Here is a 72,089-nt window from a genome sequence, read left to right as displayed (position 1 = left end):
TCCCTTACGTGGATAAAGGTCACTTCCTTGTCCAGGCAGTTCAGTGCCAGCCAGGGGCACAGCTGCCTGAGCAGCACGCAGCATGCAGTGCAGAAACACCCTCAGTCGTGTGAGATTTATACCGAGATCGATGGCTTCAGCATCCCAAATGACTCTGGAGACAGTTTGTTAAGAAAAGGCCTTAGGGAGTGGAAAACAGGAGGGGGAAGTGGATTCACAGTTAAAGAAGAATTGGCACAAGGCAACTTAAAGGTGAAAATTCAGATCCTCTTCTGAATTTCCTAAAAGCTGGAGGCAGCTGAAACCAGGGTTTTGCCGTGGGCCCAGAACTGATGCACAAGTCAATCAGGCTCCTCTATGAAACCTCTCTACATCCGCAAGGCACCATCAATCAAAAGGTGCAATCAGCCTTCCCCGTTCCAGTCCCTGCAGAGCTGTTCCTGACGCGCTGCTGGAGGGGAGCGGGCAGCACAATGAGCTCTCACTGCAAAGCAACCGCGGTGCTCAGCGTCAGGGGCACCAAGAGCCCCTGCCTGCGAGCTGAGTTTCGCAGTGTGTCATCATCGCCTCTGTCAGGGTGTCTGTGGCTGCTGGGTCAGCGCCTGCTCTGTGCTCACGCACGGATACTCCTACCTCATCCCACTGTCAATATTTCCTTGTTGTTTCTGGAAGAGCCTTACCAAACATGCCCTAAAACTTCACAAGGGATCTGCAGGCTGGATCCTGTCTCCCCTTGCACAGTTGCTCAGCTGCTGGGTGCACCAGGGGCCATGTGTGCGCAGGGTCGAGGGATGTTGCTGTGGACAGGAATCCTGGCGTTCCTCTCACACATGTCTCAGACAAGCAGAACTCAGGACTCCTGCACTAAATCCACCCCCTTGGCCCACTCTTTTTTTGTTTTGTTTTGTTTTGTAATAAAAACCTTGCATAAGATTTACTGCATATTTCGCAGTGCCAGGATACATGTCACTCACAGCCACACGTATGGAGGTTATGTGAGTGTCACCGTGAGAACGTATCCCTTTAAGAATTGTTCTAATTAGTGACTTGAGCTTTCATTTAATTACAGTCCTTAACACACAACTTGGAATTACAGAGGTGGGTGTAATGTAATTAGCAAAAAAAAAAAAAAAAAAGGCGTATTTATAGTCCCTTAAAATATAGGTTGCAGCTACAATGAGGTAGAGCGACCAGGTTCACCTGGGAAGAAGGTCCCTCTGCCTGCATCTGAGGGCATAGGGTGTGAAGGAGGCAGGTAGTGGCCAACAGCTGTTGGGTCTGCATAGTCCCAGGCCACAGGTGGCCACACAGCAAACAAAACTGCTCGCAATTAGCACTAACTGACACTCCCATGGCCTGACTTCAAAGAGGGGTCAGGGAGTGGGTGAGCCTGGAAGACGAGTTCATGCTGGCAGGCAGGGGCTAGGGAAGGTGTCTGACACCACCTCCACCACCACATCGCTGTCTGTGTGTACGGAACTCATTGCCAACGTTTTGATGGTGCTGGTTCTGCTGGGAATGCCTCTGCCCCTCTCACACCCTGCTCCCCGGGAATTTGCCCCCCTGCTCTGCACACACCAGCTTTGTAGGCAGCAGATGCAAGAGCCTTAGTTTGCTACCATCAGCCACCTTTCAGTTGTTTTTATTTTATTTAGAAATATTTCCACATTAAAAATGTGCAGTAAACTGACCAGCTGCCACCCCTTGATGCTTAATCCTCTCTAATCTGGTCTGGGAATGCGAAAATATGCAACTTAGATTTATTATGCAGCTCCAAAAATAATTGAATGTAACAAGTAAAAAGAGTAGCAAGCAAGCAGAAAAGGAAACAAACCCTTGGCTATTTATTTATCATTTGCTGAGGGCTGCAGAACACGCTCACCACACTGAGGTGACATCTACTGCTCCAGCCATGGACTGAGAAATGTCTAACAGAGATAGTCCTTGTAAAGGGATAGCCCCTGCCCCATAGCCCTCACAATCTTACAACAGCACAGTCCACAGAGACAGAATTAATTGTGAGTTTGGCTTTTATACCAGTTGGCTTGATTGACTTCATCTGAGGCCTCACAAAAGCAGTAAGTCTTTCAGAGGGGCTCCCTATAAATTTATGGCACACGAGGCAGGAAAAAAATCTCATGTAAATTATACCCTTTGAAAATGATCATGAGGTATGTAGATGGCCCAGGGGACCAGGAAGGAAGCCTGAAGTTTCATCTCTGGCTCATTTAGCATAGGTAAGTAGTAATAACTCATTGTTATTCTCTTAAAGTCATGTAAAAGCTTAGGAAAAACAAGTTGGTTTATCAGTCTGCTTATACCATGCCCAGTACCACAATGTCCAAATACATTGCTGTCTCCAGCTAGATATCTAATGCAGTTACAATAATACAGTAGGATTTTAGACAAAATACTTATTAAGAAAGACTACAAAACATAGATCTACTGTTACCCATGGAGAGTAAGGGCTTCGGGATTACTTATGATTTATATAATTATGTGCAGGATTATATTTAAAGAACAAATGTTTCTTGAAGTAGACTGTTTTTGGGGATTTTGATTGTATTATACAAATAATACAGTGTAGGAAGTATATGTTGAGTGGAAAAGAAGCATTTAACAAGTGCTGGATTCTGCACCTGGGATGGGGCAGCCTGGATACGTGTACAGACTGGGGAGAGTCCCTTGCCCTGTTCAGCCCAGAGCAGAGGAGGCTGAGGGGAGGCCTCATACAGCTCCTCACAAGGAGAGCAAAGGGGCAGCACTGGTCTCTGCTCTCTGGTGGCAGCCACAGGATCCAAGGGAGCTGTGTGGAGCTGTCAGGGGAGAGTCAGGTTGTGTGTCAGGGAAAGCTTCTTTACCAGAGGGTGTTGGGCACAGAACGGGCTCATCATGGCAACGGCCCTGAGCTGCCGGAGTTCAAGGAGCATTTGGACAATGCTCTCAGCCACAAGGTTTGAATTTTGAGTGGTGCTGTTTGCAGCCAGGAGTTGGATGCCCTAATCTTTGTGTGTCCCTTGCAGCTTGCGGTATTCTGTGATTCTTTGATTTGCTGCATGAGCACCAGCTGGTCTCAGGATTGACTGGGCAGCCACAGTGGCAGAGCAACTCTCTCATTTCTTCATGGATTGTCTCTCCTCCTTCTGTTAAGAAGCCACAGCCACACCTAGGTATTGTCATGAAATGACAACTAAGGAACTCTGACATATGAAGAATGATTGGGTATGCTCCACACTGAGAGCCAAGGCTCATCTGGGGTCCCATCATACATACAGTCTATCCTTCAACAACTTCGAGTCATGGTTTTTAATCCGAACATCTAATATTACTTTTTCTTGTGAGTGCCAAAAGTCTTCTCCCCAGTATACAGCACTTCTTTGTGGCAAAATTGATACAGAGCAAGCCTAGCTCTTCAGAGAAAGGACTTCACTCAGGATACGACTGCCTCATTTGTACAGGAATGTTCCTGACTAAGGCATCACCAGAAAGTGAAGCACTCAATAAAATTCAGCTCAAAAAATACTTTCCAGTCAGCCATACACCCTTATGTCTCAGCCTTGAGAAGCATTGAGTCTGTCCCCTGTAGTGGGCAAAGCTTTAAAAAAAGCAATATAGAAGCCCTACAGGGCAGGGTACTCTCTCAGTCATCTGCAAAATATCTTACAAAGTCATCAGTTCTTAACAAAGTGCAATACTAAGAGCATACCATTTCACACAAGCTACTCATCATTTTCCACTTTGAAACAAGCAGATGCCTCTCTTCTGGAGAGGCATTTTATTTCTAGCAAAGGCAATCAGCTTGGAAAAAGTGACTGATTGCTATGGTGGTAGTTTGCATTTCATGTCACCTTGCTTTCAAGATCCCATTAATTACATTACATTAATTAATTAATCCTGATAGCACACCTGTTGTTAAGAATTATCCTATAGTTAGAGACACCAAAGAGAGCTATTAAAAGGCTTGCTTAGGCTCTGTACTAAGGCTGGTGACACTAGTCTGGTTCACTTCTGGGTAAGCATATGCCCTCACTCTCCCCTTTTGAATTTTGTCTGATATTTCTCAAATAAAGGTAGTATCAAAGGATGAGCACAAATGAACTTGATCCTTGCAAGGCTTCGCACCTGCAACAAACTTACTGCAAAAAGGCAAAGAAGCCCTAGTTTTACAGGATGGTTTTACTACCAGATGCAGGGTGATACCACAGCCACTCTTCAAGCTGACATGGTGCAGACAGCCATAGCCAGCTCTCTATCTGACAAGACGTATTGAGATTTCTCCTTCAGTGAGAAGCAGGCTTTCTCCAGATATGGTCAGTGATGCCCAGATGACTCCAAAAGCCTCTCTGGGCTATGGCCCATCTCATTCTCTGTCATCAAACAGGGGACAGGCCACACAGTTCCTTCGCAAACAAACCCAGGAAACCGAAGTCCCCTTCCTACTCAGCTGGGCACTGAGGGGTATCCTTGCTTCTTGTAAATCTCCAACATCTGAGTTTTGCCTCTTTGCTTAGCTTATTTCTCCTCTCCTCTCTTTGCCTCTCCTTTGTCTGTGAGGTGAGATTGAGCCAATTTTGTCACTCCTTCAGGGGAGGACAGAGGACCAGGGCGTTGACGTTCAGAGGACCTAGTCATGATGTTCCCCTGTGCCACTCTCCCCATTCTCTCCAACAGCATTCAGAGTCACTCCGATAATAGGATCTGGAGTACTTCAGAGAGAGTTAATTTGTGAAAGCAAACCGCATTGATTCAGGGTTGGTGTAGTAATAATTCTGTCATTCAGCTTCAGCTCCACACAGTCACAGTTCATTTTTAGTCTCCAAACAATAAATATAGATAAAATGAGCTTTGGCTTAAACAGTGTTTAGCAGGCGTGAGTTCCCAGAGAGCGACATGAAAGCAGGATTCATTGCTGCTGTTCCTTATGAGAATCAATATGAAATGCTGAATGAGTTAAGAAAAGCACAGCACAAAAACAAAGATTACTGTTAGAACAGAGGGCTCTTTGCATCGCTTGTGCTGTCTATCCACGATCCTTTTGTGTCGCTCTTTATCCTACTCTGGAATGAAATTAGCTTTCAGTCTTCTCTTTTTTTCTAAAAAAAAAATTGATCTTATTTAAATCAGCCCCTTAGCAGGTTGGCTGAATTCTTGAAAGCCTAACGCAGCCTGCAGATGTCTGCCTGTGCAGCCACATGGCAGAACCAGGCTTCGGGGTCCCCAGAGCCTCACGCGGGACTGGGAACTTCTTGGTGCTGGTTCCAGAAATCCGTATCCCTTTCCAGTTCATTACAAACGCCTATTGTTTGCCATATTTATCTGCCATCACTGCTGTTTGTTAGCAAATGGAAAAAGAAATGCCAGGACTAAATTTCAGCCTGCCCTTAGAATAGTGGAGAGGGGCTACAGGAATTGAATGACAGATGGTCTTTGAATGATATACAGAACCTCTGCCCCTGGGCCTGCTTTGGAGGAGCTGTTTTGGATTGTTGCTCAGAAGAGTGGGAGGTTGTTGTGTGATATGTCATTATTCCATAATAATTTTAATTATTTTGCCTGTTTTCAAACAATAGTCTCAGCCTTTTTTAATTTTTACACTCACTGAGTTGTGACACGAGCATTCTTCCCTCTGTGTTAGCAGGGATTAAAATCAAACCCTGTATCCCTTCCCATTTTTCAAATAATCCATGTTTAAATAAATTACCTCAGTCTGGAAAAGTGAGTTACAGGGCATTCTCCTGACACGCACGGCACAGAGAAAGATGGGGGGTGGGGAAGGCTTTATTGTGTTTTGCAGGATGAGATTGTCACTGTAACAAGTTTCGCGAGGAGGCTGCTCTTTAACTCCTCTTCCTCGGCACAGAGAGCACAGCTCAGGGAGCCTCATTTACATGCATATGGGTATCTGATTGGATCTGTTCAAAGGTACAGTAGGAGTCAGTCAGATTGCATATGATGTGCATATCAATGAAGTTCCCAAAGTGGGGTGTGATGCTTCATGAGAGATGGGGAAAATATGCTGTCTCCGCTTCATCCAAAGTCCAATGGAAACTTGAGGATTTTTTTCCGCTGTCTTGAGATAAGCAATAGTACAAGCCTAAAAAATATGTATATATATGTACATATATATGCGTGTATGTATGTTTCTCCATTTTCAGAGTTTGCATGTTGGACCAAACACAGCTCCTTATTGAAACTGCAGCATGCTGTAAGGCAGTGGGGCCATCCCATGAGATGTGCCAGCATCCCATGCTGCTCTGGCACCGTAGGGAACTCTCTGGTGCTAGGATGCTGGGCTGCCTATGCAAGGACGGGTGATTTCTCCAACCTATTCAGCGGAAATGTAGAAAAAGATAACCACCTCAGCTCCTCAGGAGCACTCTTACATCACAGGCACTGTACTGACTGAACCTTGACTTCCTTGGCCTTCCCTGCAAACAAAAATTCTCTGTATTCCTGCCTCCATGGCATTACTGAGTCCAGAAGAAATGGTTTAGATACTGATGTGGGTGCCAAACATCAAGAGACCCTTGAAGGATGCTGCAGTTTCAAAACCTTACAGCCACCGTGCACATCTCAAAGAGAAATGATTCCAAAGCAATCTGAAAAACTGAACTTACAAGCCCTTCTCTTCCCTTCCCTTCCCACATGCCAAATCTTTTATTCTGATCTGGGTGTTCCTTGTTAAAGACTAGATGGTATCAAGCAACTCAAGACATCATTAAAAGGAATTTACTGTACAGCTGTAGGAATACTCCCAGGTACAAAAGGAGCCGAGCAGAACACTGAGCACAGATGAGTGCAACAGAGAGAGATTCCCAGTTCTGCACCTTATAACATATTTGTTTCTGTAACCTTGGGCTACCTCCTATTTGAGGTTCAGAACCCAAGAAGCTTTGCTTTGCCTTTACTTTAAAGAGCATTCAACAAACAGAGCAAGTGTCAGGTCTTAATTAGAGGGCTTAAAGTCTGTGGGGTGATTGGTTTGAGGGCCCCTGTCACAAGAGAGGGCTGGCCAGCAGGGATGCATTCGAATTTTTATCAGCAATCCAGATGATAAAATGAAATCTTGTCCACCATATTTATGACACTAAGATTGGTGGAATTTTTGGAAGGAGGGAGCTTATTGGAACAGAGTGATGTGAATTGATGGGATGAATGGTTGCAAACCAGCAAATTGCTTTTTAAGGTACATGAATGCTGCACTCCCCCAGTATTCAGATAATACACTGAAGAATGAAGAGCAGAATCTGGCTGGGGCAGCAGGGCCTCAGAAGAGGGTTTAGAGCCACTGGAGATGAGAGCCACTCTGCAGTACAACTGCAAAAGAGAGCTTTGTGGTACTTGGATGTGCAAAGGTGGATATACTCCTTATGTGTGCAGTGCTGCATCACTGCCTTGCCTAAAACCTCTGTCAGTTTGCTGCTGAATAATATTTTGGCCTCAGTTTTTCCCTATCATGGTCTCGGAACAGTATGAACAGTGAAGATCAAGTCACAGATCTTGTCTCCAGACCTTGCAGGGCTCTGCTGTCCGTCACCCTTGTTGAAGCTCCCAGTTGGACAAAAACTCTTGGCACTGAAAGTTTTCAGTTGCCCCTGTGGTACATGGAATAGCATGTGAAGAAAACCTGTGATTTTGCCCAGCTGGGATTACGTTATAAGGCCCTTTAGCTTTTTAGAAGAAAAAAGTACCCCTGGGAAATAACTTACTTCATTCATTATTCAAACCTTCAGAAAAAAAGTGTTGCAAATAGATGTGTACAGCATTCTTCATAAACAAATGAAAAACCATTAAGCTATAGGATACACAAATTATGTGTGTTACATCGCTTCCCTGAAATGGCCAAATATAAGAGGCAATATAAGAAGTTGCTTACAGATAAATGTAGTGCCAAAGTCTGTGATTGTTACAGATCTAGCTCTTAATAACGATATGGACGATGATATCACCTACTCCACAGATTTTTACCAGTCCATCATATCTAAAGCCTTGATTTCTGTGTAATGTGTAATGCTGATCCACATTGTTCCAGTGTTTGCCACCCTTCAAAGCATATTCCATTAAGAACTGTGGGAAAAAATACGAATCAGAGTATGGTGCTAATTATTCTTTATGGAAAGAATGCTTCAGTTTCACTCAGTTCTCACCCTGCAGCACCACTGCTCAGTAACTTTTCAGTATCTTTCCTCCCTCAACTAGCTGTATCACATAATTTTTGCAGATTTCTACTAACATAGTTCCAGGCATCATCTACATAATATTGTTCCTTGGAGCCAATGATTGAGAGAGTGCAAAATGTGTGTCCAGAGGGTTTCCATTGAAGAACTCGAATGGAATAGAAAGTCAGAGGTCCAGAGAGGTCTCCTGGTAAGGATTGTTTGCCATGCCTTTCAGCAGAGCCATAAATTGCAAAAGTAGCAGAATACTGGATTTCTTTTTTTTCTTTTTTTAAGGAGTCCAATTCACTTGAAGTCACTCAGGCAGTTTTGATTTGGGAACAATTTATTCTAGGTACTGGAACTGCAGATTTAACTTCTTGCAATAGTTGTGCCAAACTTCACTGACATTTCACTGAGAGACCAGGGAAAACCAGGATTATTCCAGCTGTACCCTGGATGTGACCCCCACACACTGCACTCCCTCTGGTCAGCAGGGAGGTGGCTTGTGCCAGGACTCCTGGAAAAGTCCCCGATGGAATTCATTAACTTTTTATGCCCTAATGTTTCCTGCAAGCAAGTGGCACATTCCCTTGTAAGGCAACTCAGAACCATGCTACAAGGAAGCAGTGCTCCTGGCTACACACTTTGCTCCTTCTCATTCAGGACTGATGATGGAATGGAGGTATTTCTGGCAAATGAGAAATGTATTCCCTAGCGCTGTCACTCAGGCAGCTTTCTTCTCACATTCTACCCCATCCTATCGTCATCCCCGCTCTCAATTTCCTTGGCAAACACAAGCAGCAGAAGTTGCTAGTGCAAGAAAATACAGCATTCAGAGAATGCTGAACATCTGTACTTCCTTGGGAGGTACTTTGCAGCACAAGCAAACTGCTGAGATACTATCCAGTGGGTAAGACTTAAGACCCTGAAGGATCCAGGTTTCATCTTCTGATCCCAGTAGAACTCTTTTCTTCATTTTCGGATATAACAGCTAAAAAGAGCTCTCTTTTGTGTTTCTGAACTCCTACATTCGTATACACATGCAGAGAAAGAAAAAAATATGCAAACAGCCCAATTTTGCATAGCTTGTGTGCCTTTCATTTATGAAATTGTGCCCGGCCTATAATTTCAGAATAATTAATCATTATGAATATTTAAGTGAAACAGACAGTACAAATGAGTATTCAGCAATTCCAGGAAGCTACAAAATAAATGAAAACAGTCACTTGGATCTTCTAAAATACAGTATATATCCACTTAATCTGTGCAAGCATAAAAAGGATATGTTTAAAATGCGGGGTTTGTTATTAAAAGGTACAAAGGGCTGACTCTGGATACGTATGACTCACCTCCACTAGAAGCAGAAATGGTCAGAAAATTTATTGCCTAGGAAGAGGTTGTTTTGGTTGCAAAAAGCTGCAGTGAAGCCATTGCCTGTTCAGCGAGATTTACTCTTAAAAAAATCAGCATTTTTAATGTAAGAATTTTGCTTAGTGTCTATTTTAATTTCACTTAAAAACAAATCTTTACTTACTGTATTGCATATTTACAAGGTCAGAAAATAAATGCACATTTTAATTATTAGCTTAATGGCAAATTCATGTTTTAAAATGTCACATAAAAGTACAAATTAAAGAGGCTAGTCTAACACAACAAACACACGATGTGTGACTGAGAACAGGTACTTTCCATTTTCTTCTCTTGGCCTAAAAATGCTTAATTAAGCTATTTTGGGAATAAATAAAACAGTTTAAAACACTTTTACTGAAATGCGCACACAGAGTGAGTGTATATCTAGAAGAGGAGCTTTCAGTCCCAGCTAAGCAGCAAAAACCAATTATTTCTATTAGCGTGTTGCAACTATTTGCAATACAGGTTTTGGTGTACTATTCATGTAAGTAAAGCAGAAAATATTTAAAAGAAATGAAATTCAGGAATTTAATTTCCAAAGGAAAGGACCAAAAAATGGCAACAGAGCATTGAGAGAATCCTGTTCCAAGGCAAAGGAGAGCATTTCTGAAACAGGCACAAAGCAGTGAGGCAGTGATGGTTTGTTACCCTCATTGCACTCATTTACCACACTGTGAATGGAAGGAGATGGAGGTGTCACAGGCCACTCTCTTATGCCTCGCCAAGGGACCTTGCCCCGGTGCTCTGCCACTCCTGCAGTCAGAAAATGCTCTGTCCAGCATTTTCTATCCAACGATCCATTACTCCCCTTCTGATCTCAGAAGGACGCACAGATCACATAAACACCTTCCTCTTATCTTAGCGTGCATTAAAACTGGTCTATATTTTCACTTTTGTTCTTCAGATTAAGCAAAGCTAACCCTGATTTTTTTCCTCCAGAAGCTGCACTTGCTGCTGGTTGCTCCTGCAGCCCTTTCCTGGCCCTCATCTCTCTTGAAATGCAGTGTTCAAAGTGGTCTCTGCTGCCAAGCACCACCACACTATTTGAATATGTGCATACTAACATCCAATACTTAGTTTTAATTATTCTTGTGTAACACTGTGGATGTACATTCATCATTGTAACCTCCTACTCTTTTCTTGCCGAACTGCTCCCCAGGCAGTTGTTCCCTTTCTTGCATTTCTATATTCAATTATGCTACAAAAGTATAAGAGATTGTATTTAACAAAATCCATCCCAATTTCAGACAAACTCCTCAAATCTTCAGTATCTTCAGTTCTAAAGTCTATCCCTACCCACCAATGCACATGGAGTGTTTCTGTGTTGCTATTACGTTAACTCTGAGACTGTCCAAAGAAGAACGTAGGTGCAGCATTGCTGGTTCCCTTGGCTGGCCACCCAGCTGAGCATGCTGTCTTTTTCTAGTGAGAAGCCCATGAGACTGCTCTGTGAGATGGTGTAAGAATCTATTAGGAATCGAGATCTATCCCACAAATCATTCTTTCTTCATCCATTTCTTCTGTTAACCACAAGTCAATTACCTTGGCTTGATACATTTTATTCTTGACGAGGCCATTAATGGCTGTTTGGTATTCTGTGTTGTTGTTTGTTTGTTTGTTTTTTAATTACAGATCAATGACGTATTACCATCTATGTCCAAGAAGTAAGTTTAAATGGGTCTTTAATTCCTGGGGTCCACCCTTCTAAAGAAAAGACAGACCCCCAAGCTGTTCTCACCCACACATCTTTTCCGAAGCTCTGTTTCAGGCAAATTCAGCCCTGTCATGTCCAACTGATGCAAGATAACACTTTTCAAATAAGCTATAACATTTTCTTCTTGATTGTAGCCTAAGTCCTTAGCTTTCAGTTACCACCACCATTTCAGCCATCTCACTCAATCCTCCATGAAATGCAAGGAAATACTGAAAACTTTGCCCTTCTTTATTTCATCCTTGTTGGCTTTTCCTTACCTCTGAAAACTGGACTGATGTTTTTTCTGGTCTTCCATGCTTCTGTTCCCAGCAGCATATTTTCAGAATCTTGTGTCCTCTATAATTAACTTTCCTTGCTGCATTTCCACTTAACTCAGTAAACACCTTGTAAAAATCATTTTTATTTTAATAGGTGCACAGAAAAGAAAAATGCAATTGCTTTCTGTAACATAATCAAATAGAGGTTTTTCAAAGTTACCACGTCATTTAAATATCCTGGATCAGTAGTGACATGGTGAATGCCAATGAAATACCACTTTCATATTATACCAGCATCACTCTGCCAGTAAATTTCCCCGTGTAGACAAGTCCTTAGCAGTATTCCCTAGTGTTCTCCCATTGTGAGTGACATTTCACAGAGCTGAGAAGAATAACATTGAAATGACCCTAAACCGTGATGGAGCGTGGCAAAATTGTGAAAAAGCAGAGACTTTGAATACGAATGATTTTAGATTTTAAATACATCTTTCTTGTATTAATCTAGTGGAATTAAGTAGCTATTAAATACAGCAGACCAAACAAAGAAAAACCAGTAACTGTCACACAAAAAAAATTATTCCGGTCAAAGTGAGACCGCCATGCTAACAAATCTCACAGCAAAATACCTACAAGGTTACAGTTTTAGTATATGTAGACCCTAGTCTTACTAATTCCTATGGTGATTAATGCCAACTATGCATATCTTTTTCCTGGAATTGGCCTTTAGTAATTACCATAATCATACCTGTTTCTAAATACTGAGCTATTTCTCCACTCTTGCCAGCCTATCACCCTTCCATCTGACCTCTGTGTCTCTGCAAAAACCATGGCTATCAAACTGTGTTTGGTGAGTTCACCAGGGAAGATAGGAAGGGCTCTGAAAATATCTCTAATCATTTCCTCCTCCAGAACCAAGTGCAAAAAGACTGAGGAGGCAGCAAGTAAAGCTGAGAGTGGCTTTGCATTGGCAGTCCAGTGATAGTTTTCCCTCATCTACTTTGAGGAAGATTGTGTTAGCTCCCACATTTGCTCAACAGTAAATACCCAGAATTACAACAATACTTTTTTTTCCTTTTTCTGCAGCTATCAGAAGTCAAATGGCCAAAGCATCAAACTCCTTAAAGTTCTCAACTAATATATGTATATACATATACATATCTATATATTGTATATGTAGATATACATATATACAGAGGAAGCAGAAGATCTCCGTCATAAGTAAATCATGCACCTAAGGACGTAAAATCTTAGGGATCTGCTCACTAGCAAAACTTTTCAATGCTAGAATAATCCCCCCAAAAAACTAGAAATTTGCCAGAGTGATAAATAAATACTAATACTGTGATGGTGCTACCTTGCTTGCTACACACAGATCTTTCTGCACGAGAGAAAACTCACAAGACTAACTTTAGAGCTGTAGTGGAATAACTGCTCATGCAAATTGCAGAAGTGCATAACAATTAACTTAAGAACAATGCAGCTTAATTTATTTTTTTTTTCCAAAAGATTCCCCAGTCTGCCTTATATCCTAGGAGCAATGACATGGATATAGTTCTGTAGTCCAAGCACAGAACTTGAGCTAGTTGGTTCTGGATTGGCTTTTTCTAACACACTTTCTCTTGTGTTGTGTTGGGCTAGGCCACATTTACAAAAGGTTTTTGGTTTAGGTTCTTTTTTTCATTGAGTATTTTGCATGTCTGAAAGAGTATAGTTACTGGAAATGCTAATAACCTTCACTGGAATAAAGAAATAGACTGAAGAAATAAATATCCATACAATCACAGATTTGTTGAGGTTGGGAGCACCTCTGAAGACCATCCAGCTCAATGCCCCTCCTTGAGCAGGAATGCTCAGAGCAGGGTGCCCAGGCCCACATCTAGGCTATTTTTCAGAACTCAAAGAGAAGATCCAACAGCCTCGAAACAGCCTATGTCCGTGCTCCATCACTAGCACAGCACAGAAGTGCCCCTGGTGTACAGAGGGAATCTCCTGTGCTCCAGTTTGTGCCCATTGACTCTTGTCCTGACACTGAGCACTGAAAAGAGCCTGGTTCTGTCTTCTTTGCACACTCCTTTGAGTATATACAGACATTAATAAAATCCTTCCCATTTTCTTCTCCAGGCTGAACAGTCCCAGCTCTAATTCTTACAAAAGGCTTCTCATCAACTTCAAATCCCAGTCTTAAAAAAAATTAGCTGTACTAGATGCTCACCTGGGACAGGGCCTCTCAGGATGCCTTAGAGGTACATCAGAAGGTTCAGGAGCAGTGGACTCTACCATTTCTGCTTGGGATTTAAATGGGAGCCTTGCATGTGCAACGCCTTTTATCCAGCACAGTTTAGAAGAGGAAAAATTACATTTGTCTGAAGGGTTTGTCACTGTGTTAGTCATGTTCTTTGGTTCCTCTTTGATAATGCTTGTTTTGTTCTCTCATCATTTTGCATGATTTTAAAATGTGAGGGGGAGATATTTCTCAGAAAAATACATATATATATTGGCAAAAGAGAGTTTCATGCAACTATAATTCCATTTAGATCACTGTCAGTGACAGGCGGAATTTACTTAAAGATATTTTCTGTGCTTTACGGTTACTCATTCATGCAAATAAAGATAGCCCTTGAAGCCAAGTCACCTTGCCCTCTCAATCATCCACCTTGCCCTCCAGAGCTCTGGGGGGAATGCTAAATTAAAATCTGTCTGCTCTGGCAGAGGTGGGTTTTTTGATATAAAGCCAGAATAATTATTCAGACATATGTTTACAGCTGCAAGGTTATATTTTGCTGAAGATATTTTAAAGTGAAAATGTAACTTGGTTGCTAAAGGGTTTTCTGTTTAATCACTGCAGATGTATGAAAAATGGGGAAATTTGTGGATTTACCCACTTTCATCTCACTCCTTCCAAATTTTGTTTAACTCAACTTTTTTAAAAAATAAAAATAAAATTTTGAAGATTTGCAAATCACATCACTTAAGGAATTTGATGATATTTTTTGTGCGTATAAACAAAGCTATTGCTTTACCCCTTTTTTGGCCTTGCTTGGTGGTCACTGGTCAGCCTGAGGTAGAAAACTACAGGAAGCTATTTTAGTTATATTAAGAAGAGTTCAATGTAGGCCTTCAAACAGTATTTAAAGTAGCTTTGTAGCCCTGCAAAATGAGCTTAAAGGATGACGAATGCAAATACAAATTGAGAAATGCCTAGCTGGAATTTACCAACTCTGTTGTAATGAAAAAAGATCCAGACTTTAATTTTTTAACCGTAGCAATCCTTGAAGCAACAAGAACAGAGGAGACAGAAAGGAGAAATTCTCAAAGGGAAGAAGACTTTGATGTTTTAATGGCAGTCATATTGCACAGCCTATGCAGGAATGGGAAACATAACACAAAATAAAACTTTTTCAAATGTGGCAAGATTCCACTTCAGGTGTCGAACTTCTGCGTAGTGATGTTTCTAAATAAACTATTATAGGACTAACATAACTGAAATACCTCTAGATATTCCTCCCTGCTTTGTGTTTAACCCAGGCTGAGCTTCCAAAATGATGCTTGCTTTGAAACAGGTATGGCCAGTTTGGCAGAATGCGCTTTTCCACCTCAACAGCTGGAACACATATGCAGCGAATAAGGTGCATAGTGTATCCTAATTTTGTCTCTCTCTTTCATTAGTGTGCTGCCTAGTTGCTCTCAGAAGAAAATCAATTATAGTTAGATCAGTGGTTTTCAGTCGTTCCCCTGCCTTGAGCTACAATGTCCCTGGAAGCACTACCATGTGTAGCTGCAAAGCAAGATGAGGTTTGCAGGTGCCAAAGCTCTGAGCAAGAGGGAGTTAGAAACACCAGGAATAAATTCATGTCGCATCAGAAAATCTGTCACACAGCAAAGGACTCCAGAAGGTTATTTATAATATTGTTATAAAAAAAGATCAAAGAAATGATTGACTATTGTCATCAAGCATCTTCATGAGGAAGTGATGAGAATGTTGCAGGAAGTTTGAAGCCAAAACTTCAGTAAGGCTGTAGAAACAGATTTTTTTTAAAGATCATTATTAACATCTAAAGGAATCAAAATGTGTCATTTTGTGGATCTTGCAGTGCTTACATTCCAGAAATGACTGTGTTTCTAAAGGTGTAGGAGCTGCCTGGGTGTCGGAACATGGAAGGACTTGGCTTGTATCCTCAGGGAGTTCTCACAAAGTGGTTGTTGAGCCTCCTTTGGCCCTACAGTTCCAGCCAGAATCTCTAAGAATGTGCTTTCAAGTTATGAAGCTCATGGACAGAAAGAAATAGCCTACATACCCTAACCTGTGATCCGGAATCAGTTCTGGTAAAATCTTTGAAATTAACCAGCACTTTATGGGGTAAAGAATGGGCTGAAGAGGAAATAATTACTGCAATTATTTCAGAAAGGACTGGCTTGTTTGTTTTTTCATCTGTTTTCTACTAATACATTCTATTGATTAAATCTGTAGTGTAACCTAATAATCAAAAGAGTTTGGCGGGAAAAAATCTGTGCACAAAAGAAAACTTCTCATTTATAATATTGTATCCTGAAGACACTGAGATCAACACTATAACTTAGCCCATTCCAAGACCTATCAGCTTTCGTTAACACAACCATTCATCCCTGTTTTAATCTTTCTTCTTAACCTGATCAAAAGAAAATGGCTGTGTCCATATGGCTTAAGTTTTACCAAAGTCTGATATTTAGCTCAGGGTCTGTTTCACAAAAATACACACCTGTCAATCTAGATTTGTAAAAAATTTCCAAGTAAAACAGCTTTCTTGAAAAGACTATACTTGATACTGGAATTTAACACTGAGCATAGAAAAAAAGCTTGCTGACATTCACTTCAGCAGCTTAATGAATAAAACCAGAATTATTCCGGCCTTATTAGCCCCAGTTATGTGTCATTTCATCTTGGGCAATTATTTTTCCCACCCATTTAATTTAAGAATAATTTTTTGTCCTGGTTATTTTTTTAATACTTAAGAATCAGGTGAACTGTCTTTGTGGCCACTTTCCTGACACAAGTTATTCTTCTTTAATGAATCGACAGTATGCCTTCTAATCTTTCTGAAAGCTGCCAATAAAAGACCTTTTTTTTATTTTTCAAGGAGTAGGTTTCTGCTCTTTGTCAGTCTGACAGAAGAGATTATCTTCCTATTTAAGTGAAGAGCTGCTGTGCTAGGTGAAAAAATCGCAATCTGTGGAATAATGGTCTGGGATGGGACATAATTTCTTCTCACTGGCCTTCTGCCTTCAAGGTTTCCAAACACAGGGCTGAGTTGACCAACATTTGATAGTAACTGGATCTCTGAATGCTAGCAAATGCTCTTCTGTTCTTTAACACACTCAATTAATCTAAAATGCCGAGTGTTCTGGCTCAATTGCATTATATTATGAACAGACAAAAGCTTAGTCATCTGTAGCAATGCAACCAACCTTCCTGCACTTCTGACTAGAGATATTATTCTGTAAACAAACAATATGAGAAAGAACTCTCTCAAGAAAAGTTATTTTCAGACCATGCAAATTCTCAAAGTTTACTTTGATCACATACTTGTAAGTAACAGTATTTTTCAGTGTACGCTGAACTTGCAATCATTTCTTGTATGCGTTTCTGAAATGCAAAAGTAAAGGCGGGGGAATGGAGTACTACTACTCCAAGTTGTAAAGAGCATACTGGGGATTAACTTTTGAGGTGGTATCTACTGTAAACAGGAATTGCCAAGATCCAACCTTCTTCTTGATTGACACTAATTTCTTACTCTCTGAGTATCCTTTCTGACTGAGAAGAAAATTCATAAAGTTATGAAGTTAAAGAAAAACTTTGGTTGTACAGCAGTGTAAGGTCGTGAGCACACTGAGCCCACCTGGCTGAAATATCTAAGCAAGGTAGTAAGTCCATCACAATCATTGTAGAAATACGTGAGCTCATGTACTACTACATACCTACATTGCATAGGCATATGCACCCTTATCAAATCCCTTTGATTGAATGAGATGATAAATACTAAATAATAATTTTTGCAAAGAGCCATCAAAAACAATCCTGCACCAGCACCGAGATCAAAAAAAAAAAAAAAAAAAAAAAAAAGAAACAAAACAAGTTGCATTATGCTAGAACTAGTGTTTCTTCTTCAGTCTGAAACCCTCTTGAAATGCATCACGACAACTCTAGGCTCTCTGCCACTGCCCTTCCTTTCCCATCCACATTCTCTCCTGCCACTGATGCCTAGAGAGGACAAGATGAGCTGGAGAAATGCAAAGTGCAATGCAGACCACTGTGGTACAGTTACAAGAATACACAGGCTAGTGCAGGTGGCATTCACTCCCAGCCATGGGTTGGAAAGGCAGATTTTGGAGATGCCAGGTGTCTGAAGTTACTTTCCCATCTCCTGTCACTCTGCTGTATGCCAGATTTTCACAGTCATTATGACATTGTGACTTGTGATTTTTGCCATCTCCCTTGGTATCACTGGAGGCTTTATGTTCCCCAAGTACAGGTAATTCCTCCATCTCCATCCACTGTGGCTTGCGCCACAATGCTTGGTAGACTTGTAAAACCACAAGTGACTCAAGTAGACATCATCCTTAGGGAATATGGAACTTGTTTGTAGCATGTGTTATTTAGCTCTTGAAGTCTCTGAAATCATCCAGAAGTTAAGGGAAAGAGAAGAACTTTGAACAAAATGCATTCCAATACTTTTGGGATGTATGGAAAGGAAAGATGTTGAAACAAGCATCATACTGATAACACTAAAGCATTTAAATGTCAGCATTTGAATCTTCCAGTTTTAGCTGATAGGGTCAAAAATTTCAGCCTAAGAGGCAAGGCAATATAATTTAAGTGTGGCTTTGGCACAATGAACCCATTTCTTTAGGAGGCAAAAACACAGTTGATAGACATGTCCTGAAATTGGATGAATTATTTAAACAAGGTTCTGAATGTGTGTGCCCAGTACTTATAGCTCCTGTTGTAACAGAGGCAGAGTACCTTCTGCCTATTCACTCTTGAGTCAGCTTGCCAGGATGCCTCAGGTAAGCTATGCGCTCCTCAGAGAAAAATAACCAGAGCTGAAGTTCAAATTACTTACATAGTCTAATGCTGCAAATGAACTTAACAGAAAATATGTATTAGACATAGACTTCTCTCTTAACAAGCCATACAGTGGTCTGTCTGAGTTAGAGTTGCAGCAGCCCTTGCAAAGGAAATGTTTCCTATAGCAAACCTGAGAGAGAATTCACATTCTGTGTGGATAAATTCCAGGCACAAAACTCCTTAGAGGCAAATTCACCCTGGTTCCTGTCCTCCACTTAGACTAGTTGTAGGTCATCTTGCAAAACTCATCAAGATTCGGGGCTATGTTTGTCTGCAACCACATGGAAGGATGGCACCAAAATAAAAATGTTAGAAGGACCTTAGCCAAGGTTTTTATTAACTAATGTTGTTAGTACAAACCCTGCCATTTAAAGCTTTCCATTGGAAGCTGACACTAAGCTTCTGGATGTCTCCTTTTAGTTTCCTGATGAAACATCCCATTCTTTCATTCTGGCTACAGAAAAATGGGTGACTGGAGAATGTCAGTATGCACAGGCTCCCTTGTAACCTCTCCTTCTATGGTTCCCTCCCTTCCTTAACCAATCTTGGATAAGAAAAGTTTCCTCAACTTCTGCAGCGTTTCTGTCACAGCAGCTGGCCACCAACAGAAAGCAACAGTGCTCACTGTCTCATCTCCTTTCCTCTCTCTGCATGGCATAATCAGTCTGGATAACGGTGGAAGCTACCGGGATGATGTGCATTGGTCTGATATGAACTTCTACTGATTGTGTTTATCCAGCACCTACTTGGTTTGACCTGCATACCGAGCCACATGAAAGCTGTGAGGCAGAAAGTGCACTTCAAAAATGTGATTTTCCTTTCAGATAAATGCTTTCTACTCAGAGCAAGTTGGATTCTAACTTCTCTCCCAGATTTTGCATTTAGAAATTGCTCTTGAAAGTTGAGCAGCTAAGCATCCAAATATACGGTAAAAGTTCCAGCATTGCTCTGTAAGGCAGATGTGCTCTATCCATGCCCTGTGCCTTTTTTTTTTTTCCAGACTTTTGTTAGTCTTGATTTTTTTTTTTTTTCTTGTTGTAGTCAGAACAGTTTAAGGTGCCTCCAAATGCTCAGAGGACTGCTGATCAATTAACGTAATTGCAGAGTTATGCCTGGTGTCTACAGAAAGAGGAGGATTGTTTTTCCCATTCTTTCTGTGATGTTCCTGTGTAATACTCCAAGGGCATAGAAGAAGCAGCTGCCACCTCTATTAAATACAGTGGAGACAGTAAATTACGTCAGAGAATCAAGAAAAGAGAGGCTAAGAGTTAGGGAGGAAAACAGGCCATAACAGCAGGCATATGAAAACAAAATGTGAAGACCAAGACTGGAAAACAAAACAACTGGAACTGAGCAAGTAGTGAGAAACCACTTGAGAGGTTCACAAGAACCAGCCAACCAACCAACCGACTGCATTGCTTTGTATATAAGTACAAGTACCTGAGGAAAATAAAGCCCAGGTCCCAGGCATTACAAACTGACCGTCCAAAAGAAGTCCAAGTGCAACTCTTCACCGCTGTGCTTCTCATCTGTAAGATGACAGCACTGCCACAATCACCACCAGCCCTCTGGAGTTGTGGCTGTACAACAAGGTTTCTGAAGCACCATGAATCATTGTGATGGACAATACAGCAAAACCCCAAGAAAATTAACAACTTTTGGTTGCAGAGTTTGAATAGTATCCAGAGACCACACACAGAACAAGTCAAACCAAAGTGCTGAATAGTGGCCTGTTAAGTATTGCCCTTTCCACAAGCAGAATAAGGCCACAGCACCGTGGGAAATATATTATGCAACACTGCGAATAAAGCTTGTTGTGCAGGGGGTAAATCAAGGGCTGCAAAGAGAACACAGTTGATTCATGTTTTCTGAGTGCTTGTTGATGCAACAATTTCCTTTGAAAGTAACTTTTAATGTAATAGATATAACAGGAAGAAACAAAATTATTCAGAACCAAGTAAAGCACTGGGCAGAGATGAAACGCATGTTTTATGCTTTCAGGTGGACTCCAAGGAGTGGATCAAGACTCCTTGCATGGAATTTTCTGAACATTCCTAAAGAGAGAAAAAAATCTCCTCATTTCTAGAAGTCAAAGTAGGCATCAATTTTGCTAAATTCATGTTTCCTCCATTTTCTTTTTTTCATCCCCACAATGGCGAGTAAAAGACTTTCTGATGGCATACCTACACAAAGTCAATACAGCTGTAGGGATGAGGTTGACCTACTTGATTCATTCTTGAACTTGTCTCAGGATTTCTACTCAGCTTTGGGTTTTTAATGATATTATCTCTGATTCTGAGGCATCCTAACACACTTCCCAGAAAAGAAAGCCCGCATGTTTAGGATATGTCTCTGTATCTCTGTATCTATTAATGCATTTCTTTTTACACATGTGTAGATAGACACATATGTGTATCTCTATATACATGTATATATTTAGGCTTATATGTATCTACTATATCTATACTCAGATTTACATCTTTATGTAGGTGTATAAAGGCGTATACGTGTACATACAGATGTACAAGAGATGTGTCAAGGATCCCGAGAACAGAACTCAGATCCCCATGGGCAGCACAGCCTCAGGGGCTGTGGCTGGTGCAGAGAAGCTGCTCATGTGCTGGTGTGGCTGTGGCAGGATGGGAACATCATAGAGAGCAGGATGGGGACAGCCCCAGTGCAGGTCCCCAACAGTGCTGAGCAGAGGGACAATGCCGCAGGTGCCCCAACTACAGCATCACCTTCCCCAGAAAGGAGGGACCAGAGGGGTCGGCTCCCAGATTAAATTTTATACATCTCTCTACTGTTTCTCAGGTTGCTTTTAGAATCAGAAAATCCAGGAAATATATTCACAGATGTTCCCTTGTTTATTTGTTGACTCTGTGTAATTTGTTTGCCCTAATTTGTTTTTGTCTATCAAGGGACTTCCCTTTTTAATTTCCCTTTCTCTGTTTACCACTCTTTGTGGAGCAGCGGTCTGTTAAGCTGTGAGAGGCACATGCCAAATTAAAAAAAAAAAAAAAAAAGCAAAAAAAAAAAAGCACTGCAGATTGTTTTAAGCATTGGCTGCCCCTTTGGGCCTGAAGGCCTTGCTTGAAGCCTGCACCTGCTCCTCCTCTGGAGACACAGGGCTCCTGATCTTTATCCCCTGCCTTTAAGCTGCCTGATTCCTATTATCCAAAGTCAAACAGCGTTCTCTACATTCACGCCTCCAGCACTTGGCATGAAATTAATAAGCCTGGCTGATATATTTCCCTGGAAGCCTGCCACTCTTTAACAGTGGTGTTAGATTAAAAATTTTGGCATGGTTAATGAACAGGGAAAAGCTGAAGCCAAAAGTTTCATGCAGCAATGCAAAGATTTGGGGGTTATGAAAAGAATACCAACTATGTTCACATTTTCTGAATGCCATCCTAATTACGGGGTTAGATAACAGACACAACAAAATAGTCATCGCTAGAAGAAAGGACGCGTTTTCATCCTTCCCTCGCGCTCGATTTTATCTGTAGCCTTTTCAATCGCATCGCTTTCTGCTGCATTGTGCAATTGAGCAGTGCTCAGAGCCATGGTCCTGGCCACCACCAGCCCCAGTGGGGGCTGCACCTGGCCTCCATTCTGTCCCCCCACCCTGGGGATGGGGAGGCCTCATGCAACCCTCCACCAGCCTGCTCTGGAGGCTGGGCCAGCCTCTCCTCCAGCTGTCTGGCACACAGTGGGTGGTAGGCTGCAGTGTGGTTCCCAAATTGTGATGGCTTTGGGGCTCATTCACCCTGTTTTTATCAGGTTTCATTGGGAGGGTGCAGTCAGCATGGCTAGGTTTTTCCTAAAAATAATAATCCTAAAACTAAATTCTGTATGCTTAAGTTTATATGTATGCATGAATTTTACAAATATACAGGAATGTACGAATTTTTGGGAATATGTATGAATAAGTGTACATCACAAGAAATGTTATCAGTGTCTTTCAGTGCAAGCTTTTCACACAAATTCATGTGAGTGGCTTTCTGTTTTCCCACTAAAAAGTATTTTGGAAAGGAACGTTCTCAAAGCTTTCCCATAATGGCCAAGCTCGGCCTCCATGGTGAGCCTAGCAAGATTGTAAAAATAGTTCTAAATACACAGTCTGCCAAGCTGAAAGAGGTGGAAAGAAAGCTGGTGATAAAATGTCCGGAACAAGTCATTTACAGCTGTATTTCAATGCCAGGAAGAACTCGAGACATGTCTTTCCCTCTCTGCTATAGGTCCCAGCTGCAGAATCAGACTGCCCTACTAGTGCCAGCAACACTCCTACCTTCCATCCCCTTTAAGCTATTCATTACCCAGTGGCTGATGGTTCTTGCCTCTATGGCAGAGAGGGCAGCTCTGTGGAGTCAGCCTGCTCCAGAAAGGCTGTGTAAGAGTTATAATGGAAAAGAACCGCCTCTCTGCCTCAGCACTCACGGCAAATGTCATAGGAGGGGATCTTGTATTCCCTTATCGCTGTCCTATCTACTTCTTCATGCACTGCTTTCTCTCTCCTGCCTTTTTTTTTTTTTCACTTCACCTTGAACAAAGCCATTCAGCATCTTCTGACTCTTCTGCTAATCCCATCTTCCTTCTCTCTCTACCTTCTTCCTCCAGGGATGCATTTACTTTCTCTTTCTGTCAAGGTAACTTTTGGAGCTATGTTTTCCTGTTCTTTCCATGTAGATTTCCTCCATCAAAATTTCCATAGTCTCTAATGACTCCTATCTAAGTCATCTCTTCCACATAAAATGCTTTGACAATTCTGCTGCAACCGAGGCATCCAGACTCCTTTTTCCCTGCAGAAGTGGGCTATCCTAAGCACTATTTTTCTAAAGTGTGTCCCACACTGTGAGGCACACCAATTGGGCTGGCTGTTAGCCCTTCAACCATCACACTGCCTGGTTTTGTTCAAATAGTGCCCATATCACACAAAAGCTAATGCTCATACAGGAGCTATGTTATTGTGCCATATCAGATGTAGCTGATATTATACAAAAGTGTGAAATGATAAGGAAATTGCTCATCTGATTGATAGGTCATGGCTCTGTGTGCAGCTCCTGCCTTCCACAGCCTCTCCTCACACAAGCATACCCTTGGACATCTTCCCAACCTGTCTCACTCCCAGGGTCTCCGCCAGCACTCCTCCTTCCCTTCTTGGGTCAAGGCCTGTTCTCCTCTTCTCCAGCACCAACAGCTGGAGGCCAATGACATATGAAGTGCATGTGAAAGATAATAGGAGTTTACAATGCTAATAACTTAAGCATTTGACCAAGGCATGAGTGTGACATGGCAAAAAAAAAAAAAAAAAAGCAATATGGAACAAAAAAAAAGCACAACTTGTCAGACTTTATATTGTACACACAGATGAAAGAGGGCATTTCAAAGCACGACCTCTACTGAGCTGTCCTGCTTGACCTGCCTGAGCTGTCCTCTTGGAGCTGCTCCAAGAGTCAGAGGGGCAGGCGCATGGGGAGTTGATTAGAAAAGGCTTTTCTTCAAGAATTCCAAAATTTTGCTGAGAATCTAAAAACTTTTTTTTTCCAGTTGTCTGTTAAAAGAGAAAATAGTTCAGATATTTTATTTTACAGGGAACAGTTTTTATGAAAATGTATTTTTTTCCATCAAAATACCAATTTCCTATTTGAAGAAAACAGATTTGAAAGCAAGTTTCTTACCAGTCCTAGCCACCACTAACTGATTCCTTCATTCTGCATTCCTAATTTCTGAGCCCTTTTGTGCACCATTGAGCCCAGCTCCTACAGCCCAGACACAGTGAGTTTCCCTGTGCAGAAATGGGTGTCCATTTGATTGTAAGGTGGGGTAGCCCAGCCATAAGTTCCAAATACCAGCAAGTTCATCATGTTTTGAAAGCCCAACATGTCTCTAATTTTTAATAATGAGTTACACATGAATTTAACATCAGTTAAGCAGAATCAAAATTAATTATGAGTTGTGTGGTTTAATTGGCATCATCCATTATTGCTAGAAATAATTGCATTATTACCAGAGGACTGATTGGAGTGTGGGTAAGACATCACTTGTCAGTCTGTGATTCCCATCATTTTGGTCCCTCTTTCTGTATAAGAACAGCAAAAATCAGAAAAGATGTTGTGCACAGATGATACTACTTCAACTGTTACTGGTAGATGCAATAATAATACAGAAATTATTTGTTTGTGACATTTTGAATAGAATGTGACAAAAATGCTAAGTATCTCTCTACTCAATCTCACTACATAAGCTGTTTCTAGCATCTGAATCTTCCATACTACGTGCTACTGCAAACTCTTCAGATTACTTGAAGTCTGAGAAGTGCGGATAAACACAAATGTTATAATTGCCAAAATAAAAGAGTGTTAAGGCAGGGAGAATCCAGCTTAAAGCCTAGCTTAAATGACTGGATCAGTTCTTCTTCTGAAATGGCTTCAACTGAGCACAGTTAGAAATCTCCCTATAAATCTTCATCTGCAGCCGTGTTTGCTTCTTCTGTTCCCAGTAGGCAGCCCGATGCCTTCATGCCTTGGAACCTCCTCTTTATATTAATTCCCCCTCCCTTTGTATTTCAGCTGACTATAAACTACTTCTTTTCCTTAATCTTTCTTATTGTTTATGTTGATGTATGGAAATTAATGATCACAAGGGAAAAAGACATCTGTATTTTGACTGGGTTGCAGGAATAGCAGGCATAACAAAGAGGGGCTGGGACCTCCTTTGCAGTATTTTCCCAGTAGATGCTGAAGAGGGATATGGGCTACTTATAGCTTCAGTCTGTGAATCACCGTGTCCCCGTTTCAGATCTGTTCTGCCACTCACCATTTCCACATGTATTTGTCCATTCTCACTAATGACCTAAACTTCACATCTCTTTCCCAAAGTCCAAAAAAGCAAATTCCAGACCACTGCTGGCACACATCGAGGTGTAAGAGCATGTCAATATGTGAGGCTGAGCAAGCTGGCAAGGCCAATCCCAGTGTAATGTGGGGGGCCATGACAAGGAACAGGGTTGTGGGTTTGCCCAGCAAGCTAAGGAAGGGGGATAGAAAAAAGAGGCACTGTCTCTGAGAAATGCAGGTGTTTTGGAGACACACACAAAAGAAAGGGGACAGTATGCTTGACACATGGGCCTGAAGGCAGCTGGCCACTACCATTTTTTCCCTGACCTTTCCCAAATTACACCAGATATTCTGAGTTGACCATAAAGCAGCAAAGATTACAAACCCACAGATGGCATTGCAGGGTCTAATCCCTACTCCCGACCACCTTCCCCATTTCCATGTCTTGTGTTCACAGTTTGATGTTTTCTGTGTGGAGGTACAGATTCTGCACCAACACTGATCCCTACCGTAGGTGCGCGTGGCCGCTCATGCCAGTCACACATGGCTGCTGGGGAAGAGCTTGCGCAGGACCCTGAGGACAGTGTCTTCTACAGGGCCCTGCTCCTCTGCCCTGCCAACCAGCATATGCAGGGACACATCTCTTGCATGATCCAATGAATGTGACAGCATCCATCTAGCCTCCATGAGTAAATATGCCAGATTTCCACCGATAGATGTAGATGACCAGGCAGCATACTACATTTCACATTTGCCTTGTCCTAAGTTACATCTTAGCATTTCATATTTCCTTTCTCTCTGTGAATTTCCTTCTCTTTTTCTTTTTCCCTTTTTTTTTTTTCATTTAAGAGAATAGGTGGTTGTCAAATAATAATTTTGTGTCATCTGTGAGGATCAGTCCTAGTCAAAGCTGGAAAACATCCCTGAAAGTTTTTCCGCAGGGCTGCATGTGAACTGTGTGCACTGCTCTGTGGTGAGTTCTCTGTTGCCCTGCAACCAGCAGAAAGACCTCAAACCAGCACAGGTGCCAGCTGCATTCTGCCAGATGGTGGAGGATTTTCTCTTTTAGTTTTAAACTGACCCAGCAAAGATGGCACGCTCCCACCAACTCTACATGACCCACTCAGAACTCTGTGTTTACACTCGGATGGCTCCGAATGGCTGCCCTCCCAGAGATCAGTTACTCTTGCTTTTCTAGAGATCTGGGGGAGCAGTATCAATCTTCATTAATTTGGGATACAGATCTTGCAGTTACAAAACAATTAGTCCACTCAGTGCCTAGGAGCTGCTGCCCCCAGCCCTGGAAAACCCCAGCCCAGTACCAGAGACACCTGGTGCAAAACTCCGTGCCACTGGCTCGAGTCTCACTTCACATTTGCTGAGAGGCTGAAGGCCAGATTCACTGAAGATGTCATACATTATCCTGAGGGCTTTGCTGACACCCTGCCAGGAGCAGACTGGCAAGGGCAGCCGAGGCAGATGCTTGCCACTTCTCCCAGCAGAAGCATAGCCGAGTGGTGGCTATCCAGAAGAGGGGAAGAGGTATGAATAAAATCCTCAAAGTGAGAGCATGGTGTGCTTGTGAAATCTGATTCTTTCCTAATTATTTCACTTAGCACTCCTAATGTTGCCAATTATACAAGAGGGTGCGATAATTCATGCTGTAGGAACTGCAGCATGAGAGTAGGTCAATGGACTTATTATTGTTAGATAAAGTTCATCTCTGCGGAAATATTCTCATGGGCCGGTCTGTGGCAGCAGACAGAACTCTCACAGGAGTGATGAACCACTGCTAACTCTCCTCTGCTCCAAATGCAGAGCATGTTTCCCATCCTCATCACCGTTAATGCTATCAGCAAGATCTCTTTAAAAAAAAATAAATCAGAAAGACCCTTCAATGAATGTCTCCTTAGCTGTCTGCCCTAGAACTCTATGATAGTTGGCCATCATGAGTCTCACAAGTTTATTTTGCACTGTCAAAAGAGTACTTCTTCATAGCTTAGGTAGTAATAAAGTAATTTCATCTGCTATTAATAGAAAGAATATGTGATCTATTTATTTCTTCCATTTTCGGTATTTTCCTCCCTGACAGTATTTCAGTATTTTCCTTCTTTCCCATCTTCTTTCCAAACTGAGCAGCCTCAGTCAATTTAACTGTAAGTCAGATGGAAGCACTTTCTATTTTTACAAGCTCTTTTGCAAGCCAGGTAGCAGCTTCAGTTCTCACACTTCCTTTTGAGACAAAGGAAGAACGACTTAGATCAGAATTCTGGATGGTATCTATTTTATCATTTCTGTCTTCATGACGTATCAGATATGCTCAGTATTCATCCTCTTTCTGTCCTTTACCCTATAGCCACACACAGATCAGCCACTTTCACTGAGCTGTTAGACTATCCCAAGTATTTTCTTAGTTTTGTTGAACTGAGCTCCCAACAATATTTACGAGTGATCCTTCCAATCACTCTATTAGAAGGAATAATTTAAGCTACTTTGCATTCACAAACAAAAATCTTCACTTTTCGTGACACAATCTTTTAATTTATTTTTTTAAACCCTCTTTTCAAGACCTAACTGTCAACCCCTTAATTTTGGTATAGTCTCTTCTCCCAGAACATCAAACTTCTTTCTCTTTGGTCATAGGATTCAGTGAACCCCCACACCACGTCCTTTCTACCTCAGCTCTGCTCTATGCCCAAGCTTCCAAGTCCGCCTTTCTGCACTCTTTCTGGGCACAAAACAGGGCAACTGATTTCTCTTTCTCCACATACTTAAAATTTACATGCAAACAAGGAAAAGGTTACACATTTATGCTTGATTATGCATATTTATCCTGGTACTTGAGTGTTGAAGCTATTTTTGCTGTCATTCTCCCAGCATAACATGTAGTAGTCCATCAGGTCAATCTTTTTGTTTTCTGCAAACACAGAGACCGAAAATACACTTTAAGTCTGGTTCCTTTTGCTTTAAGATTAAAGTAATGCAAAAGAGAATAAATTCTAACATTCTCACGAAAGAAAAACAGCAGAGAGAAGCATGACCTGCTGTTGTACCTAAGATTGACTATAACAAATCCCCTGCAGAAGATGGAAGAATTTCTCATTTTGGTTTTATAATCATAGACACCATAGTCTTTGCATTAAGCTGTTCATAAACATGTCTTAAGTCTGACTATTCCAGAGTGTAAACCGATTTTAACTACAGGCACACAAGAGAGAAGTGCACGATTACGCTTGGCCCCAAAGATCTTAACAATAAAATAATATCCCCAACCCATTTCCATGACAGAAAAAATGTAGCCTAGTCAATATCAAAAGACAGGATGTAATTATGTAACAAGGAAAGACCAAGATTTTGAAAGAAGGAATGAAATGTGGGAACATAGCAGTGACAGAAGGATCCATCTGCCCTAACTTGCAGTGCTGAAAAGTGGCAAAGCCTCACTTTGTTCATTTATGGATTTTTAATTATCACTGAAAAGTTACAGAAGTAGCCAGTGATGATTCATTGCCACCTGTTGTAGGCATCCACCTAAGATGGTATAAAATACTCTCTGGAGATACCTGTACTATACATAGGACTCCAAAGGGATCCTTCATGATCTGGTTCCAGTGTGTAGAAATCCAAGAGCCACAAAGGAACCAGCTTTCATTCAGACATCTAACTTCAAGGCAGCTGAATTAGGTTGGACGTATTTAACCCAGACCTTCTGTTGTTTAATGGCTTTCCAGAAGACCCAAACAGTGGTCTTAGTATGCAGTTGCCCCAAGCAGCCACAGACCAATGGAACCACAGAGATGCCAAGCACAGCAGGACCCTGTAGCATCCAGCAGTGTAGCAACCCAAACCTCAGAAGCAGCTTCACTAGAAGTGAGCTTAGCTAGATGCTTTCTTAGCTAAGAAGACTCTAGCAAATAAGGAGTTCTATCATCTGCTGTTAATAACAGGAAGACTCAGGCTAACATCTCGTGCATTTCATTCACCACAAAGAATCAAAGCTGCATGCTGTAAAATCGGAAAGATCAGTGCAATGGAATGGTGTTACAGGAGATATAATAACAAGGGAACAAGCACAATAGAAAGGTGTTACAAAGAAAAAGGAAAAGTATACATCCATCTCTGAAGATCCAGGCTTACAAAGCTGTTACAAAACTCTACGCTGGAGAGATCTCTAACCAGAGAACTCATAATTTCTTCATGATACATAAGAACTGGTTGCTCCATCAGTGAACAGACAAAGGAAACGGACATAGTCTGCCCCACCGGCTTTATTGTTGCCTGATAAATTTATACATGGGCTGGAAAACCCAGCTCAAATTCTATTCTGGTAGAGAATCCATATAGACCTAGCATAGGCAAAAGAGCTGGGTGGAATGTGACTTCTATGATAACCAGGAAAAGTAAGAAAAAAGCAGAAAACAGAACAAATAAAGAAATCTGATTCCACCTTAAAAATACAACACAACCCCATCTGTTCACTTCCACTGGGCTTCTTTTGCAGTCTGTCCTCATCAGCAGACCAAAGCTGTGCACAAACAGCATCCTTCCTCCTGCACTTGAAGTGATACCTAGTTCAGGTCTACAGAACATCTACTCCACGACACCACACTGCCCACCCCACAGAGCACTTTCTATCATGCTGTCATGATTGCTAGCGGAGTGTTTCAGTGCCCCAGCAGCATGGAAAGAGAGCAGGAGACATCTGACAGGTATCTAAGACCATGCCATTAATACAATTATTATATTAATAAATCATTAATTAATCATTCAGAAGGTAGGAATTGGCGAAATCAATGTAACTTTAAAGCTGTCTTGTGCACTTCTCTTATGATACAGTTCTTAACTGCATTACCATTGTTTTTTTCTCTTTCCTTTAGTACCCAAGATAAATGTAGATATATGTTGGCTAATTGCTGTTTTCTCCCTATAATTTTCTAACATACTACCCAAGTTTTTCTGCCCATCACTTATATCAGTGTAGCTACAGACCACACAGCAAGTGCCCCACATCATAGGCTAGATCCAGTATGTGTCCTAGAGTGTGAGGTTCATTGCATATATGCACGGTATCCCAGGAGCTGGTTTGGCAGCTGGCTTTAATGCCCTTGAAGACAAGTAGTCTACAAGTAGTCGACAAGGACTCTGCATGCATGTACCAAGCCTTCCCTGAGATATCAGGGTCCATGTACATGGGCCTCTGTGTACAGCACTCATTGATGAGTTGCTGCTCTGAGAACCAGGGCCTAAGGAACTAGTGCTAGGTAGCCTTAAGAGTTGACCACAGTGTGGATACTTTTGAATATATAATCAGCTCAATTATTTGTTCAGTGTTGTCCAAAATATCTGACTGGGGCAAAATCCAACACTCCAGATGCTACTAACCAGCCAACCCAGAAGTGCTGGCTTCCCTGAGGTTTTCATTTCCCAGCAGCAATGGTTAAAAAAGAAAAAAAAAAAAAAGTAGTAAAAGTTACCTGAATTAGAGTAGAAACAATGGCAAAAATGAAGATCACAAGATTAAAAAACTTTAGCAGTTTTGAACTACATTTATAGAAGTCTTTGTAACCTTTCCTAGAATTAAGTGTATTATGCATTCATCTTCCTGAAAAGAAAGCGAAAAAGAGGATTCAAGAGAGTGGAGGATGGGTTTGATAAGCAAAGGAAAAAGATACATACACATAAACAGAAGTGGTTAAAAACAAGAAGGTTAAAAGCAATCTTCATTTGAAATGTGTTTGGTGAGGAATATCAATTCAAGATAATAGAAAACCTTGTCCCTTCTACTGTTCCTCTGCAACTTTCACCTCCAAGCTTATTATCAGGCTCTTGAAATGCATCCGTGACTGTTCAGGAAGTCATAATAGTCCGCAGAGTCTATTTCTGCACAAAGATAGACCTCACAGCCCTCTTCAGATGCAAAAAAAAAATGAGACTGCAATGCACAGAGCTTTCATCAGCCTTCTAAACTTACTCCATTAAAATGGTACTTATGTAGAGCAATCAGATTTTGTAACACTTGGAAAAATCTTTGAAAGCCAGCTGGGAATGAGCTAGCAATACCTACAATGGGCCTAGCAGGTAAAAGCTGAACTGAATAAACTTGGCCAAACGTATCAGAATTCCCCTGGCGTGCACCAGGGATGAACTTGATCTACTGTTTTGACACTGTAATTATCTGCTACCTGATTTATCCTCCACCCTTTATAATATGTGGCATTGTTCACTGATCAAACATAGCTTTTTTCTACCAAAGGGGGTCAAAATCTTCTGTTCTGTGAGCCAGTGCCTGACTAGCCAGACCACCTTGTATTAGTATTCTGGTAGTGGCCCAGCAGCAGAGTAGCATGGAGGGTAGCAGTTGTTTTGGTCTGAGCCCACTTTATGTTTTTTAGCCCTAAGCATTGCCTCCAGCCAGTTGCACTTCCTTAAGAGGATTATTTGCTAGTGATATTTTCTTGAAAATACATCAACACAATGTGATGCTGTTGCTTTTGCTTAGGAAAATTAATGACCAGGCATATGTCCAGGAGGGATTACTGATGTCATTAATATTTCTTGTTTATTTAGTGGCTTAAAAATAACAGCAATAGAACCAGACTTTTCTCAGAATTTGTTCAGTATAGACAGAGCTGATCCTAGTAACCCCTCATCCCTCTCTACTCTTCCACCATTCCTTCTCAGCCTGAAAGAAGCATGTGCTAAAGGTACTGAGATGGATGTGTTGCTTTGAGGAATTCTGTGCTTTAGTGAGAGCAGAGAGCTGCACTGAAGCTCTTCACTGCTCAGAGGAATGGCCTAAAACCCCATCACAGAATAATGGTGTCCATGCTTACTGAGTGGGCCACTTGGCCTCTTCCACCCTCCAGGCAAGTCTTCATGTTATAAGACCAGCACACTCATTTTGAGTAGAATGAGTTCCTCAGGACAGAGAGATATACATATACTCAGACAAGAACTGTCTTGGACCCTTCATTCTAAAGCTGATCTGCTTGATAGGAAATTCTTGTGGAAGGGACTATAGAGACTACATCCCTGTCTGTGATGCTTTACGGACCTTTGGAACACTGATGTCTAGCAGAAGAAACTGGGAACACATTACCGCAGAGCATACAACAGTTGAGTGAAAAGTATGGATCAGATCACACTGCTTTGAATTAGAGGAATTTGAAGTACCATCTCCTCTAACCCAAGTGACAGTCCTCAGTCAGGCGAGAAGATCTGGTGTGTAACTGAGTGATTTAATACTCAAATAGAAAAATGTTTAAAATCATTGTAGGTTGTGGTTACAATTCAAGATTAACATCGCACTTTGGAAACAACTTGTCATATCTATGCACTGCTGCACCTTCACTTGACACAGGCCTACCAGCCATAGGCAATAATTACTGTTCCATGCAGCAGAGATTGCCTCTTATGGGAGAAACTTCAGTACTCCTTCAAGTGGGATTCTCTAGGTATGTTCCAGGTGGAATTGTAATGCACCATGGCAGGTCTCCAGCCTTGTACACCATTTCTTTATGTTCTCACATGTTGCTCCTAAGATAATGAAACTTAATATGAATATTTTAAAAAAGATGTACTATAGACACTCTTGTGTCCCCTTGTATTGCAGGACATAGGAAAATCACAGTTTCCGTGTACTTTTCCTCAGAAGAAGAAACAATGAAAACTTATTATTCATACTTTATAAATGAGGAACTCAGAGGCCAAACAAGATGTAAGGACCCCACAGCAAGGAGCTGAGTTTCTAGAATTTTGATTGTTGATGTGCTGGGAAAAGCCTCAGATATTGAAAGATTTTGAAAGAGAGGGAGGGAGGGAGGGAGGGAGGGAGTGGGAATGCAGAAAGGAAGGAAGGAAGGAAGGAAGGAAGGAAGGAAGGAAGGAAGGAAGGAAGGAAGGAAGGAAGGAAGGAAGGAAGGAAGGAAGGAAGGAAGGAAGATACTGTTTTTAATAGTTAGAGAAGTCTCAAGGAATCATCTGACAGTGTGCAATATTCAGCAGTCAAAACAACTGGAATCGCTACTGACCCCATGCTACATTGCTTTTACAGGTTTGTGGTGGCTCAACACAATGGACAGCTAAACACCACACCATTCTCTCACATCCCTTCCTGAAAGGAAAAGAAAGAGAAAATACAACGGAATAGAGCTGAGATAAGGAGGAAATAGCTTATCAATTATTGTCATGAGCAAAATAGATTCAGCATAGGGAGATTAATATAATTTATTGCCTATTGCTAACAGCCTAGAGCAAGGGAGAACTAAAAGCAAACTAAAACCACCTTCCTCTTATCCACCCTGTTTTACCTCCTCCCTCAAGCAGTAGAGAACAAGGAATGTGGCTGTGGTCATTCAGAATCACAGAATCACAGAATGGCCAGGGTTGGAAGGGACCTCAAGGATCATGAATCTCCAACCCGCATGCCTCAGATAGGGCCACCAACCTCCACATTTAATACTAGACCAGGCTGCCCAAGACCCCATCCAATCTGGCCTTGAACACCTCCAGGGACGGGGCATCCACAACCTGTCTGGGCAGCCTGTTCCAGCACCTCACCACTCTCTCTGTAAAGAATTTCCCCCTGACATCCAGCCTAAATCTCCCGTCCCGCAACTTAAAACCATTTCCTCTTGTCCTGCAATTATCAACCCTTTCAAAGATTTGATTCCCCTCCCCTCTATAGGCTCCCTTTAGGTATTGAAAGGCTGCAATGAGGTCACCCCGCAGCCTTCTTTTCTCCAGTCTGACCAAGCCCAGCTCTCTCAGCCTGTCTTCATAGGGGAGATGCTCCAGTCCCCTGATCATCTTTGTGGCCCTCCTCTGGAGCCTCTCCACCAGCTCCCTGTCTTTTTTGTACTAAGGGCTCCACACTTGGACACAGTATTCCAGATGGGGTCTCACAAGAGCAGAGTAGAGGGGGACAATCACCTCACTGTCCCTGCTGGCCACCCCTCTTTTGATAGAGCTCCATTCCACAGTGTTCTGTCTCTGCTGCTCTTCCACAGTCACTGCCCCTGCTCCACGTGTGTTTCTCCCACGGAATGTCATCCTTCCCAAACTGATTCCACATGGGTTTCCCACAAGCTGCAGCTCTCCAAGCACTGCTCCAACACAGCTCCATACAGTGAGGACCATCTGCTCTCACAGAGCGCACCCGGTGTCGCTCACGGCTCAGCTCTGGCAGCGGCGGTCCCTTTGGAGCAGCTGGAGCTGGCTCTGCTCTCACATGGGCAGCGCTGGGCTCTGCTCACTGAGCCCACCCACCCCTGCAGCCCCCCACTACCAAAAAAACCATCACGTGAACATAGTACAGGGTTGCACAAACAAGTAACTCTGCAGATATGGTGTCTGAATTCCTTCCTGTTATGTTACAAAATTCATTTAGAACTTACTTTATCGGGAGATGCTTCCACCACAACCTTATTGCTCTGAATATTGAGGAAACCAATCCAAAAAGGGAACAAGAATTTAATAAATGTTTTCCCTGCCTCCCCCAGAAATCTGTTACTGGTGGCTGTGTGTGTGGTTGCTCACGTGCACCAGGTAGGAGCCTGGAGGCTCAGTTTGATATTGGTAAATGGTGAAAGCAATGCAAGTATGAAGAAATCCTGCTTCTGTGAGTGTACATGCAATTATGCATATACTGTAATCCAAGCCTACAGCTAAAAGAAATGTGCAGCAACCCAAAGCCAGCAACAGATCTGGGAGTCCCTTACAAAATAAGCCAGACTTGTAAACGTGTGTAAAACAGCACAGAGATAAATCACATACATACCTTCACTTTAAGTCCAACCCATTCACGGTGGGCATGCGGAGCCTGATCCAGCAAGCACCAGGCTGGCAAATAGAGATTTCCATGAGATGTTCACTGGTTCCTCATCTGCCCTTCACAGCTAATGGCCAGGTTCCTGTTGCTTTTTTCAGCACCACCTGAGTGTCTTCTGTCAGTCTGGGCGCTGAACTTTGCTTCAAGAGCTGGTGACGAGCCAACAAACTGAAATCATGGGTCTGTACCCTGCTGCTCTGCTTCTGGCCACTGTATCTGAGTACTACCTGTCTCTGTTACAGAGTCAAAACTACTTCAGCACAAGTCCCAGAGCTCCCACTTTGCCAGCTATGACAGGATATTCTAGAAGCAGCCAGTGAAGCTTGTACTAGGGAGCAATGTGAATTTTGCCTCTGCTGTGACATTCTCTTTTTTGCAGTGCCTCAGCACAAAGAATGCATCAACACAAAGACTGGCTTCTCTACTGCAGAATCAAAGAACTCCAAAGTGCCTGAGAGGTGATACTGCCTAAATGCAAACAGAGACTCTCACCCCGGTATCAAAGGATGACAAATTCAGCTTTGCCCCCACTTTGTGATAGGGAAACCAAGGCATGGCAAGTGTGGATGACTGGCACAAGGTCATACAAGTCAGTAGGAGTTCTGGGAATAAAGCCCAGAAGCTTCTGGCACACTGAGACACAGGCATATATTTCATAGCTCCTTGGCACACTGTGGGTGCTCTCCTATCCTCCCTGTACTCAGCATGCCACAGAAACAGTCTTTGTTCTCTCAAACTTGCTCCAAATATTTCAAGCATCACTTTTGCTGTGAACTGTAAAACCCCTATTTGGTCTCTAAGGATTATTTGTCCTGTATATAGCTGTTTTTGCTCACTGCTAGACCAGTCTTCCTCTGATCTTGAGTATTTGCCAACTTCTCTATGTCTGATCGGAGTACAGGGTCAGCTGGAGAGCTCATCCTGATCTTGCACTCGTTGTCTTTATCTGTCACAGAGACCCTTTGGGCACAAACAGTGACCACGAGAACTATCTTCTTTTCTTTGTACCAGTAATATCTAATTCTGATTGTAATTACAGCTTTTACTCACTGCTAGCTGGAGCTGGATTTGAACAAATATCACAGTGGCAAAAAGCTACACTGCCCATTAGCAAATCTACAAGCCACAGGAGGGCCTGGAGCTGTGGTTTTATTAAGCTGTTTGTTGACAGAAAGCTGTGCTGAATGAGAGCTCTTTAAATCAAGAAGGAAGGATTCCGAGTGCATCTAGGACAACTGGTGGGCCCCGCAGATAACTATTCAACTGTTTGTGGGCTCCCTATTAGTTTTTAGCTCGGGAAGGAAAGCTGACCTTGAAAGTTGTGTAAACACAGAAGTTGTACAAACAGTTCCCCCCGCTCCCCTCTTGCCCTGTGTGCGGTACAAGGGATGGTATCACAAACTCTCCACACGCTGATGATAAGCTGAACTAACAAGAATATGAAGAAAATGTGCCAAACCCGCAGAGGGAAATGAAAATCAAATCCCCTTTCTCGCATCAGCGTCAAATTTTTATTTCTTGACAAGATAGGAGCTCAGTGGAAAGGAAACGAAACGATTAAAAAAACAGATAAAAGCAGAAAAGCATATTCAGGTCATTTACTGCCCTCCAGTGGCTGAGGGCGAAGCACCCGCAAAGCTTCGGCTTCGGGGAAGGGCCTCCTCTGAGGGGCTGCTCTCCGCGCCCAAAACACCAGCGGGCTGTTTCTACGGTGTCTTCCCTCCCTTCGTGCTCGGCTGAAAGACCATTTCTAACTTAAAAAACGGCAATTAATCTAAATAAATAGAGTGCATATCAAGCGTATAATTTAAAATCCGTGGGAAAATGCAGTGTATTCCTGCTTCTCTACGATTTTTAGAGCCTTCTTATGGAAAAAAAATCAATGTAAACCCTTGATATAATGGTATTATTCTCTGAGATTAACCCTCTATACTTCCTGAATATAACACAAGAGACTGAAAAATCACTGGATTAGGCACAGCCAGGATTACAAAGTCCCATTCATTTTCCCATGCCATTGCCAAAGGGGTAGGATTGGAATTGCTGAGCTTGTTGGAAGCATCATTTTGTGGGTTTTGATCCAACAGTGTTTTTGGCATGCAGTGTATTTGTTGTCAACACATAAGATTGAGGTATAAGATGTTCATCTCCAGAAAGCAAGTGTGCTCGTCAGCTGCATCCACAAAAGGCACCAGAAAAGGAAGGCAAAATGGTCAGGAACTGGAAATGAAGGAGAAACTAATGGGCACATCTGTCACCAGGAGGGAATCTGGGAATCACCTGAGCTTGCAAGCAGTACCAAGCTACCACCGGACACCCATCAAGTCAAGGGCAGCAGGGGAGTGTGAGGGAATGAATTAGGAAACAGTGGGGACACTCCCTGCAGCTGACAGCAAACAATCATCAGTGAGGAGACTGCAAAAGGAGAAGAAAAGGGCATGGATAATAGAGTTATGTATGTCTTCCTGACATATAAACACAGCAAGATTGGATGGGACATCTCATACCTCTCATCTTGTTATGAGACATAATCACAAGGGCTGCACCAAAAGTAATGCCTTCTATTTTATTATGTTGGCATACAGCATCAGAGGCAGACGTTGATGTTGTGGTGTGGTGGTAGAGGCTGAGCCTTCCCGCCAATATTCCGATACATGTTGTTCCCATGTGACAAATGACAGCAGAGGGGCAGTCTGACACAATGGCCTCTGACATGGAAGTGTGTACGAAGAAAAGATGAGGAACTGAATTCCTCCATACAGGAAAAATTGCACCCATAACAGTGGATGTGAGACAGTGAGGTGGTGAGCGGTGTGTTTCAGCAGTGTTGACAGCGATGTGAAAGACAGGTCGTGTTCTGAATGGCCATGCCCAACTATCACACCAGGAATTGAAGAGCATCTCAATCAGCTCGTCCATACAGACTGGGAGATTATGAGCAGGGAACTGTGGGCAGAGCTGAGCGTGGGCATTAAAGTGATGCAAATGATGGTGGCAATATTGGAATATCGCGACAAAGGAATATTGCAAATTTTGCACTCACACAGGAGCAGAAAGAACACCGTATGCAAGTTTGTCAGGACTTATTGAACCAATGCAAGGCTGAGGGTGACCATATCCTGAACTGCATCATTACTGGTGACAAGATGTGATGTCACCACTACAAACCAGAGTCACTATGGCAGCTCATGGAATGGCAACACATGAATTCCCTATTACTCAGCAAGTAATGTGACGTGCAACATCTTTTGGGATAGGAAAGGGGCGATCCTTTTGGATTTCCTGGAATCCGAAGAAACCATCTCTGACTGCTAACTACCTCACAATGCTGACTAAGCTGAAGGCTCAAAATTCCAGAGAAGAAGACAGTCTTTCTCTTGCAATACGATAATGCCAGGCCCCACACTAGTTGAAGATCATGGAGCACATTGCCAATCTTTGCTGAACTATCCTACCACGCTCACCATATAGTCTGGATTTGGCACCTTCTGTGCCACTGAAAGATGTTTGGGGCACTGAAAGATGAACTCTGTGGGCAATATTTTCTGAGGAACAATGCTGTCATAGCAGCTGTGAAACAGGTCACTTCCACTGATGCAGATTTTTACGAGCACAGCATGCAGGCTCTTGTGCATCACTGGTGAAAATGCATAATCAATCGGCAATTACTATGTTGAAAAACAGTGTTTTATAGCTGAGAATTTGTTCTATCAAATAGTTATTGCACTCTTTGTATCTGTTGTGGTTTCTGTGGAAATAAATGGATGGCATTACTTTCAGAGCAACCTATATAAAATCAACAACAGTGCTACATGGACAACCTTTTAAGTAAAGATGTCAGAGAATATTTGGAGCTTCTTCCAACCTCTTCAGAGCCTCTTTCAGTTTCCCAGGGAGAGAATTTTGGAAAATTTATGGCTGAAATGTTCACTGCTGTAGCCCCCCCTACCAAGGTACAGGCTTATAAAACCAGGAGGGGAGCAGCCACAGCTGTTGGAGGCTGAGCTGCAAAAGCAGAAGGAAGGCAAACAAGGTACAAACTCTACTTCAGACTTTCAAGAAGAAGTTTTGCTAAATCAAAAATCTGTTTCTGCTTCTTCATGTATGGCTTCCGATGATGCGACTGCATGGCTGAAAGTCGGTGACAGGACTCACCTGGCTTTCATGTTGATTAGCTGTCTGTACCCTGTTTCACATAGAGAGGTTAGAGGAGTTGAAGGAACGGCACTTTAAATCATTCTCTCATTTAAAGTTTTGCATAAACAAAAAATAATTATATCTGGTATGTATGGACAGAATACTGACTACAGTAGGGCAGGCGGGGGGCATCCATGGGGTTGCCATCTCTGGTGTCAGTCAATCACTCATATCTGTTTCGTTTCATTCATGCGTCAAACAGAGAAAATATTTACTTACCTAACAAAGCCTCGTTTGCTTATGTTTGCAGTGGCCTGATGACATGAGCTACCCTCAGTGCCAGTGCAGCAGCAAATAGGATTAGATTACAGTTAAAAATGGCACTTCTGTTCAACAGAGATTACACACAGAGTGAGAATGAAAAACCAGCTAAACCAGGACTTCGGTGGGCCTTTCCTCATTCGGGGCTTTGTTATAACAGATCAAAATCAGGGTGATTGACGTCCACGTTGTCATTTTAACCACAGTGCAGATCTGTGACAATGTGCAATTAATAACTGGCCTTGGCACCTTCCAACAAGGAATCAGATCAGAGACGTGATGTGAGGCTGGCCTTTGAGCCAGAGCTACCCCAATGAAATATTTTCCAAAAAAACATTCTCATTTTGAAGCATTCTTCTATCTTGAATCTGGATGGAAATAGGAAAGTTTATTCAGATGTACAAGCAGAAATACTGAGTTTCAAGATAATATGTTAGAAACCATCCCAGAGCCTTCAAAGATTTCACCTAGGAATCTGCTTTCAGACTGGTAAAAGCTTAACACAGAATTTACATAGATTCTTGGCTGGCATCAGCCTCCATAAGAGAGTGACCCAACCATCACTACAACAGAGCAATCTGTTTCCTAGAAACTGAGCAGGAGCCCACGTGCTGCAGCCACCAGATCCCTGTCATTGGGTTGTCACAGTTTTAAACACTGAGGAGACAGCCTCTTTGGATCTCATCTACCTCACCACCCAAAATAAAATAGAAAAAATCTAAATCTGAGGGGCTGTTTGTAGGACTGGAGAGACTGAGGTTTCACTAGGGTAGGAGGCTCCAAGTGTGGCAGATATCTGAGGTCATTCCCAAAGGACAGTGGGGGACCAGGCCTCATCTCCAACCAAAACTCATCCCTGCTCTGCCTCCACAGAGGCAGATGGGAGCACTGCTAAGAAAAGTCATCTGTTGCTCCTGGTGAAGAAATTTTCTCAGTGCCTGTAGGGAGGGGATCTGCTGATAGTGGCCAAATAAAACAGAGTTGCATGTACTGGGAGCATGCTGAGGACAACATGGATGTGCATGCTCTGTCTCTGAAAGAGGAGAAGAAACACGTGAAATACTGCTATCCATTTCTAAAGGTACCCAGGGAGAGACCTCCTCTCCTGGAAAGGCTCCAAGCCCAGCGCCTCTGAAGGTGAGTTCTGGTAAGCAGCATTAAATCACCCTCATTACACAGAGAGGAAAGCTCATTGCTAGGTGGAATTATAAAACTTCACGTAACAACCATTAGGTCTGAGTTCGCGAAATGATTGCTTGTCTTCTGCATCCTCTTCCTATTGTTAGGAATTATCTTTTTTAACCCATTTGTTTAAACGTTTGCTCTTTCTTCCCCACCAACCATGGCTATTTGCCAACACTTAATATATATATGGTCCTTTCTGACATTTTCCTAGTGCTGCCAGGCTCAGGTGATGCGTGTTCCCAAAGCTCTCTGAAATCTATCTAAGGATTAAAAAATATACAATAGCAGAGAAGGTAAATCATTACACAGTACTTGACTTCTGTCCAACTCTAGCTCCGAAAGCATGGAGAGATTAGTTAGCAGTCATACTACTCGTTCTCGTTTGTTGTATCTTTAGGCTCACTGTAAAACTATGAATATGTTCACAGCTTTCAATGACAGTCTGAAGGCCTCTTCAATGACTTGTCTAAGAGATTCGGTCTTGTGAACCATTTTATGAAACAGTCTCTAAAAAGAATGCTCTTTCTGATTCTCTGAGTAGTTTCCAGAAATGTGCAGAGCTATATAAATTGTGTCTCAGATATTGTCACTTTTTCCCCTTTGGTTAAGATTTGCTTTTGGCCTCATAGCAGAAAACAAATAAATTAACAATAGTTAAAGCAGCAAGAAAGTTCCCATAGCATCCTCACACTCTTACAATCCCCTGGTAATCTCTGGGTTTTTAGTAGCTCTTAAGAGGTGCAGTGAAATCCAAGCACTTCCCAATTCACATTTGTTGTTACTTATACATTAAATATGATCTTCTGAATTATTGTAATGGGAATAACAAAGAATTTGTTTACAGGGAATGGCAATGACTTTCAGAAAATAGCTTGGAAAACATTCACTGCTCAGATCACACTAAGCCTGCAAACACAGAATAGATGCACTCCCACCTTTAAAATGCACAATGGTATTTTATAGCTGAAATAATACAGCAGAATTTTCCAGAGTTCTGAGAGGAAAAGCAGTGGCTGTTCAAACTCACACAGCAATTCTGTAGATAGGAGGCACAAACTTCACACTCTGATTTTACAGGAACAAAAGATGCACACATCTGGGAGCCAACTGCACTCATGGCGACACTTTCTTCATCAGAAACCCTTTGCATTTTCCCATTCCAAACTGCTATGTGACAGTGAATCACTGATGCTCTACAGCTACAGAACCAAAAATAGGCTTGGGAGCCAAGAGGCTGCTGTGAGAGAGCCTTTCCTGCTCTCAGCCCCAGGCGCCCAAGCACCTTGCTCCTCCTCCAAGCACTTCTGATCTCTTCGGAAGCAGCCTGGTCTCCCTGCCCTGCTGGCTGCTCATGCAAGAGTGTATTCACACTTTGGGGGTGTCAGAAGTTGTGGTGACAAGAACCGTGTTAGCATGCAGTGGAGTTTGCCCGCTGAATAATTATAGGTTTCTTTGTCACAGTCAATCACGTTATGTGAAATTGTGGCAATTTATGAATGTGTAGATGTAGCTGGCATGTTGGTCTAGATCCTGCCCTTCAACAAAACTAAGCTTCTTATCAGATAATAACTGTGCTTCAGGCAGATCCCAAATGAATGCTGCCATCAAAATGATGGCAAAGTGCAGCCCAGTCTCCAAGTCTCCATACCCGGACAGGGAAGGTTAAGTATCTTTCCCTATTGTCTCCAAGGACAGCACGCTCAGCTGCAGCAGGGTTTCTGCAAAGACCAAAAAATCTGTTGGGTGTCAGCCCACAACTCCTCTTTCCAAATCTTATTATTCTGTGTCGCATTTCTTCCTTAAATAATTTCCTTTAGGTTTTGACAAACAAAGCTGTAGTACAGACCCTCATCTTTCAGCCTATCGCAATCAGCACTTCTCCAAGGCCCTCTAACCCACATAAAGTGCATCCGCTATGAGTGTCTTGGATGTCAGTTACTTACTTATATCTTCCCTTTCTTTGAGCCAATCCACTGGCTCTTCCTGGATCGTATTCTGGTTTATTTCAGTTAGTTTCAAGGCTCTTAACAACTCTTTCTAGTCTTATCCATTACAGCATTTGGACAGCGATGTTGTGAAAATAAGCTTGTTAATATTTTTGAAGCATCCAGAAATCATGGTAATGACAGCCACAAAAAAGTTGATGAGGAAATTAGTCATTTTGTTTCCATTGTCAGGCTTGAATACTGTGCATTACAGCAAATAAAATTTGGAGTCACACTTCAAATGAAATAACCAACATCTCATCATTACTTCACTAGGCCCTACCCAGTGCACCAGATGAGGCAGAGGTCTTAAGGAAAAAGTTGTAAGAGATAGAAAGAACCAAAGCCTGAAACTCAATGCTCATGCAAAAAGAGATGACATTAAAACTATACGGCAATTTAACCCTGGTATTTCCTAACTGTCAGATGCTCAATATTACAGCCTAAAGTTTTGTTGAATTTCTTGCATCTACAATGGTACATCATTACTCAGAAAAAGTGTCCAAATATCGCTGATGGCTGGGGTCTCGGGTTATAACACATTTTAGGGTGGGATTGAGGTTGAGTCTGAGGTGTTAATTCTGATGTCTGGCTGTGGGGTACAATTGTGAGCTAAATGTTGTCCAGAGAGTTTGGCTACACAGTCCCCATCAGGAGGAGCCGAGCCCACCTGAGAGCAGGTGCCAACCCTTGGCTGTGATGACCTCTTGGATAATCTCCATGAGTGGCAGCAATGCATGCACCCAGAATTGCTTAGCCATAATATAAACATAGATGGCCAAATACTGAGACAGCAGTCACTCGACTGCTCTCTTTTCACACTCAGTGTATCATTTTTTTCATGGATTGTAAACCTCACTGTACACAACCAAATCCTCTCCCAGAGTTCATAAGCTTCTACGTGGACCTGTCAGTCAGATAACCTGAGTCTTATCATGCCATAAACATTGAATTTTACTGGTGACACTACCAACACTCACTATTTTCTTTAGAAGTGGTTATTCAGGATGGGATCCAGTCACCTCAACACAGGCATTCAGCTGTCTGTGATGCCCTAAAACAGACTATCCAGCCTCCTGGTGCTATTCCTGGTTGCAGCCTGCCCTTGTGCCCTGCACAAATGCCCCAGCTCTGGGCAATGCCAGTTGGGCAGTGCCCAACCTGGACATCTCAGGATGTATGCGATACCAACACCCTGGGCAAGTGAATCAAACCTCATGGCGACATCTGGATGAAGACAGCACAGAGACTTCATCAGCTGGGTTTAATTAACAGCTTCACTGAAAAAGGAGGAATATTCCCACTCAAGATCTGGCTGGTGACAGAACAACTGCTTGAGAAACTTCAGTATGGAGTTCCCCTAGGCAGAGGAGCATTTTCATCCTGGGGCACCCCAAGCTCATTGACCTCCACCTCCTCACATCATGAACTCAAGGGTGTTCACCCATTCAGAAGTGCCCTCTGAAAGCAGGATCAGGCTTACCACCACTTACTATAATTTAATGAGTGCAGCTGCAGAAAGCAGCTGCATATGCAGTCATAGCCCAGAACTAGCAGAGGTAAAACACATGAGCTTAAATCTCTTTTATTGACTTTTAAGTGAACATTTTCAGCTGGCAATTGCAGTGGGTCATTGGCTGTTAAATGGTCAGTGCACAAGAACTCACAAAACTGCTTTACCACAGACTTTTTCCTATTCACCTACTCAAAAGAACAACATCCAGGGAACGAACATCCAAAATATTTCTTGTACACCATAATTTAAAGCTTTGGGATTCGGACACAAGCAGAGACAGAGTTTTTCAACAACACAGAAGCTCACTGGAACTGAGACCTCACCTAGGAAGGGCAGTTTGTATTACCAGCTCTACTGAGCTTGCAATATTGATGATTCAAATCCTCTATTTCAACCTAGGTTTTTTTTTACCTTATTGTTTCTCAAATGCACTGCCATTTCTAGTCTTTGTGAAGAAGTCTATGAACACCCACTTCAGAAGCCATAAAACTATAATGCAACAGAAGGAGCTAAAATACTCATTCAGAACAGTAGGGTTTGGCCTGACTTGTTATTTTTAAAATGTTCAGGTCAGTGAAGTTCACTTACCTGTCCTCTCCCCCAGTCTCAAAACTGAAAGTTGGGTAAAAAGCCCATAAATCCAACCTGAACGTACATGTATTTGCCTGCAGCATTGATGTCATCAGTCACGAGGCAGTCATGAGGCAGGACTTGACGTGAATTTGATGGTGTGAGTGCACCTGTAAACACAGTCTGGCACCTTCATCACTGCCACTCCATCCCCACAGTGTGCTCAGAGCCACAAGCTCAGTTTGGCTAAGGACTTTAAAATGCTAATTTTTTTCCAAAGTATTATTGTATAATGAAACTAGCCAGCACGGTGCTTTGGGCAATGATCTTAAAATACACACACTCCTCTGACATTCTGAGAATTATTTATATTCATGCTGGTAGCATTAGCCCAGAGTAAAGAGAAAGGAGCACAGACTCCTCCTCACACCCAAGGCTAAGTGCAGTCCTTTCTCCTGAGCTTGACCTGGAAATACTCCTGCATTGCCAAGGGGAGAGAGGAACGGTGACAGTAACTGACCCACACCATGATGGCGGCTAAGGCATTTGCCTGAGGAGATGTGGGTTTAACTCACTGGTCATTACAGCTTCACACACTTTCACACTTAGTCACGGTCAGTGCACAGGCCTGCAGAAAGCAGAGACATTCATAAAAAGGACATGAACCAGAAAGGTATTTTAGATCCATTACTTGTAATTTATACACCAATGACATATGGCATAAAGACAAAATATACAGATTTTCATATATACATACAGGAATCAACACAGTACACAATTTAAAGTTATGTTACAATTAAGTGTACAATTTTAAATATGGCTTTGTAAACTAGTAGTAATAACAGTGCTAAAATAATGTGTGTCTTGTGAACTCATCAACAAACAACACAATGCAGCTACAGCATTAAAGTCCTCATTTAGCAATGTGTTACCCCACTTTGTTAGGAAAACCTTGTACACTGTACAGAGCTGGATACATCCCTCACCCATACGCACCCATCTATGCTCTGTTCTTGGCTGATTTTACACCCTGAAGGTTAAAACTTTGGGGCCCGCATTCTTCAAGTATTCTAAAAAATAAAAACCTGTACAATCAAGAGAAGACCACTCTTAAGAACAAATTAAAAAGCAAGGGAAGAGCATACACCGTGCCCAGTGACAATATCATCACAAGAGAAGCTTAAAAAGATTTTTTTTTTTTTTTTTTTTTTTTAAGAGTTTAAAAAACAAACAACCAGTGTCACATCTTGTTTGCCTTCCACTAGTGAACAGCCCTGGTAAGGTAAATTTCTACATGAGGGCTTCCAAGTGACTCAGACAAAGGACTGAGAAATGATAAATTCTGGGTCACTTGGATGCCCAGTTGGAAACCTCTGGCCTTTCTGAAGCTAATGGCATTTGGGCCAGTGACTTCAAAGGGGCAGGATCTTGCTGTTCTGCAGAAGCTGAATGCCTTTTGGAAGCAGATGCTCTATTTCTGCTTAAGTTTGTTGAGCTGGATGTGGAAATCGTTAAGATGAAATGCTAGGGTCCTTTTTATGTATGAGTCACACTCAATGTCCATAACTATCTCTGGCCTCAAAATCTGCCAGCTGGGCAAACAGGATACAGTACTCACAGCTCAGCACCGCAGTGACTCACTGAACATTTTCATTGATTAAGATTCCCATACTGCACACAGACATCCCGTTTCTTTCCAAACACCTCAGAGACCTGTGAAAATCTCTGCTGAGAAGTTCTTCATGTTAGCGCGTAAGGAAAGGCGTGCAAGAAAAGCTCTTCACAATGGCCATCAGAGAGCACTGCCCAAAATTGCTGAGACAGAGCTGATCCGTGCTGCAATGCTTTTCTCACCTAAGGCGAAGCTGTAAAGATTGAGATCACTAGCTTGAAACTCCACGCACCCATTTCATCGTCACACAGGAGGCCCACGCAGTATGGGGTGATGGAGAAGGTCTCCCCTTGACAGGACACCCCAGTGGGTCACGATGGCCCACACACCCCACTGGGCACTATCAGAAGGAAGCCACAGCCACTGCAGTGCCATGTAAAGGAGCCAGACCAAAAGGGATTCTTGTCCTTTCTCACAAGGATACAGAACACAGCATGGGTACAGGACAACAGCACAGCAGCAGCCCCACTTGAGCAGCAGCATTAAGGAAGCCCCTCCACTACGTCCTCAGTGGTAACAAGCAGCTGAAGCACGGCGCAGCGCACAGATACGGAGGCACTAATATGCTGCTGAGAATCACTGTGGTCATTCAAGGGTACTTCCAATCCTCCTTGTCCACAGATCAGACAATGCAGCTTGGATGTTCCTCCAGATCACAGCCACTGACAGGTATGGGCACGACTCACCCCTACACTACATATATCCATTTTCATATACCAGCTACATGGCTGTTCAACATAACTCTGTGTTTAAAGACCATAATTTGCTTTATTTTATTATAGGCCTGATTTATAATTTTGCAGTTTTTGGTGATGGAGGGTTTAGACTAAGTAGCTACTTGTCAGGAAACAGATTCAAATTCTTCAAACATCTAAGGACAAGACCCACTTGATTTCATCCCCTGCCACAGAAATTTTGCTTGGTGAGCTGCCCTGCATAAATCTGCACATAACACACTTTTCCAGAAGGCAGTATTTTGTACGGCTCAGTATCTGACAGATACAACCCTTTCAATGAAAACAGTATGAAGCTGTCATGATTACTTGAGCAGACATCACTGACAAAAGGAAATTTGTGCCTGAACTATTGCTGCAGAAATATTTCAGGCAATATTTTTTCAAAGAGAATACAGATCTGGAGGGACATTGCCAAGGTTTTAAAGATCAAAATGTGTGACTTGCAGTGTTGTAATTAGATGGGAACAGTCCTCCAGATCTGAAACATCAGGTTTGGTTTGGTTCTTAAATCAAGCACCACATTTGTACAATTTCTGTAGGACCTATACAGCCCAGCATCTATTTCCCCACTTAGTAACAGTGAGCTCTGCTGACAGAGCCAGCAATGCTGACACTGACACACAAATCCATCCTGACATGAAGAGTGTTACGCAATTCACAGTTCAAAAAAGAATATATTTTTAATTAAAAACCCACAAACCAGGTTGCTTTAAATTTAACTACAGTGGGAACACGGAGTATTTTTTTAATTCCCATTCGCTAAATGAGGGTGAGAAGACCAATTATCATTCTCTCACAGAAGCATTGTGGAAATAAATACAATACTCAGTATTTGGCAGTGTTCAAAATAAAAAAATGGTGCAACCACACAACCACACTGTCCCATAGTGAAGACAAAGAGCCGCTCCCTACTCATGAACGAGGCCCCTCACACACACTGCCTGCTCCCAAGCCCACCCTGCTGCTTCCCCAGGTCAGCCCGCAGTCATGGCTGGGACCCCACCACCAGCTCTGCTCTCCAGCACCTCCCATGCACTTGGCTCTCATGACACAGGTTGAACCCTTTCTAATGCTGCCCTACAAGAAGTCCCCAGTCGCTAAGAAACCTTGCAGGGTCTGCATCATCTCAGGCACAACATCGTGGTCACTTTCACCCTTCAGCTTCAAAAGGCCCTCATACCTCACACAGCAGGCAATCGGTGCTCCTGGGCCTGGGTCCCAGGTTTCAGCACTGCGGTGACACCTGATTTCCTGGCCCCTGCAGCACCACGGTCAGGGCCTGGGGGTGCTTCCAGCAGGCTTCTACTGAGGTTTTGATCAGGGGAGAGCGAGGGAGAAAAAATGCAGAGGAAATAAAATGAAGAACCCAAGGGAAATAAAGAGCCGTGGAGCTGCATCAGGGGACAGTCAGGGTGGGCATTAGGGAAAGGCTCCTCACCACAGAGCAGTGGGCATGGAACAGGCTGCCCAGGGCAGTAGGTACGACCCCAGGCTGCTGGAGTTCAGGAAGCATTTGGAAAATGCACTCAGCCACAGGGTTTGAATTCTGGGTGGTGTTGCGTGGAGCCAGGAGTTGGACTTGGTGATCCCCGTGGGTCCCTTCCAATCATGTGATTCTAAGATGCTTTCAGACAGTTTGTAGGGTTTGCACAACCCCTCAAGCATGGAGATTAAAAAAAAAGAAATGAGCAAGGGGAGAAAACCTTTTCAAGACTAAGGAAACATTGCCCTTTTAGCAAAATGTTGAAAACTTTCATTTTTGTTGAAGACAACTCTTGTCCACTCTTCCTCCAAGCAAACTAAGACAATTTAACACTTTTTCCACAGATGTTAATAAAGCAATTTCTTTCTCTAAACATTTTTCCCCTATAAATATTTTGCCAAGGCCAGCTTCCAAAAGAGAAAGGCTTGGATTAAATCCTTAACACAGGTCTAACAGTCAATATTTGTTTCTGGAAAGGATAAATTAACTCAAGGATTTACTACCAGACCTTGACAAAAACTATACACACTAATTCCTAAATAAATATTGTTTTCTAATTTCACCTCTAGTTTGAAACACAGCCAAACATGGAACACCTAGAATAGCTGTCATAAGGAGAAAGCTACTTATTGAGTAACTTCTCTAAAATAACCTGAGTAGTTCCTAAGAAATGGAAGGCATGTGACATGCTACAAAATACATTCACCCAACTGATTACATCACTGAAAAAAATATCAGCTGACAACAAAACGTTCCTTCCCCCTCCACAGCCCCTTCAGATCCACTCCGTGTTTCACTTTTCTGCAACAAAGCCCATCACCACACTTACCAAAGCGAAGTCAAGTCTCTGCTGAGGATGAATCCTCAGATTATTTCTCACCATACTGCTTCTTTTGGCACCAAAACATACATATACATATATTCACTCACATATTTTTATACATGCACACACATATTTCTAATAGCATATATATGTGTGTGTATATATATAAATGCATACACATGCCCTATGATGTACAACACCAGATGCATCACAGAAGCAATTCTAGGAACAAAGCACTGGGCACTGATCAAGAAAACTTTCAGATGTTAGAAGACCACAACATGACACCAGTTTTGTACCGTGGTAGTGATGCCAATTTCTGTGCCCACTGTCACATATCGCCATGTGATATCCAAATGCAGCTGCTTACATATGAAAGGGTAAAATTACATCACTGGCTTCTGATCATTTTGCCTTTTGGGATGCCCCAAGCATCGCTGCCACCGACAGACCGGTCAGCCCAGGAAAATTATAAATATGACTCTGTCCAATGAACTCAGGCTGGTCTTTTAATAACCATGACTCACTGCTGGGATTCATCTGGTGCCAGCAGGGGCTCCATACCTGAAAACACACTCTCCTAATGCTGAAAAGAATCACAGAATCACAGAATTGTAGGGGTTGGAAGGGACCTCTAGAGATCATCAAGATCAACCCCCCTGCCAAAGCAGGTTCCCTACACCAGGTCGCACAGGTAGGCATCCAGGCGAGACTTGAAATCTCCAGAGAAGGAGACTCCACAACCTCCCTGGGCAGCCTGTTCCAGTGCTCCATCACCCTCACCGTGAAGAAGTTCTTACGCACATTCGTGCGAAACTTCCTGTGCTGCAGCTGATGTCCGTTTCCCCTCGTCCTGTCTCCACGTACCACTGAAAAGAGACTGGCCTCACCACTATGGCCGCCACACCTCAGATATTTATAAACCTGGATCAGGTCCCCTCTCAGTCATCTTTTCTCAAGGCTAAACAGACCCAGTTCACTTAGCCTTTCTTCATAGGGCAGATGCTCCAGGCCCTTCACCATCTTTGTGGCCCTCCACTGGACTCTTTCCAAGAGATCCCTGTCTTTTTTGTACTGGGGAGCCCAGAACTGGACACAGTACTCCAGATGAGGCCTTACCAGGGCAGAGTAGAGGGGGAGGATCACCTCCCTCGACCTGCTGGACACGCTCTTCTTAATGCACCCCAGAATGCCATTTTTGGCCTCTTGGCCACGAGGGCACACTGCTGGCTCATGGCCAACCTGTCGTCCACCAGGACGCCCAGGTCCCTCTCTGCAGAGCTCCTCTTCAGCAGCTCATCCCCCAGCCTGTATTGGTGCATGCAATTATTCCTCCCTAGGTGTAAGACTCTACACTTGCTTTTGTTGAACCTCATCCGGTTTCTTACTGTCCAGCTCTCCAGCCTGTCCAGGTCTCACTAAATGGCAGCACAGCCTTCAGGCGTGTCAGCCAATCCTCCCAACTTCGTATCATCAGCAAACTTGCTGAGGGTGGCCACTATCCCCTCATCAAGGTCACTGATGAAGATGTTGAACAAGACCGGACCCAGCACAGACCCCTGGGGGACACCACTGGTTACAGGTCTCCAGCCAGACTCTGCACCACCAACGACGACTCTCTGCGCTCTGCCAGTCAGCCAGTTCTCAACCCACCTCACTGTCCACTCGTCTATCCCACACTTCCTCAGCTTTGTTATAAGGATGTCGTGGGAGACAGTATCAAACGCCTTTCTAAAATCAAGGTAGATTACATCTACCGCTCTTCCCCCATCCACCCAGCATGTGACGGCATCATAGAAGGCCACCAGGTTGGTCGAGCACGACCTCCCCTTGGTGAACCCATGCTGACTACTCCTGATAACCTCCTTTTCTCCCAGTTGTCTGGTGATGGTATGCAGCACAAGCTGTTCCATCATCTTTCCAGGGACAGAGTTGAGGCTGACAGGCCTATAATTACCCAGATCTTCCTTCTTGCCCTTTTTGAAGACCGGAGTGACATTGGCTATCCTCCAGTCTTCAGGGACCTCCCCTGTTACCCAAGACCTCTCAAAAATGATGGAGAGCGGTTCGGCAATGACCTCCGCCAGCTCCCTCAGCACACGTGGATGCACCCCATCAAGTCCCATGGACTTGTGGACCTTAGTACTGCCTAGGTGCTCATGCACGTCCTCTTTCCTGACTAAAGGGAAGTCTCCCATTCCCCAGACCCTCTCACTAACCTCCAGGGTGTGGGATTCCTGCTGGAGAGCCTTTTCACTGAAGACGGAAGTAAAGAAGGCATTCAGTATCTCTGCCTTCTCAGCATCCCCCGTTATCAGAACCCCCCCCCTCACTTAGTAAGGGGCCCACATTCTCTCTAGTTTTCCTTTTGCTGTTAACATACTTGAAGAAGCCTTTTTTATTATCCTTTATCACTTTAGCCAGATTCAATTCCAGGTGGGCTTTAGCTTTCCTCACTGCATCCCTGCAGGCCCTGACTACATTCCTATATTCTTCCCAAGTGGTCAGACCCTTTTTCCACATTTCATGCACCTTCTTCTTTCCTTTGAGCTGGCGCATGAGCTCCTTGCTCATCCACAAAGGTCTCCTGCTAACTTTTCCCGATTTCTTGCTCACAGGGATGCACCGATTCTGAGCTTGGAAGAAGAGCTGTTTAAATGCTGACTAGCTTTCGGAGGCCCCCTTACCTTCTAACACCCAAGCCCACAGGATAGCTCCAAGTAGGATGGATAAACATGATGAAAATAAAAAATGGATAAAAAAGATGGATAAACAAATGAGAATGTCTCTACCAGAATTCCCAAATCATAAGTATTTTTTAAGAGGAGCTTCTTGATGTAAATGCATTTTATCCAGAATACCAATACGTAAATGTTTGCATCTGCCCTGACTTACCTGCAAAGTTTCACAGGCATGTCAGACCATTGCCCCTTGTGCTTTCAAGACTCATGTCCTTGTGACCTGTTCCTGTGCTTAGTTTCCTAAGAAGGGTCCCAGGTAACTGGGTCATACTTTTCCCCTCCTCAGTTTTGGTTCACTTTCCTTTTGCAAACATGACAATAGAGATTTGCCCATGATTATAGAGGCTGGAGCACAGCTTCAAGCAAGCGTGTTGGGAATTTAGGAAACAGATGCAAGTTTGTGCTCACCTCAGACCAAACTGCCTGCTCTCACTGCAGTAGCTCTCAGACATGGAAGAGACACGGAATTCGCTGCAGCTTTGTCCCCTCTGCTTGCAGAGCCATGGCTAGCTGGGCGTTCCCCACAACAAGCCTTTTCCAGTCGAAGACACTCTATAGTGCAGGAAAGGGACATGTTCTTTGAAAGCTGGAGTTAGTTCAAGCTCCAGACTACTAGGACCATCAGCAACTAACATCATAAAGTAGTTGTGTCCTGCCTATTCTCACAATCAACATATGACAAAATTTCTGCTGAGAGGTCGTGATTTGTGGAAATGTAACTCAGTGAGTAAGTCCTGATTAAACTAATTTCAACAGGGTATCACCAACTTACGCAGACAAAGCTTGATTTTATACACTTCTACAAAGACCAGGGTCATCTCAAATTTCCACATGCTTTCTCTCTAATTAAAATCAACCACTCACTACCAAGCAATACAGGTGTAGATGCTTAACTTCAAACAGGGGGGCCAACCCAGTGGATCCATTCTTATCTTCACACCAACACCAGAGCACATCAGCACCTGTGCAGCTATTCTTGCTTTGGTTCTCCAGATTCAAAAGTATGCCACCAGAGAGGCCTTATGATCAACCCCAGTCACTATTTCAACTCCTAGAAATCCTCACAGAATACGCGGTGACACCACTGTCTTCTCACAGCTTGCTCCCACACACTGCCTTTAGGAACTGTGCATTAAAAGCCAGCAAATGCCCACCATCCCAACCAGCTCTAAAGCACATGATTGCAGGATAACACCTTATATTTACACAGCACCTCACACCTAAAAACACTTCAAGTTCCTTTGCAAACTTTAAAGGTTTGATGTGTCTTTGCAAAAATAACACAAAGCACCCGGTGCCAGGCTTTCAGTAATGAATCCCATTTCTCTACATCAGTAGCAGCCAGTGGCAGGAAGAACAAACATCTAATAATTCAAAAACACAGAAGAAATTTAAAGGCCTGAAGCCAGGCTTCGGCCAACACACTTTCCAGATTAGCGTGGTATTCTTCTTTTGAATAAAAATATTCTAGAACAGTGATTTCAACCTTTTGCAAAGAACAAGAAATGCTAAAATGTTCCTTTTTGTAGGAACACATTTTCCTCCTGCCTTCCTTGTCTGTCTCTGAAAGAATCAAGAGCAGTTCAATCCCGCAGACACTCCGTGATCACCCAGACTGCAGGTAGCTATCAAAACTTTCCTGAAACTGCACCAAATCAGCATCAATAATTTTCTTCCACATGAGAAAGGTGTGCCAGTCTTCCATTTTTGTCCTTGACCCATTCCTGTAAAGATATCAACAGAAACCAGCTTACAAATGCTGCACCTCCTGGAGGTTTCTCCCACTCAACTGTTTTTCAATGGAAGCAAGAACGTAGACTGAAAGTTTCTGTTGTCATCTGGACCTCTAGTCTGCCCATAGTGTGTTTTAAATAACTGTTTACCTTGGTTCCACCTGAACAATTACACAAAATGAAATAAGGTTGAGATAGTCCAGGTAGCATGTAACAGCCAAGTCAAGCACAATGGTCTCTTGGAGGTGGTACCAACCTTCTCCCAACCTGGAGCAGAAAATAAATCCAACTGATCCCAAGAAACAGCTTGTCTGCAAAACAAGAGATGCTTGTACGCATCATTTGCACTGTTCGTGATCTCTGTAGTCATCCATGTCCACATCTGAATCAAAAAGGGAGTGTCCAGTGTAATCTGTGTCAGGAGTATGAGAAATACTGTTCCCTTCCTCATCAAATGTTTCTGTCCTTGAATAAAAACTGAAGTCCTGCAAGGGGGAGTGAGTCTTGCTTGTGTCGCTGCTTTCCTCAGATTCATACAGAGTGTTATCGTCATCGTGGTGCCATTCTGGCCAGAATTTCCTCCTTATTCTTTCGCAATACATAGCAAGGTTAATGAGTTCACCTGAAACACAGCGCAACACATTCCAGTAAGTATATTCAGTCAATAAAAATTTAACCTATCAGCTGATTTGGCATTGTTTGGAAACAATTTATCCAGGTTCCTTCCAAAGAAGCATCAGAGCCTTGTCTCAAAACTGCAAGATCCAGTCAACTTACAATTTCCACATAGCTTAATACAGATACTACTAACCTACATACAATAAGAAAGGCTACACTGAAAGGAACATATATGCATGTAGTGAAATAACCATGCCAAATTCAACCTCAACAGAAATAAAGCAAGACAAGATACTAATACTGTAAGTTGTTCTAGCAAAACTCTTGCTTATTTGCTGTAGTTTATAAAGACAGGACTGAACTCAAGTCTACGTGCACAGCTCACTCATTTATTAAAATACTGTGAATTTGGATGTTTTGTATCTGCACCACCAGATGGCAGCATTGCCTGCAAGTTAAATTTATGGCTTTGTTTTTCTTCTGATTCATCTCTAGCATTTGTAGCCCGCACGGGTGTGTTAGGCCATGTGTAGATACATACACGTGTGCTTAGAGAGAAGAAAATACTAAAAAACTTCCAAACAGCAAAGAAATAACAGCATATTAAGTGGAAAATGAACGTGAACATGAAACCTGCACTCACAGCATATCACAGCGTGAGTAGCTGGATAGGTATGGAGCATCATCCATACTGCTCAGGTACCTGCATCTATTACCTTCTGTTCATTTTTGTCAGACACAAAGTATTTCAACAATCAGCATACTTTTTCTTGAAACCAATCGACCCTTTGAATTTTATCTGTGACTCTTCAGACATCAAAGGTTTTACTGTACAGACTATTTATGACCCTCAAGACACAAACCCTCGATGACAGGGATTTTTTCCTCAAATAAAAGCTTTAATAACAAGAAAATCCAAACTACTGCCTCAGTAGCTATCTCTTATGCAGAGTAGGTCTATGGATCAGATTCATTGCTTTTACAGCTATTTCACATCCTTTTCTTCCTCAGTTCTTTCCATTTTTCACACTATGTTTATTCTACAAAGTGATGCCATGATCTTCCACCAGGCTTTCATGTCCCAATACCTCTCCACGAGAAGTAACAAAATTTGGAGATGAGAGGAAGGAGATATGGTACATTGGTTTCTAATTCATCTTACTCCAAAGCCAGACTGGATTCTTCTCCTTGCCCAGTGTCCTTTATAACAGCAAAAGCTTAAATTTCAGTGGGACAACAGTATTTGCAGTTCAACTGTCAATGAAACTATTTAGCTCAGCAGAATTTGGCTCACAGCTTCTAATACTTTACTCAGCATTCATCCCTTATAAGCACTCAGCCTTTCCTATGTCAAGCAGGGAAAAGATCAAACACAGGAATGGAAACAACTACCATTCAAACCATTAAAGCGAAAACAAACAAGAACTTCACCAAAAAAAAGAAAAAAATCATAGAATAGAAATGCTATATATCAAACATGAGAGCAGCTCCTGCAATCCTATGAAAATCCTACAACATGTTCCACACTTAAATACAGCAAATGCCACCAAAAGTTTGTTCTTTTGTCATAGATCACTTTAAACTTTTGATTACCTTTGATTAGTCTCTCTGGTCTAGTCCCTGGTAGCGTCCACATTGCCTGTGCCAGATGACCAAAAACTGTGGCATCAACAGTGGAAAGGTTTGGTCCCATAATGTACTTTTTGTCACCTGTAAATAAAACAGCAAGGTATTTTAATGGGGACATGTCCTCCTCCCCTCTACAAGATAAAGTCAGAGAAGAATATCATCTTTAAAGACATCATTCACAAGAAAACATCCAGTACTGCACGCTTCCCCAGCATAGGCATTAGACCTGGAGCAAAGAGAGAAAGCAGAGCAAGTGAATCATGTGGCATTTCAGAGGTCAGCTTAGATGGCTGCGTTGTCCCTGCCTTTGCCCAAAGTGCTATAAACCCTGTGAAATGTTGTATGTAATTGAATTCTCCAAATCCAGTTACCCCATCTCCCCAGGACATTCTTCCCCTGTTATGCCAGAAGCTGCCTGTAATTCAGCAGGTTATTAAATGTTAGGGTTATTAAATGAGTTTAGAAAAACTGTCCAGCAGTAAAATGCAGCAAATTCTAAAATACAACACAACAAAGGCTGTTATCCATCTGCACTGTGATGTAGCAATGCAATACACAGAAATAACTTCCCACAGCATGTCAAAAGTGATATAGAAATGGAGTTAACTCTCCCCAGCTCTTTCAGAACTGCACCAATCTATTCTCTGACGACTACGTACTGGGTAAATGTTGTGTACTTCCTGTATTTATGTGTTGTTCTGCAGTCATTGATCTCAAACACAGCTCAAAAACAGGTCCCCAAACCACAGTAATATGCTGTGTAAAATCCCATTTCACCTGACAACACTATAAATTTAGGACTGCTCAGCTGGGTCTCAATCCATTACAATGTTACTCTGCAAAGCAACTCCACTAGAACAACAGCAGGTTGCAAATCAACCCTGTGAATGAGGAGAGCTTCCAGTCAGCTGGAAGTCATAGAATCACAGAATGGTTTGATTTAGAAGGGACCTTTCTAGTTCCAACCCCCCTGTGATAAGCAGGGACGCCTCCCTCTAGACCAGGTTGCCCCATGCAGTGTCTCTAACTCACCTCCTGTCCCCAGCTCGGAATATGACCCAAGGCCAAGGGTATGTAGACCCAGCCATGAACAGCTGGAGAAAGTCTTGACAAGCTGGTGTTAATGGCAAGTCAGGGCAATTACCAAAGAGCAGGGAAACTCACCAATAATCACAGTGGCAAACATAGTAACATAGTGACTAATACAACATTCATTTCAGAAGGGAAGATAAAAATGAAATATACAATACTCAGTTAGTAACATAGTAAAGTAACCATAACACAGCAGGTGCCCATCAAGGCTTTTTAAAACACATGAGGCACAACCTTCTCATCAACAATCAATAAAACCCCAGCTGGTAAGGTGCACCACACAGTAAAAAAAGCAGATGTCGCCCAGTTTGTCAGCTCTGTGACTGCCCTTCACATTTTTTGCCACCACAAGCAACACATACTGTGAAAACACATATGGAGATGTAGGAGCAGGGAGGAGATCCAGAGAACGGAAGAATTATTTCCAACCAATGAAAAATGAATCTTAAAGAGAAGTCTGAGGATTTCCAGCCATTTCTCCAAGCAAAAACAAGTGAAATAAATGGTTTGATCACAGCATTTATCTTCACAGGAGATGGCACAGGCAGCTCAGGGAGGTCAGGAAGGACTAGTAGGAACATCTGCCTGAAGGCTGAGAGCATGCATCCTCCAATTGGAAACTGGACAAATTTTGAACAGATTTTGATGGTGATGAACATCTGCCACCCAGTAACTAATGAAAGTAGCTGTAACTTCACCTTCTGAAATCTTCTGACCTCTTGGCCTCCAAAAACAGTGCTTCTTCAAAAGAAAATCTACAATTTTTCTTAAACAACCTTAAACAACCTTACACAACAAAATGCATCATGAGAAAGAGCCGACAGAGAAAGAAGTGCCAACAAATCTCCCCCTCACCCACTGTCCATGACCGTAACTCCTTTTTCACTTTGCTCCCAACCCAGCAGCTCTCCGCATTTCAGAAAACTTGCACAGCTCCCTCTAGGTCCTTTGCAATTTTTTTTCTTTCCCAAACACCCTGAAAGAACAAAAGCATCTCACACCCCTCCATTGCTTAGCAAGCACTCAGTTTTTTGCCTTCTATTGGCTACCTTTTCTCCTCCTGTCCATCCCACAGTTCAAGCACATGATCTGTCCGCTTTCCCGAGCACAAGATGAGTGCAGAAGCCAGGACTGGTCAGGGAGGACCCTCTTGCCCAACCACCACTTAAAGGATCGTAACAGGGAACAACAAACCCACATCAGCACCACCTCTTGGATATCGGACCAAGGGAGGGACAAGCTCAAAGTAAGGGATAACGTGCCCCAGATGAACTCATCAAAATACATATTTTCACACAAAAGCATAGTACAGTTAGCTCTCAGCAGACTGAAGGTGAAAAGCACAGTGCAAATAGTTTTAGTTCATACTTCAGCCTGAGCTACACTACAGAAATGAGGCTTGCACGGTTCTGGCTGAGGGAGGTCAACCTTAAGACAATCTCTGCATTGTCCACCTACAACAGCCAGCAAGCCTAAAACCATCCATTTTGACAACACAGACCCATCTCCTACCAGCAGCTTTAAATGAAGCTTCTAACACCAACCAAACGCAGCAACATCCAGCTGAAAGCAGCATTTGCTAAGGGCTTTCAAAAGGCCGCATTCTGCTCCTCCAGATACAAATACTCAGTGCCCAGAGAAGCAACCCACTTACCCTCCTAGCAAGGCAGTTTGGTAACAAAGAGCGAGGAATGAAACCCATCCCCCCAGGAGCGAAGGTGGCACCGGGGAACAGCAGCAGTGTGAACGGCACCTGACAGCAGTGAGATTATTTGTGCCCGTGAGCAGGCTGACATACGGCCATTTCACACTGAGGCACAAGGAGAAGGTGTGTGGTTTGTGGTACGTTACCCAGGAGACTTGCTAGAGTCCGCATGTCCTTCTCCATCAGTGTGTACATCTCCTCCTCAGAGAAGCGGCCAATTCCGTGACCGTACATCTCCCGCTTCACGATCCCTTTGGTCAGATGGCAGAGAATCCACTTCAGCAAATCACTGAGGGGGCCGTAAACTGAAATCATCTTTTGCGTCTCGTGAAGGTTTTCCACCCACTGGCAATAAGCTAGAGTCCTACAAGGATGCAAACACCAAGTTATAACAGTGCAATGCCCAGAGAGCACACAGCTAGGGAAAACAGAGGAATATGGAGAAAGCAGCCTTTCCCACCAGCCTGTTCTCCTTGCACTCTATTACTGCTTGGCTAAGTTTCAGCAGTACTTTGCACCAACATAAATATTGTAGCAGTGATTCTTCAAAAAGATCTCCGCTCTCTTCATAGGTTAACCATGACATAATCTTTACAAGAAAAAAAGAAAGCTGCAGAGGTGGTACCTATCAGATTAGCTCTCATCTGAATTTTCTTTCCCTTAATGAAGATGTTGATCTTACACAAGATACCTTTCTGAAGGCTTCCACTGTATTTCAGGTTGGATTTCAACTTCATTAAACGGCCAAAGTATTATTTCAAAAGATCTTTTCATTAAAATTTGTGTTACCAGCTACATATTTTTCATTCTTCACTAATACTGTAGGCAAAGGTCATTTGTTGCTGCTGCTATGTTAACTTTTCTGATATGTAGCACCTTCTGATATAAGGCATTCTGAAGAAAGGAGAGACCATACAACTTCTGTCACAGGTTCAAGGGATACTGGAAGAAGAGCTGAAGACATCTTTAAGTAGGTGTGACAAATGCAAGAAGCCAAGGGTCTAAGAAACATTGGGAATTTATAGCTATGCTCCATTACGTATTTTCAAACTGAAAAATGTAGAAGTAGGCTTACTCACTGTGAACTGTATGAAAAAAATGTTCATGAGGACTTGAGCTTCCACCAGGGGAGATGTAGGCTGGACGTTAGGAAATACCACTTTTCCAAAAGAGTGGTCAGGCGCTGGAATGGGCTGCCCAGGGAGGTGGTGGAGTCACTGACTCTGGAGGAGTCCAGAATACGTTTAGACGTTGTGCTGAGGGACATGGGTTAGTGAGAACTACTGGTGATAGGTGGGCAGTTGGACTGGATGATCTTGTAGGTCTTTTCCAACCTTGGTGATTCTATACACTAATGAAGCTTGATAGAAAAGTTGGAATACCAAAAGTTGCAAATGCATGTATGTAAAATACTGAATGGTGCTTAATAATTAAATGCTTCCATTTCCACTATGGCTGGAAATTAGTTTTTTTAATTTGTAACTTGACTTAAGTTCTATCTTTGTCCATATTTCAAATCGCACTCTCTTTATGCCTATATGGATCAACTAATTCAATATAAGAGGGAAAAAAAGAGACCTCCTGCATATTTTTTCACACATATACTTTCTCAAATTCCAGTATACTGTGACCAGAAGCTGAATTTGGAATTACCATCAGTGAGCAACTACTTGAACACCGTGAAAATGTTCTAATCTTTACAGTCCCACACAGTCCTTATTTGAATTACTAATAACACAAGGTAAAAAGAACGTATTTGGCATAACAGCTGAAAAAATGCCACTTAAAACTCAAATGTACTATGTTCTCTCTGAGAGGATAAAAGGTATTTTAATTCCCTTTAAAATTGTCCCCTGCATGACAATTCTGCCTTCTGCTTCATTATATTTTGCAACAGTGAGGCCCGTGCAGGTTTCAGTGCAACTGCATGAAGAATAAAGAACAGAAATGCACCTGCATTGTTTCTGACTTCTTTTATCCTCACCAAGTTTCTCCAAAAGACATCTTGTACTGTATTAGTACGACAGCAGCATCTCACTGATGTTTTGAATGGAGATGTTGCACAATCTAGTTTGAATAGCATTCAAAGTGGATGAACCAACTACAGTTTTTGGGCCGGTTTCTGCAGAGTTTGAAACAGGACTGGATTTAGAAAGGAGCACCAACAGGAAAGGAGAACACAAAGCCAGCAAGCAGAGGGTACTGAAATATCAAAACCACCAACTTTTGAGGAAAAAGTCCCTTGGACAAATACAGCTTTGAAGAAGGAATCTGGGCTGGATGCGAACCATAGGAAATAATTAAAACTATTATCTGTGTGTGCCAGCTATTATTCATACTATTTACTCAAGTAAACTGCAAGAACCTGCTCTTTAATAGCATAGCTATGCATGTCGCTATGAAGACCCTCATCCCCCAGCACGGATCTCATCAGCTTTACCCACTGGCCATTCTGCAGCACTACTGTAATTGCTTTAGCATAACAGGGGTCACCATAGAAGGGTAGCAAGAAACACAAGGCAAGACAAAGCAAGGAAGCAGAAAGGAGACTGCTGGAGCATTTTTGAAAAATCATCCCAGTCACACACGACCAGCAGACCCTCCAGACCCGCCATGACTATTATTCACTCTGACTCCACCAGTGAGCTGGCATCGCACTGAGCCATCAACCATGTCTGGGACAACTTCGATTCCATGAGACAGCACAAATAAGGTTTCCCACAAAACTAATTAGCCTGTGATGTAAAACAAAACTACATTTCTATAACGCTCACTTACTCGTTCTGGGGAAGAGTTGGGTCTGGAAGAGGCTGAGGCCAGATAAGAGTTAACAAACAGGACAAGATTTAGGTAACCCTGCCTCGGCTACACCATCGAGCCCAATCTTGGACGTGTGTCTGTCACTCTGAGTGAGTAAAGTTGTTGCATGTCCCAAATCTCAAATTTATGTGTGCATCAAAGACAGCTAAACAGACAACCACTCATTTTATGCCAAAAATGTTAGGCCTCTGAGCATGCAAAAGCAAAGAAAAAGGTAGGGTCATGTCTAGGCGGACAGCTAAACATCTTTTTAAAACTAGCTTTATAAGCAGTTTGTTAAAATAATTATATTCAAGGATTAATTTAATCTGTGCTTTTCACCAAAACATGCTCCTCTGTGCTTAATTCCAACCATCGTTCCTCTGCTTAGATTACATTAGCAGAGTATTATAAAAATAAAGAAAAGCCAGAAATCATGTTGTCTATATAACATAATTCAGCATAATTATAAATACTAACTATAAAAACTAACTGTCGTTCAGAACGTATGTGATGACATTATTATTCTGTATAATTTTGGGAAATATTAGCACCTCCATTCGTGCCAGAATATATGTGAATTCTTAAGAGTATAAATAAAACCATAATGCATTAAAGAAACGCTACAGGGGTGAAGCAAATCTGAAGTATAAATGTAACAGCAGCTCTGGCCTCAATACATAAATCAGAAGAGATAGAGAAAGTGACTCATCAGGAACAGCTTGCTTGATTATCCCCCAAGTAACTCAAGAGGCAAAAAGAAAAAAAAAAAAAGAAAGAAAAGGAGGGGGAGGGGTGGTGCTCAAAAGGATGCAAACTGGAAGCTATTTTGCTCATCTAAATCTTCTGCAGAGTGGAATTTCTTGATACAGGAAAGGATTCTAATAAATTCCCTTCCACAAATCTTACCTTACTTGCTGTGCAACTTCTCAGAGAGAATGGCTTTTAAGCCACTAGTGGTATTCAAGCGTCATCATCCTCAACAGCAGGAGAGATGTACTCTTATAACTGGCTTGATGTTAAACATGTATTGTTTAATACATGGCAAGTTTGAACATCTGTCAGTCATTTGCATATCATACCATGCTCCTCCTGTCCTTCAAACATGCAATACATTAGTGATGTTTACACTATCTTCTTAAAGACAAAGTAAGAAATGAATGTGTTTATGTGTGTGTGTGTATATTGACAAATCACTTGTGTTTGACAATAAGGGCAACCAGTGTAATGCCTTTAACTGGTTTTCAAGAGCCCCTGGCAATCACTGCAGACAGTGGAGGTGACCCAGCACAAGCTGTGGGGAGATGACAGAGGCCTGCACACAACCAGGACCTCAGGCCTAGTCCCTGAAGCACAGAAGCAGCCTGCTCTCCCCTTTCTTCCCTACTGACTCAACCTCACCCCCACCTAAGCTAAAAGGTTTTTTTCTTTTGCCAATTTAAACATAGCAAAAGCCTGACAATTAAAGCTTCCTCCAGGGACAGAAGCTCCAGCAGCAGTCTTATGCATCTCAGAGACAAGCTCTAATCCCAGCTCTAAAATAGGCATGTTCAATCACTCACTGGCTTTCTGCCGGACACCGCAGCCTAGGGCTGGGGTTCACAACAGTCCCACATTGCTCTCAGCTCCAGCCAGAGCAGCAGTTTCCACCTTTAAGGGTTACTAAGCAATCAGAACTGCAGCCAAAGATAAGCAATCAGTTCAGCAGAGGCTAAACATTTCAGGAGAATGCTGAGCACCCACCCAGATTAGCTCCATCCACAGAGCTAATCCACAGGACGTTCTTTGCTTGTTCATTCAATTGATGTAATACAGCATTACCTATTTATGATGAAATTACTTTGCATGCTGCTGGCAATGAAGCTGTATTAATCACATTTTATATCACTGCTTTGGAGGCTTGATTTTATAAATTTTTTGCAGAAAGGCCATGACTGTGACAAGTTTCCCCCCAGGGGAACTGAGGACATCACAAACAGACCCTCTGCTCCTGGTGGGAAATGGGAAGGCTCAGCACCAGTGCAAGCCCTGCACAGCTATTGCCTGATTTTATCATGGTTAACTACAGGATGGTCAGAGCTGCTATTCAGGAGTTACATCAGCGTGAAGCCTCATAGCTCTGGCTCAGGCCTAGTACAGAGAACCAGCACAGCGTGGTCTCACCAGCACGGCAGCCCTCTCACATACACCCTCACAGCGAGGACATACAACAAAACTTAAAGCTAGGTCTTTCAATTCTGCAGTAAAAATAATATTCGCCCTTGGGAAACTCACCTGCATGACTAAAGAGAAAAGGAAAGAGGAATACACAATGAGGCAAGTGCCTATTTTTTTCCTACTTCTTGCTTTGTCCATCTACTTCAGTGCCCCAGCTCAACACCTGAATCTGCAGTACCTGTGTCCCATGCTCTCCTATTTCATGCCCAACAGCGCTGAATGACCTCAGTGGGAACATGGATGGACAGCCAATGGCTTCACCAAGGAAAGAGCAATCTATAATTCAGAAACACAAGAGCTGTGCAAGTTTGTCATCAGTAATGTTACATTAAAAGCGGTTAAGCCTGTGGACCATGAAACAATCAATACACTTAGGTAAGGAGATGGAGCATTAAGGGATCTAAAGGCCACGTCTTCCCTCTGGCAGCTACAACTATGGGAGAAAAAAGGAACAACAAAAGGAAGAAATCACACTTGCAGACTACTGTAGTTTGAGAGCTGCAGTCAGATTTCTGAGAAGATACAGCAGATAGGTCTCACTAGTGAAAGTCACTTTCGGGAAGCTAAGGATTACAGTCTTAAATCATAGCATTTAAACTCCTGAATGCTGCAACTGTTACCAGGAAATGCTACAGGTGATTCAAAATACTATGCGTGCACGTGTTGCTACTGATTTTCAATAAGAAGATGAACGGAAGAAAGGTAAATGCGTTCTAGCTATATCACACAGCTCTTCTAGAGGAAAAAAAAAGTTATGTCTGAATGCAAGGCTCAGTACAGCAAGAACTTTAAATGCATGCAAGAAAGCAAACTGTTGGGAAAAAGCCTTATGCCTGCCAAGGTATCCAATGCCATACCCAAAATGCCATGTCCACCTGCTACTTCTATGGATCAGGAAAGGACACTTGGAAAATAAGGACTGAAAAGTTGGGGTGGGGGAACAGGAAGCATAAAAAATAAAAATCATAGACGCTATATTCAAAGGTATCCGTAAAATGCATGAAGTCTCAGCAAAGCTATATTTAGGGTTTCCATTCACAACCATTTTTGATCTTCTTGGGATACCACAACTAGTACAGACCTTATCAGCTGGCACCGATGCCAACAATACTTACTAACAGGAGTAATGAGGCAGTAATCCATACTGTAATCACACATACAGATAATTAAAACCAGTAACTGTAAGGATATCCATAATATTTCAGACTCACTCCATACGCTGGATTTTGTTTGTCTCCCCCCTTACAGCTCCAATCTTTTCAGCCACGTTGGGTTTTGCTCCTCATTAACGAGGCTGCTTCTGCATGGAGGTCATAGGAAGAGGACAGACAGACAGCCCACTGCTGTTCCTTTCTGCAACACCAACTCCTTACCTTGCCCCCACATCACTGCAGCTCTCAGAGGAGTCATTCCTGACTCATTCCAGCACAAGCAGAAAGAAGCAGCAATTTTCCACAGTGAAAAGGCTGTGAAATTAATAGTTGGGTATCCAAGACAAAATAAGTATTCACTTCTAGACAAACAGTACAGGTCTGACAGCAGAACACAGCCAGCCTTTTCATGCAAGCTTACCAATAGAAATGCTCCTCCACCATCTTTGTCACTGCTCTGGAAACAGCTCTTTCTCGTGGACCAAGATTTTTATTTAAATTCACTCCAAGTTTCTCTTCCAAAAAGTCAATAATGAACTCAGTGCCAGACACTTTTTTGTGATTGTATTCAATCCAAGGCATTTTTCCTTGAGGGGAAAGTTTTCCATCAAAATAGTTCTAAGAAAAAAAAGCAAGTAAACAAACAAACATACAGACAAAAAAAAAAAAAAGGCCCTTCAGATTCCATTTCAATAAGAATAAAGCTTTTTAATATAACTTTCCTTGTTTTTAAAAGCAATATTATTTCTTAATTAACACTCCAGGATATTCAATCGGAATATCCTCCAGCTATTCAATCGGAGCAACAGCTCTGTGCAATATGAAAAACCCCAAATAATTATTTCCAGGTCCTGCAATGCATTGCACATTTTTATATTAGATGCCATGTGATTTAATATTATTTAAGGACCTGGGTTATTTAAGAGGATGGGGACACTCAGATCTCCCGGAAGATTGGGTCCATCATTATAAACAAGTTTTTAATCACAGGAATCATGCCTTAATTTGGCTCTCACACAGAGCAGCACTTTTCGTGTTACAAGTACGTTATAAATGCTTATTCACAGAATCACAGAACGGCTTAGGCTGGAAGTGATCCTAAAGATCATTGAGTTCCAAGTCCCCTGCCATTGGTAGGGCTGCTACCCACTAGATCAGGCTGTCCAGGGCCCCATCCAACCTGGCCTCGAATGCCTTCAGGGACAGGGCATCCAAATTCACTGCCTGTATCAGATAGCTGTACTGTTTCTGAAGGTAAAACACAATCATGAGCCCACAGCTTAAAGACATATCATTCCCTCACCAGGCAGGAGGGAAATCTCTCTTTACATGCACTTCAGCAATTTTGTAACTTAGAAATCTCTCATATCTTCAGACACACTTCCAATTGGATCTATGAGGGCACAGCCCTGCTGCCCAGCACAGCACTAGCCAGCTGCTGAACATGGGCACATCTCCTCCATGTAACACTTGTACAGCAGTAATAACATATTTTTTCACTGGGGATGGAGAGGGTCACCACACACCAGTGGCTCAGCTTAGCCTGAATGCACATCCTCCTGGCTATTGCTTAAAACACCAGTGTGCAACCACTACCCATGTGTGGCCACTCCCAGAAGCCCAACCCTTTCAGATCAAAACAGAAGGAATGGGTAACGCTGCTGAGAAAACAAAACCTGCTGGTCTCAGCCTTCTCTGGGATTTCTGCCCAAGCAAGAATCTTACAGCAGGAATATTGGATTATGTAACCTCTGATCTACTGCATCCAAGCCTAGATGAACAAAGCAGCAGAATCCACACCGCCTGCACGTGCAGGTGACTGCTCTGATCAATGGGAGAAACACCAAAACTGCCCCACACCTGAAACCAAATAGAGAGCGTGAAGTCCATAGCACCTTCAGTACGATTTACCTTCCTGTGCACAAATACTGATGTTCTGCAGAAGCTGCTGGACTTGAAGATGTGCTTATTACATATAATTACTGCAGTCTGTATCATTTGCAACCCAGACAAAGCGGATTCTTATTATTCATCCACATACACGCACATAAATACATCATGTAAAATGTTGTGTTAATGCTGCATTAATATCACAATTTTAAAAAATGCAAATGATGGGTGAAGATCTTTTAGGAGAGTCGATTTGGGTAAACCCAGGAGAAAGAAAAAAAAAAACCACTGTTGCAGGATTTTCATGTTTCATTGCATATAGTTTATCAAACAAATCAGGAAATGTCTTTCAATGACCCGAAAAAACCTTTATCTTGGGACAAATTTCAGTTCTACAGTTCCTCTATCTGCTGTTCTCAAGTGGATGTTTTCAGGCTTGAAATCTCAGTATTCTTATGGCTGCTACTAATTGCCATCAAATATTTACCAATTTTCCACTTGAAAACTGGTCCAGCTGCAAAGCAGGAAAGCTATGGTAGCGTCATTAAAAAAAAACGCCCTCATGCCTCACAGTACTTTAACCTGAACTGCAGGCTACAAAGCTCCTGAGAACCTCATTTATAGAGGAAATTATAAACCACATAGCACAGGGCTCTTCTGGGGTAATTTTATAGTACTCTCCAGAAGAAATTAGGCTCTACATTTTCAATTACTGTAGCTTATGCTTTACTTTTCCTCATGTTTCTTCTCATAGAGACTGCCATCTCTGCCATTTTCACAGACCTGGTATGAAAACAGCACGTTGTTGCTGCACAAACACTCATCAGATCATGGAAATAGCCAAATCTTAATAGTCATAAGGAAATCAAGGAACAACCAAAAGGCTTCCACAAACACCCACAATGGGCTCCTTTAATATAAGCTTTATGAAGAAAAGCATTAAACATTTTGAAAATACAGCTCAGCTTCACTCTCCCCTTTCTAAGCAGCCCCTGCCCAGGAAGGTGATGACCCACAGTATGTCTCCAGCTGCATCCCTCAGGCTGTTCTCAGAAAACCATAGAAGGCAGGGGTTGGAAGGGACCTCCAGAGGCCATCTGGTCCAACTCCCAGCTAAATGCTCTGAAGTACCTTGTTCAAGTGCCATTAAATCTTAATATAATAAACATTAAAACGTATGCTTTTAAATGCTTAAGCCCAATGTACTAATTAGACCTTCTTTCACATCCAAAATAAAGGAGCTTAATCACATACAAATATGAATGAGTATCAATCACAAATACAAAATCAAGTTCTCAAATAGTTTTTTTTTTTTCCTCTGCAAAAGACCAGATGCAATCAAAACATTCTTCCTAATACCTGGATGTGCAGCAGAAAAAAGTGACTTGAACCCAACCAAGGTGAGCATGCAACTCAGCCACAGCTCAGACTTAAATAACTGGGGAAAAAGAGACTTCTTCCACCTAAGATTCTCAGTACAACAGTAACAACAAATACGACATCTGCAGTGACTTCAATGCTTTATACAAACAGCAGAAAAACCCATCTCATGTCTCAAAGATTTTGTTTTCTGCACAACCTGCCTGGTGACCACCAGACAGCACGCACCCAACCCAAAGCATCGCAACTGAACAGGCCTGCAGAGCAACCCTGTTTTGCCACATGGAAGGGCAGGCCCCGGTGACACCAGGCAAAGCAGAAGAGAGGCACATCTTCCCAGGAGAGCACCAGGGTGAAACCCTCTGGAAAACAAGAAGCTGCAGCCACTTCACCTCGTTCTCTTCAGCATGGACAAATTTAAAGACCATGTAACACTGTTCTTCAGTTTTACGGTATTATTCAATGAACTGCAGGCTATTGTCCTAGCATTTCCAGACAAGTTAACTTCCAACATTAGTTTTGCTTCACCAATTAAACCTAGAGCTGTTATAGATCAACTACATTCAAGTGGTAACTTTAATGTACCAAAACACCAAATTTCACCAGAGACAAAAGAGCTGTCACCTACCGGGACAGTTGTATGTACACATATACATTTCTCTGCATGAGAAAAATTGGGAGGATGCCTATTTCAAGCAACTACAGTGAGCTGTGGCAATAAAGGAGAACTGTATGGATGTACCTGGTAGGGTAGGTCAGCCATCCTTAGGTACGTTTCCATTTTCAGACAGAAAGGTGACAGACTTGGAACGCCGTTGTTGGGCCTCGAAAACTGATGCAGTATGATAGCATCTTTTGAATCAATCTCCTGTTCTTTCCTGTCAGAAAATGGAACAAATTAAGGAGGGGGAAAAAAAAAAAAGAAGAAAAAAAAAAAGCATCATAAATCAGCATTTCAAACACACAAAGGAAAAATCCCAGCTGAGGCCAAACACGCATCCTCCCTTCACGTATGACCGCAATGTTTTATTCGTCAGACCGAGGGCCGCTACAACGCACAGTCGTTGCTGCGGCAGCCCAGCTGCTCCCACGCTGGGTACCGCGGGAAGCTGCCACGGCCGCCCGTAAAGGGAGCAGCGATGAGGCCCAGGCCCCGCGGCCCCGTCCCGCCGCAGGGCTGCGGACGGCACGCACGCCGCGCCCAACCGGGGTGCAACACCGGGCCTCGCCACCTTCCCTTCCAGGTGAGCGCCGCTCCAGCCGCCCCGAAGCAGTCACCGGCCGTTTCCACCGTGATCGGGCGGGCTTTGTTCCGGCCCGGCACCAGCCGGCTCACCGCCCCTCAGCCCCGCTCCAAGCTGCTCCGCGGCCCGTCCACCGCGCGGCCCTCGGCCCCCGTTCCAGCTCCCCCCCCACCGGGGCAGCCGCCGCCCGCCATCTCCGCAGAGGGCACGACGCCGCCGCCCGACACCCCCGCTCGTCGCTTCCCCGCGGTGCCCGGCCCCGAGGCGGGACGCCGGGTCCCCGGGACGCATCGCGCCCCTGCGCCGGGCGACGCAAAATGGCTGCGGGGCAGAACGGGGCGCCGAGGCACCCCATCCCGCATCCCGCTCACCGGATGGCCAGCAGCTCGTGGAGCAGGTAGGCGGCGGCGGCCAGCAGCGCGCCGCCCGTCAGGTACAGCGTCTTCTTCCACCACGAGTCGGAGCCCAGCGCCGCCATGGTGCCGCCCGCCCCCGCGCCCGCCAGCGGGAAGGCGACCAGCTCGCCCCCATAGAGCGCGGGCGGCGGCTCCTCGGGCCCCGCGCACCAGCCCAGCGATAGGCTGCGGTTGCGGCTCAAGTCCGCCACGCAAGAGCGAGGCGCCGCCAGCCCCACTCCCCACAGCATGCTGCGCCCGGGCCCCGCATCCCCCGCTCCGCTCCGTCCGGCCCGGCTCCGCGCAGCCCTGCCCGGCCGGGCGGCTCCGCCGGCTGCCGGCCCCCTCCCGCCCTCGCGGCGCGACTGCGCGGGGCTGGCGGCGGTGCGCGGAGCGGCCTGAGGGGGGCACCCGCCGTCCTGAGCGCGGGGACGCGTCTGCCCGGCCGAGCCCTGCCCCAAGGCTGTGGTTGGGGGGGGCTCCTCACGGCGCTGTGAGAGGGGATGCGCTGCGGTGCTCCTCACCGAGGAGCGGGGCGTCGTGTGCTAGCCCGTGGCTGAGATGAAGGACAACCTGCCATAACATACCGGTTCCCAACCACAGCACGAAACAGCAGGGCCCTCTTCCAAATGCTTGAGACAGAGTGCTTATTTTGCTCTGTTATTCTGTCACCTGACAAGGTCAGCAGAAGAGAGCAGAACACCTCCAGGAGTAGAAGGGCACAGCAGAAAGGCAGCAGAACAGCTTTAAAGCAAGTACCTCGACCTGTGAGGCAGGTGCACAGGGTGGGAGCACTGTGTGCTCCAGCCTGCCCTCAGCTCCTGGGGCCCAGGGCACAGCACACGGAGCAGTCTGGAAGCCAGATCTCAGATGCTGATCAGAGGTCCCAGCAATCCAGCAAACCCCACTTCACACACAGGTTGCTCCCTCCAAGCCCTGCTGCGCTCCTTCACCTTAGTGAACTGCTGTCACGGCTCCTTCTTCATGGAACTGAGGCTATTCCATGCTATAGGCAGCACACAAACAGCAAAGTACAGGCAGGAAGGGAGACCAGCAGCAGTGTCATGATGAGGTACTGCTAAATGTTACACTAGGGCAGCAAATAAAACAAAGAAAAGTTCTTTGCACCAACACCTGCAAATCTCAGGTTAAGATCTGCTTCAGTGCAGACAGCCCAATAAATCTGGGCTGCTGGTGCTTGGTGGCTGATCTCAGCATTTGCTGCCGCAAGGGTCCTGAGGTACAGATAAGAGTGATCCAATTACAGATGGGATCTGAGCTTCTGGAAGGGCAAGGAGAGGTCTTGGGCATCCGCATGGCAGCTGTCACATTTGCAGAGGCAAATGAGCTCTCTTAAAATCTGTGCTTCGAATCATTTCCAGCACACTGAGTGACAAGCTGCGTGGGAGAGGAGAGCAAGAAGCAGGCATTAAATCCTTCACCTCGGCACTGCCCTGCATGAGGTGAGCAAAGCTGGTGCTTTGAAGGAAGCAATTCATGCTCAGAAAGTCAGTGCTCTGTGCTGAAATTCCAGTTTGTGCCTTTGCTGGCGTTAAGATGGCACACAGATTGGAAGAAGGCCGCCAGATCTGCCTTGCTCTCTCATTTATGGGAAGAAGAATCAAAGTTTGTCCCTCAGCTGGATGTCATCCATCTCATCTCACTTCTTGGGACAAGGAACATCAGAACAAGTAGTGGTACATCCATGTGTCTGTACCTTCAGTATATTATGTCGGGGTCTAAGACCTCATCAGAC

At 43.2% G+C, this 72,089-nt stretch overlaps 1 protein-coding gene across 2 annotated transcripts; it reads right to left on the bottom strand.

Moving 5' to 3' along the window:
• Nucleotides 1-45,700: 45,700 nt before the first annotated feature.
• On the bottom strand, nt 45,701-70,708 carry FAXC (failed axon connections homolog, metaxin like GST domain containing). Of its 2 annotated transcripts, XR_014881461.1 has the most exons (7): nt 70,310-70,708; nt 69,437-69,572; nt 65,846-66,042; nt 59,404-59,621; nt 56,425-56,541; nt 54,470-54,835; nt 45,701-54,204 (listed from the first exon to the last, which is right to left on the bottom strand). XR_014881461.1 is itself a non-coding variant. In XM_085217600.1 (6 exons), the coding sequence occupies exons 1-6, from the start codon at nt 70,582-70,584 to the stop codon at nt 54,552-54,554; spliced, it is 1,227 nt and encodes a 408-aa protein (XP_085073726.1). In that variant the 5' UTR covers nt 70,585-70,708; the 3' UTR covers nt 45,701-54,551. The 2 variants fall into 2 exon arrangements, 1 of the variants encoding a protein (XP_085073726.1); XM_085217600.1 differs by having other exon boundaries at nt 45,701-54,835.
• Nucleotides 70,709-72,089: the final 1,381 nt, after the last annotated feature.

This window comes from Meleagris gallopavo, chromosome 2 (genome assembly GCF_905368555.1).
Source record: "Meleagris gallopavo chromosome 2, MGAL_WU_HG_1.1, whole genome shotgun sequence".
Lineage (NCBI taxonomy): Eukaryota > Metazoa > Chordata > Aves > Galliformes > Phasianidae > Meleagris > Meleagris gallopavo.
Note: the sequence above shows the minus strand (reverse complement) of the source record. Positions and strands in the feature narration are given on the sequence as shown.

What these genes read in the sequence shown, in the direction of transcription:
- FAXC (XM_085217600.1), bottom strand. Translation starts at nt 70,584, where the DNA reads ATGCTGTGGGGAGTGGGGCTGGCGGCGCCTCGCTCTTGCGTGGCGGAC. An exon ending in CACGAGCTGCTGGCCATCCG is followed by an intron (nt 69,573 to 70,309) that starts GTGAGCGGGATG and finishes ATTTTCTGACAG; the next exon opens with GAAAGAACAGGAGATTGATT. An exon ending in TGGCTGACCTACCCTACCAG is followed by an intron (nt 66,043 to 69,436) that starts GTACATCCATAC and finishes TTTTTTTCTTAG; the next exon opens with AACTATTTTGATGGAAAACT.